The sequence below is a fragment of the Solanum lycopersicum genome, chromosome 2 (assembly GCF_036512215.1).
Source record: "Solanum lycopersicum chromosome 2, SLM_r2.1".
Lineage (NCBI taxonomy): Eukaryota > Viridiplantae > Streptophyta > Magnoliopsida > Solanales > Solanaceae > Solanum > Solanum lycopersicum.
The window spans coordinates 43799174-43871262 of NC_090801.1; the positions used below are offsets into that span (position 1 = coordinate 43799174).

Here is a 72089-nt window from a genome sequence, read left to right on the forward strand (position 1 = left end):
TCTTTTACTTCTGACACTAATGATGATTCAACCCATTCATCACCACTACTAATCCTTATGTAGAATCCATTAGGTGAACTCCCAGGTGTGCAATTCTATGCACATCCTTTGCTAGTTCTTTCTTATCTTACTCAAAATGGGAGGTACTACCCATCGACAACCTACTCAAGGCATTATCAACAACGTTAGCCTTACATAGGTGGTAAAAAATACTCATTCCATAATCCTTGAGTAATCCCAACCATTAACTTGTCTAAGATTAAGCTCTTTTTGAGTAAACACATGCTAAAGACCCTTGTTATCGGTGAACACATATATATGAAAGCCATAAATGTAATGGTGCTATATTCTCAAAGAAAAAACTACGACAGTCAACTTTAGATCATGGGTTGGGTAGTTTCTCTCATGAACCTTCAACTGTCTGGAGGCATAAGCTATAACTTTTCCATTTTGCATTAACACACAACCCAAACCAACACTAGACATATCACAATAAACAACAAAGTATACCTTCTAGTAAGTTCAATACTGGTGCAATAGTTGACCTCTTTTTCAATTCCTGAAAACTTTTCTTATAAGTTTCATACCATTAAAACTTAACTGTTGTTTGAGTCAACTTAATCAAAAGGGATGAAATAGACAAGAACCCCTCTAATAACCTTCTATAATAGACACTCAAACCCAAGAAGCTCCTGATATCAATTGGAGATGTCGGTCAAGACCAATTTTGCATTGCCTCTTTTTTCTGAGTATCAACTTTAATTCCCTCTCCAAACACAATGTGGCCTAACAGACTCAAGCCAGACCTCACATTTAGAGAACTTAGCATACAACTCTCTATCTTTTAAAGTCTAGAGAACTATTTAAGATGACTAGCATGATTTTCTTCATTCCTCAAATAGATTAGTATGTCATCAATGAATACGATAACAAACATATCTAAATAAGGCTTGAATACTCTATTCATAAGGTCCGTGAATGTTGCACGCACATTGGTCAAACAAATGGCATAACTAAGAATTCATAATGACCATAACAGGTTCTCAATGTTGTGTTTGGAATATCACATTCCCTTACTCTTAATTAATGGTAGCCAGATCTAAGGTAGATAAATAGGTGGCCCCTGAAGTTGGTCGAAAACATCATCAATCCTTGGGAGAGAATATTTTTTTCTTGATGGTAACCTTATTCAACTGATGGTAATCTATACACATCCTAAGATAATCATCCTTCTTTCTCACAAATAAAACCAAAATGCCCTAGGTGAGACACCTGGTTAAATAAAGCCCTTATCCATGAGATCTTTCAATTGTTCTTTTAGCTTTTTAACTCTGTTGGTGTCGTTCAATATGGAAGAGCAGACATATGGTGAGTATGTGAAAGAATATTTGTATTGAAGTATACTCTCTCTTAATAAGCACTCTGATAAGATCATCTAGAAAGACTTCTGGAAACTCTTTTACTACTGAAACTGACTGAATAAGAGGTATCTCAATACTAGAGTCATTAGCTGGAACTAAGTGATAGAAACACTCCTTGGAAACTAATGTTCTTGCCTTTAAGGTACAAAATAAAATGATCCTTAGGCGCGAAATACTTTTCCACTCCAAGACTGGATCATCATAAACTCAAACTTTACAACTCGAGTTCTATAATCAAGTGACAGGCATGAAGCTAGTCCATACCAAGAATGACATTAAAATCTACCATGTCTAATCTGATTAAATTAGCCATGGTGTCCTTGTGATTGATGGAAATGACACAATCTCTATATACTTGTTTAGCTGGAGTAGACTCCCTAACAGGTGTAGAAACACAAAAGGGTTCAGAAAGTTTCTCGGGAAGAACATCAAAATTATTTGCAATATAAGGAGCCACAAAAGATAAACTTTCTCTTCGGTCTAGAAAAGCATACACATCAAGATTAAAGACTTTGATCAGAACAGTGAAAACATATGGATGATTCTCTTGCTCTTGACAACTAGTGATCGCATAAAGACGGTTTTCTCTTCCTCCAGTATCGGAAGTAGCTCCTCTAAGTTCAACCCTGTCTGGTGGATAAATTGATTAAAATTGGGCTTTATTGCCATGATGCCCATTACCTTGTCAGTTATTAGGCCACTCTTTCATGAAGTGATCCTCTTCTCCACACTTGAAACAACCTGTGGATCCATCTAGATATTTACCTAGGTGGATCCTACCACACTTAGCAAATGAAGGAGACTAGTTAATTTTTTATGCCACACTACCCTGAGACTCTATATGTCTTACTTTGAATTGTTGTGAATTCTAATTATTATACTGACCTTTGTTTCTAGGTGCAGGTGAACAAGAAGATAATGGATCAGGTCCCTTTTTCTTTTGTTGGAAAGAGGATTGGTTCACGTTATTTCTTTGTTGCCCGGACTCACTCCCTGTCTTCGCTTTCTTTCTTCTGAACTCCTCTAGATCACTGACCTTCTCTTCCTCAACCTACTGCACATAGACCATCAACCTTGATTTAGCCATTTCACTTATTACTTACCTTCCTTACTCGACAAACGATACAGCCCAGTAACAAACAAACTCATTCTACTCCTTCTATCCATAACCACTCTGGAGCCTAAAGTGATTGTTGGGTGAGCTTCAATCCATACTCATGAACACTTAGTGAATCTTGCTTAAGAGTAAGAAACCCTCGTACCTTGGCCTCTTTCAGTTCTCGAGGAAAGAAAAGCCCCAAGAAGGCCTCCTCAAAACAAGCCTAACTCACATGTGATTCTCTCTCAGGTCTACCCTCCTTCCATTGTCAAACCAAGTTCTAGCAACATTCTTAAGTTGATATGCAACTAGTTCTACTCGCTCAGCATTGGCAACGTGCATAACCTCAAATACCTTCTGTAGTGCCTCAACAAAACCCTCCAATTTCTCAATAGTGCTTGAGCTAGTGAAACTTGGAGGATTCATCCTCAAGAACTCTAACATCCTTAAAGTATTAGTCACTTCTTTTCTAGATCCTCAGTGTTTCCCAGGTTAGTTAGTCACATCTTGGCTTAACATTTGAATCACTTCCCTAGGTGCACCAATCGTGAATTCTCCTTGGGGTTGCATTTAAGGTGCATTAGGTACCCCTTGCTCCTTAACGTTCCTCCTAGGAGGACCTCGAATAGCTCTTCGCGGAGGCATGATTAACTGAAAGATATAGAAAAGAATGAACTAGAAGAAACTTTTTATAGATCAAACTCTAATGCACAAAATGAGTTTTAAAGAATTGAGATAATTTAGTAAGTGTTACAACCTCCTAATTAGAGATATGGAACGCTTCACACTGATAGGTAGGAATCGACAGACACGACTTCATACACTCCCAAGCTTGTCACTCCCTAAGCCTATACCCTAGGCGAAATTGACACTCGAGAACCGTTGATGTGCCCCAAGAGAATCCTTAGACTAGTTTACTTACTCGGTGGAAGTCTCTAAGCATTATTGCAATGATCAAATGCATTTCTACTCAACTGTTTAGTAAAATTACTCAGAACGTTCAAGTTCAACTATTCAACTTGGCCAAAATAGAAAGTCAAGTCTTAATATATGAAACAAAAATGTAAAGATACCCCAATTACTAACAGACTATGAAGACTCTAAAACAAGGAGGGATGTCATGACAAGACCCCCGATCATCCTAATAACTAAAGTACTAAAGCAAATGATAAAAGTAGCCCTCCGAAAAGCAAGAAGGCTCACCAATTGACTCTGTTGTGCTCAACTGGATCAATCAGGCGCTGGATACTGATCTTGGTTACCTGTGTCTACATCATGAAACGATGTAGGCAAAATGACATCAATACATTGAATATACGGTTATGCAAGGGGAATAATCAAACATAATGTAATCTTTAAAATAATATAAAAGGAACACTTACCTTGGCTTTATTCAACTCATGAATAACTTATCTCTATATAAAGAAACAATACACATGCAATATATGGAAAGCTTTTAAAACAGTTGAAACAACTAAGTTCATAAAAAATGTAATAGCAACTCAACTTACTCATTTAATAAAGTAATATAACTTATGTGGGAGTTTCTCTAACAGACAATCACCACTATAAACCTAAGTTAGTGATACAACGTCTTGCCCGTGAAGCAAAAATTATCCTATACTTTTTCTTTATATAGAATGCCTTAACTAAGTGGGTCCACTAGTCTACACTTAAAAGCACTAAGGAATCATCTAAAAAGTATGCCCATTATAGATACATGGTTTATGGAGACTTGAGTTATTATGAATTCACGTCCCCATATCGATGCTCAATACTACTCCAAAAATTTACTTCGTTCAAAAGTTTTAAAAACAAAACTCTTTCTTTGGTTTGAGAAAATTATTCAAAAAGTAGCTTAAAGCTCTCTTGGAAATAGGTGTTTCCGTTTCTTGTTCAAATGTGAAAATAGTTTAAACTCTTGGGACTACTTAGTTCCCGCAATATCTTTGAATAAATGAACATTTACTCTTATCCTTAGAAAAATCAAGGCTTAAGTCTAAATACAAAGTTAAAATGTTTGTAAAAGACTTTTGAAAAACTTTATGAACTTCTATTGACTTGATTCTTAACTTCTTAACTTGATTGTTAACTTTCCTTGAATTGAATTATGGGTTCAAGGTTCATGATCTCATGTTTATGGATGACTTCATAATGTTTAGAAGCAGTGTTGCAATAAACTAAAAAAATATAGGTATGTTGCTAAGGAACTAGTACAAAAAGATAGGGGAAGAATGGGAAGAACTGGCGGCCTTGACGCTATTAGAGGTGCGGTGCACCAGAGGGTAAAATTTAGAGACTGGCTTGGGTCTCTCTGGATGGCCCGGCGCCCTAGAGGTCAAAATTTAGAGTCCATATTAGGGGCTCTATCTAGGGCGGCTCCCCAGCCCCTACCCTGGTGAGTTTCGACTTTTCTAGCAAATTTTTCATCTCCAAACCACCTATTTCAACTTGGTTCTTTCTGTAATCACTTAGAATCAAATATAACATAAAATACATCAGAATCTACTCGAAATCACACCTAAAATCATTAATCAAACTCAAGAAACTTCAACAACAAGAACCCACGAGACTTCAATCGAACTAACATCAAGAACATATATGATTTACTATCAAAACTATGTAACTTCACTGAATTGGATCATGATTGCACGTGGATGAACTAACCCAACACTATGTTATCTCTCATACCTCATAGGTATCACCCCTTGACAAAATACACTCGCAAACCTCCAAGAATCGACGAATCTTGAACTTTCTTTTGTTTTCTCTTCTTTTCTATTTCTCCAAGACCTAGCGTAAATTTCCAATTTTATAAATTGATATAATTCTAACTAAAACCTGAATAAACTCCTAAAATGAATTAAAATAATTGGGTTAGAAAATACTAAAATACCCTACAAAAATCAGATTTAGACTTCCTTATTGAAAAACCCAACTTCAAATGGGCATATCTCACTCATACAAACTCGAAGTTGCGCAAACCCGATAGTGTTTGAAATATATTTCCAAGATCATTCCTACCGTATCTGTAAGCACAGCTAACTCATCCTAATCTAGTATTTATGGTCGTTTCAAGATGACCAAAACCCCAACATAACATAACTTAACAAATTTCCAGATTTTCCCTTCTTTCCTAAAATGACTATTTCCAATTCTAACCCTATGACTATTTCCAATTCTAACACTTTATAGTTCTTTCAATTAGATAGATTATAGAATTGGTATCAAGGATATTTTATCCAATGAGGAGATTCTTATTCATATTCTAGATCGCAAATGTTCACAAATTGAAAACCAAAGAGGTAGCATTAGTCAAGGTTCTGTGGAGGAATCAGTTTGTTGAGGAACCTACTTGGAAAGTTGAGGAGGATATGCATAAGAGATAGCCACATCTCTTTGAGTTTGGAGAAATTCCAACTTAAGCTACTAATCCTTTTCTTGGCATTTATTTAAGTTGAAATGTTGTGTTACTTTGCATATTGAGTGTTTGAGTTGGGTGTTAGAATTTACCATCCTTAATCTATTTAGACTAATCTAATTCGAGGACGAATTTTCTCAAGGGGGAATATTTTGAAACCTCGGGTTTTCTTAAAGAACTAGAATTATAAAGAAACTAAATTGGGAACAACAAAATCTGAAATTTTGCAAAGTTATATTAAGCATGAGTTTTGAGTCAACTTCAAACTATCATAACTTACAGTACAAGATATGTTAGGTGGCTCATAAGATACCAAATATCTTGGCATCCTTTTTCTAATGACACCAAGTTTGGTAATTTTTGAACGCGTACAAGGAAGATATACCATTTTAAAGTCGGGTTCTTTAGTTAAGGAAAGTTACTCGGATTTAAGAGGGGTATTGGTCTTTTTCTTATGAAATTAGATTAAAATAAAATTTGGTAATAGATGGGTCTAAATTGATTTGGTTCAGTTTTATAAATCCTAATTTACGCTAGGGTTTTGAGAGAAATTCAAGAAGAGGAAAAAAGGAAAAAGCTAAGCGTTTCTCAAGTTCTTGAGGATTTTGTTGCGGATTTTACCAAGTGTTTGATCCCTAAGGGGTATTAGAGTTTACATAGTGTTGGGTTCCCTCACCCATGAACCAATCATGATTAATTCAGCATAATTTTGTTTTTGCAAGCAAAGGATTTGAGTTCTTGATGAATTTTATTGAAGTTTCTTTCATAATCTTGAATATTGAGGCTTTGATGAATTCTTTAGATAATCGTATGAGTTTTAAGGTTGTTTTTTTAGTATATTCTTGTATAATAATGTTGAAAATTTGAATCTAAGTGATTGGAGAAGAAATCATCTGATTCTAGGTGAATTAGGTTTAGAAAACAGTAAAAAAATTCTCTGAATGATTTGGGAAGGAGCTGGCGCGCCAGAAGTTAGGTCCTGTAGTTTTGGCTCTGGGTATCCGCTTTTCTTAGTGTTCCCTAACTTCCCTTTTGTAGTTCAGGGTCTAGCGCCCTGCGCCACTCAATGTGCCAGGGTCGCCAGGTCCTCTACCCTTTCTCACTTCTTTCAGTTTTAGTTCCCTTGAATCGTACCTATGTTTTCTTTATTTATGCACTCTTAGCTATGTCTAAACATTGAGATATCATCCATAACATGAAATCATAACCCTTGAATCCATAATTGAATTCAAGGTAGAAATAAGAGTCAAGTTTTAGAGAGTTCTTGGAGTCTTTTCAAATAGTCTTTTACAATTGTTTTAAACTTGTTTTAAGACTTATGCATTGAGTTTGAGGAAAATTACAGTCGTGTTCATATTCTTTGAAATATTATATGGTAACTAAGTATTTGTAGGAGTAAATATTTTCACATTTAAGGTGAGAGGAAACTCCGATTTTCAAAAGAGTTTTCATGAATAGTTTTAGTATGATCTCTTGTAAGAGAGAGATTCTTTGAGTAATAATATCAAATTATACGTTTTTACACAAATGAGATAGTTGTATTTTTGGAGTAGTACTGAGCATTGATATGGGGCCGATTTCAGATTACTCAGTCTCCATAAACCATGTAGACAATGTGGGTAGACAGGGTCATATTTTTTAGATAATTCCTTAATGTTAACTTATTTTGTATCATTATGCATAAAAGCAGAGTTCATGTTGTATTTTATTATACATTGAGTTGTTATTTACTTAGGGATGACAATGGAGCGGGGTGGGGTGGAGGTGGGGCAGATTTTAGCCTATGTGGTGCGGGGCGGATGACCTTCCATACGAGGCGGGGCAGGTGAAGGGCGAGTTCTAACAAATATTTTAAAATTTAAGCGGGGAGGGAGGCGGTGTTGTTTATTTATTTTGAACCAATTTATATTTTGTTTAACCAACATTCAACCATATTTATTAAAGTTTGAAATGACCACTATAAAGATTCATATGTTTTTGATTTAGTATTCTTCATAACATTTATAACAGTTAAATTTGTAAACCCATTACTCAAAATTAAAGTATAAAAGTAATATCACGTGAAAATAACAATGTAAAAAAAGCAAATACTTATTGGGGACGGGTTTATGTAGGCTTATGGGGGGTGGAGCACGCGGAGGCAAAATAAAAAAAATGTCATCCTGGAAGGAGCAAGGCGGGTTAATTTTTCTGTGGGTTGATTAAAAAACCCACCCCGCCCCCGCCCCGCCCCCTTACCGCTCCATTGTCATCCCTATATTTATTGTTTAAAACTTTTCTTTATAAAGCATTCCTATGTAGTGCTTTATAGTTTGTATTGAAATGAGTTAAGTAGAGTTGAGACAAGTTAAAGTGTTTCGCTCAATTCAAACTCATGCTTATTATGTCTTGTTTTAGATTTTCTCTCACATGCTCATATATTCAATGTACTAACGCCATTTGACCTGAATCTTTTACGATGCAGATACAGGTTACCAGGATCAACACTCAGCGCTTCGTTGATCCAGTTTAGCTTCAGAGTTTTTGATTAGGGATCAAACCCTTGGCGAAATCCGCACCAAAATCCTTAAGAACTTGGAAAACGCTTGATTTTTCTTCTTTTCTCCTCTTCTTGAACTTCTCTCAAAATACTAGAATTAATTGGGATTTGTCAAATTGAACCAAATGAGTTTAGACCGCTAAAGATATCAAAAAAAATTAATTGACTGGGTAAGGAAAAAACCAAAATACCCCTCTTAAATTTGGGTAACTTTCCTTAATAAGATAACCCGACTTCGAACAGGCATCTCTCTTTCATACGATCTCAAAAATTAGCAAACTAAGTGTCTTTGGTAAAAGAATTTCAAGATCTTTCATTTGATATCTTATGGGCCACCTTACTCATCTTATACTGAAATTTATGGTCGTTTGAAGTTGAACCTAAACTCATACTCAACATAACTTTGCGAATTTTCAGATTTTTTAATTTCCAATTTAATTTCTTTCTAATTCTAGTTCTTTTTTAAAAAAAAAAAAGAAAAAAGAAAAAAAAAGAGGTGTTACAACTAATCCCCACATTCAAGTCTTCGAACATTTTTTCCACCCAAGGGCGAGCCCCAAGATGAGTCTTAACACAGTCTTTTAAAACATGTTTGTCATTTTGGCGTAATTTTTTCGCCTTTTTTCTATTATAATCACTCACTCGGTCTCATCTTTGATAGACATCATATTAAAAATAGTTGTCTCATATTAATTTGTTACTTACTAAATTGAGATAAAATCAATTAAAAAAATTTCATTTTATCCCTGCAATTAAGATGACATTTAAAAATCTGAACAATTACCAATATGATAGTTACTCCTGTTCTTTATGTTATTTTTTCTAACTTACTTTTATGTACATTGATATGAAAAAAGAGTAAATAGTAAAGTTAAATTATCAATTAATGATTTCATAATCACCGTATAAAATAGAAAGTGATCATATAATATGGACAAATAGGAGTAGTAAATAAGATAACGTGTTGGATTTTAAAATTATTTGGCAGAAACATATAAAAGTAAATAATTAGTCTAATCATAATTATGTTTTATTTTATTTTAATTAATTAAATCTTAGACACTAAATTAAACCTATGCCAAGTGTCAAACAACCCTTCCTTTCCGTTTTCTAGCTTGTTTTTCTTAGACTGATTCATCTTGCGCTTAATTTTGGTTAGTCTTCATATGTCTATCAAGTGATGCAATTTAGCTCTATATACTTACATAAAATATCTAATTTCACATAAATATCACATTCATCAAATCTATATAATAATATAAAATTGAATCATAGGGTTAGTTGATGTGGCATGCTTCTAAAGCTAGAATTCAATTTTTTTTTACATTTCTTTTGAATTTTCTTCTTTTATTTTTTCATTAATTATTTGTTTAATAATTTTAAAATCTATCTTATTTATTATATTCAATTATAATTCATACTTTACAAAAAATATTTTTTTTTTTTGCATTCTCCACTTAAATAACAAGTCTTCTCAATTTCCTTTTATTTAATTCTCAGGACTCAAACAATCTATAAATAACAATCATATATGGGGTTGTTTCATATTCATTTTCATGTTTTCCTTCTTCTTTTTGTATTAATATATTTTTTTTTCATTTGTTTGTTTTTTCTTCATTTTCTTAATCGATCATGTATTTATTAACTAAAAGAGAATATAGAAAAAGTGATGCGGAAATATGCATGATCACCATGTTCGTGAAGATCATAGATATGTTTTACATCATTTCTTTTGTGTATAATAGTCAAACACGAGGACATGGGAAAGATATTTTTTTATGACAGTGTCAAATTAGTTTTGTACAAATTTGACAAAATGAAAAAGAAATTTAGTGGTGGTCAAAGTTTTATCAAGAGAGATGATCTGATTAATTTGATAGAATTGAAGTTTGAATGATTTAGAATATATAGAGAAACGGAAATTTTTAGTATGTATGAGGCACGCCATGTCATACTTGTATGAGGCATTGTTTCATTGACAAATGGACATAGATGGGACACATTGCTAATAAAGGAACATTTTTAAGTCTTTATTTTATTTTATTTTTGTTTTAGGTCCCTTGCTCAATATATTTGTGTTTTAATTTATTTTTTTATGTTTTTCTTTTTTAAGATTATTTTAATCATATCTTTTAAGAATTTATTTGTTGATCTAATTAGTTTATGCTTTCCTTTTATTTGAATTTTACGATCATTATATTAGTTTTTAGTTTATTATTTTATTATTATTATTTTCTTTTATGCTATTTATTTTATTAAAATAAATATTTGATTGAAATTTAGTTTTTAGTTTATAAAATCAAGAAATAATATATTTTCTAATCCTAAAAAATATCTTCAAAAACTTATAAATAAATTTTATAAAATTGTGAAAATTCTTTTAAGGAATAAATTATTTAAATTATTATTTATATTTATAATTTCTTAAGAAATGTATAAGAAAGTTAATTAAAAAAACATTAATTAAATTACACCTACCTTGAATTTTAAAAATAAAAATATTGTATAAATTGACGGAAACAATCTGTATTTATGTTGGTGTTTATAGATGTATTTCGTTTTTGAATTTCATGACAATAGTATCAAAACTTATGTAATTGTTTGTCAAGATCATTAATGTTCTTTCCGTTATATTTACTTTTTAAGAGTATTTTGTGGATTAAATTGCTTTTTGATTATGAAATTGTTGAGAGAAAAATAAAAGAACGTATTAAATTTCTACCTTCTTTGTTTTCATATTAATAATCTATTTTTTCTTTTACAAATTTCTTAAGAAATCATAAATAGAATAATAGTTTTACTAATTTACACCTTAATTTTTTGGGGTAACTTTATAAATTTTACTTTTAAAAATAATTAATTGTTATAATAAAATAGAAAATTGAAATTAATTAAATCTTTGAATATTAACAAATAATTTTATGTACCTATTTTCAATTATATAAATAATTAATATCAACATGAAAAAATATTATCAAAAATTTAAAAGTAAAATGAGTCGAGTAAGATTTTTTGAATTCCATATTTTTCATGAATAAAGTTATTTAAGTATCAAATTTGGAACAATTGTTACAAAAGAAAGGGAAAAAAGTAAAAAAGTTTTTTTTTAAAAAAAGTACGAAAGAGACGGAAAACGTTAAAAGAAAGGAAAAAAATTATAATGAATGAGGCACAAGTATGATGTGCAAGACAAAAGTTATGTGAGGATTTATATTTTGCCAAGTGTATCTATTTTATAAAATTGACTAAAATCTTTTTTCTCTCTCTTCCTTTGACGTTTTCCTTCTCTTTCTTACTTTTTTTTTTTTGAAAAAAAAAAACCTTTTTTACTTTTTTCCCTTTCTTTTGTAATAATTGTTCCAAATTTCATACTTAAATAACTTTATTCATAAAAAATATGGAATTCAAAAAATCTTATTCGACTGATTTTATTTTTTAATTTTTGATGATATTTTTTCATGTCGATATTAATTATTTATATAATTGAAAATAGTTATATAAAATTATTTGTTAATTTTCAAAGATTTAATTAATTACAATTTTCTATTTTATTATAACAACTAATTATTTTTAAAAGTAAAATTTATAAAGCTACCCAAGAAAATTAAGGTGTAAATTAGTAAAACTATTATTCTAGTTATGATTTCTTAAGAAATTTGTAGAAGAAAAAATAGATTATTAATATGAAAACAAAGAAGGTAGAAATTTAATATGTTCTTCTATTTTTCTCTCAACAATTTCATAGTCAAAAAGCAATTTAATCCACAAAATTGTAACAACCTATTTAGTCGTTTTGAGCAGTAGAGTTTATTTCTGGTAATAGCTGTCTGGGTCGACGGATCCAATGACGGACCATCATGGGCACGACGGACCGTCGAGGGGGTCTCGTTCCAAAACACTTAGACTCTGGAAATTTGGGTACTGAGATCGACTCTCTGAACTTCACGACGGAATGGCAGGACGGACCGTCATTTGCACGACGGACCGTCACAAATTTTTTCACAAAATTAACTCTCTGAACTTTGTGACGGACCTGCAGTACGGACCGTCACAGTCATGACGGACCGTCACAGGCTGTGTAACCCTTACTGGGTCGGATTTCTGTTAAAAGTTTTTAAGGGGTGTTTTGGACTATTCCTACTTATGATTATAAAGTTAGTGGTTTAATGTTAATAATTCAATTACTTGGGGGTTAAAGGAGATAACCTTGAAATAAATAGTGGGTTACTTTTACCATCTTTTATACTTAATTAGGTGATAATTAGGGTAAAAGAAAAGAGTTTGAATAAGGAAAAATAGAAAGAACAGAGAGAAGAGGGGAGAGCGAACGAGAGGGGGAGAAACGAAGAGGAAAGCAAAGCATTGGAGAAGTAGATTGCTTGATCACGATTCTTCGGTGGAGGTAGGTTATGGTTTATGTTATTCCGTAGTAAACTCTAAATAGCGATTGATATGTATTGGGTAATTTTGTAAAATCTTCTATATGCTTAATTGTGTGCTTGAATGATGTGATTATGTAATTTTTATAAATTAGCATGATGAGGCCGTTGAATCTTAAACCTTAAAACCTCTTTGTTAATGATGATGCCTTGGTATAAAAAAAGGCTTGATAAACTAAAAGAATGAGATTAGAGGATCGGGTGCCACGAACCGACACGTAGAATTAGGGGATCGGAGTGTCACGTTCCGACACCAGGATAGTAGAGGATCGGGTGTCACGAACCGACACGTAGTAGAGGATCGGAGTGTCACGTTTCGACACCAGGATAGTAAGATGAATGAATGTTGAGGGGATCGGAGTGTCACGTTCCGACACCAGGATAGTAAAGAGAGTGAATCTTGAATTATGTTAATATACTCAATGTAAAGAACCTATTTCCCAAATGAGTATGGTGTGAAGGCTTGATTCCTCATAGACGTGCTTGGGTTGTGGCCAATGGTTATGGTACTTCTTGTTGTCACCTGTTAAGTATTTGGTTGGTTTTATGTTATTATTCGATATATATTGCTTTCTATTTTGAGTTGGCCGATGATACCTACTCAGTACTTGTGCCTTGTACTGACCCCTACTTGTATGTTTCTCTTTGTTATTTGTGGAGTGCAGCAAACGTACCATCGACTTCGACTCGTCCTCAACTCTAGCCAGTCTTCATCACGTCAGATTTCAGGTTGAGCTATTGTTCCTAGCTCGGACTGGATTCTCTCTCATTCATGTCTTGATGTCCTTAAAGTTCGGACATGGACCATTTGTTTACTTATTTTAGCTTCCTAGATACTCTTAGACTTAGAAATTTGAGGATAGATGTTCTTGTGGTGATGACTGCCAGATTTTGGGAATAATAATTATTAAATTTTAGAAGTTATTTATTGGTTATATTAATGAGTTTTAAGTCTTCCGCATTATTTTCTGTTTATTATGGTTGAAATGTTGGGGTTTAGATTAGTTGGTTCACTCACATAGTTGGGTAAGTGTGGGTGCCACTCGTGGCTCGTTTTGGGTCGTGAGAAACTTGGTATCAGAGCATTAGGTTCGTTGGTCTCATCACACAAGAATGAGTCTAGTAGAGTCTTAAGGAATGGTAGGGGGACACCTTTACTTTTCTTTGAGAGGCTATAAGACTGTAGGAAAATCCCATTATTTCTTTCTTTCGTGCTATTACTTGTATCCAATTGGTATCTAGGTGATACAAATTGGTATCTGACCATCATCCCTCTATTTCGCAGATGGTTAGAACTAAAGCAACAATTGCGCCAACACCAACACCAGTAAGACAAGATACGTCTGAACCAGCCAATGAGGTTGTAGCTCGAAGAGGAGCAGTGGCAAGACGCCGTGGTAGAGGTCGCGGGAGGACGTCCTCTAGAGGAAGAGGACAAGCACCTGGCCCAGCTAGTACTAGGGTGGTGACTCCTCCACCGACTGAGGAAGTATTAAGAGAGGGTGAGGAAGGGGAGGATGAACAAGTGCAGAATGAGGGATTACCACCCCAACCTACCCCAGAAATGATTAACCAGGTTCTTGCTTATCTTAGCGGGTTATCTGATCAAGGCCAGACACCTCCAGTGTTTTCTGTACCAGCACCTCAGGTTCCGGGAGTACAACATGCAGCTGCTGTGGCTCCCCGCATGGATGTCTCATTGGAAATAGGCACGTTTCCTCGGTTGACTACAGGGCCTATAATGACAAGCGATCAGCATGAACTTTTCACTAAGTTCTTGAAGTTGAAACCTCCAGTTTTCAAGGGTGCTGAATCTGAGGATGCCTATGATTTTCTAGTTGATTGTCATGAGCTGCTACATAAGATGGGCATAGTGGAACGATTCGGTGTTGAGTTTGTAACCCTATCAGTTTCAGGGAAATGCCAAAATGTGGTGGCGATCGTATGTTGAGTGTCAATCAGCACAGGCATCACCCATGACTTGGGCATCATTCTCTAGCTTGTATATGGAGAAGTATATACCCCGAACTTTGAGGGATAGGAAGAGAGATTTCCTGAGCCTAGAGCAAGGCAGGATGTCGGTTACTGCTTATGAGGCTAAGTTTCGTGCATTATCATGGTATGCCACCCAGCTTTGATTCATTCCACAAGAGCGGATTCGCCGTTTTGTGAAGGGATTGAGGTCAGACTTGCAGATTCCAGCCTTACAGGTAGCTACTGCAACAAAGTCCTTTCAGGAGGTGGTAGATTTAGTGATAGAAGTGGAGGGAGTGAAGCCAGACGACTTCACCATGGCGTCGACACCTAAGAAGTTTCGTAAGGGAGGTGAGTTTGGTGGGTCTTACTCCAGAGGACAGAGTTCAGGAGGTTACCCAGCCCGACCTATTCAATCTTCACTGCAGGCTGTAGCTGGGGGTCCACCGCAGACCGGACAACACTTCCCTGAGTTTGGGGGTTATCCTCAGACTCCGTCGTTCTCACAGAGACCTATGTTTGAACCCAGAGAGTGTTATGGATGTGGGGAGACTGGACATATTAGGAGGTATTGTCCAAAACAGAGTTACAGACCCCCAATAGTCAGAGGTAGAGGTGGTCATGGAAGAGGCCGCTATGCTGGAGGATGGGGTGGCCAAGGTAATGGAGGTCACCAAATCAACCGGGGTGGCGGGCAAACTGGAACTACTGCAGCGCAACATGGTAGGGGCAGACAGGGGATAGGACCCATTGTTATGCTTTCCCTGGGAGGTCTGAAGCGGAGACATCTGATGCTGTTATCACATGTAATCTTTTGGTTTGTGATTGCATGGATTCTGTATTATTTGATCCTGGATCCACATTTTCATATGTATCTTCCTCATTTGCTACTGTTTTTGATTTACATTGTGATTTGCTTGACATGCCTATACGTGTCTTTACTCCGGTGGGTGAGTCTGTGATAGTTGAAAAGGTGTATAGGTCTTGTCTTGTAACTTTTGTGGGGAGTAATACTCATGTAGACTTGGTTATCTTAGACATGGTTGATTTCGATGTAATTCTGGGTATGACTTGGCTTTCTCCAAATTTTGCAATCTTAGATTGTAATGCTAAAACTGTAACGTTGGCCAAGCCTGGGACAGATCCGTTAGTGTGGGAGGGTGACTATACTTCCACCCCAGTTCGCATTATCTCCTTTCTTCGTGCTAAGAGAATGGTTAGTAAGGGTTGTTTAGCTTTCTTGGCACATCTCGTGGATGAGACTTTCCAAGTACCTTCGATTGAGTCTGTCTCGATAGTCCGTGAGTTTCTGGATGTGTTTCCTGCAGACCTTCCTGGTATGCCACCGGATAGGGATATTGACTTTTGCATTGATCTGGAGCCGAGTACTCGCCCCATTTCCATACCCCCTTATAGAATGGCTCCCACTGAGTTAAGGGAGTTAAAGGCCCAACTTCAAGAGTTGTTAGGCAAAGGCTTCATTATACCAAGCGCTTCCCCTTGGGGTGCTCCTGTTTTGTTTGTGAGGAAGAAGGATGGAAGTTTTCGGATGTGTATAGACTACAGACAACTGAATAAGCTAACTATGAAGAACAAGTATCCTCTTCCTCGCATCGATGATTTGTTCGATCAGTTACAAGGTGCTTGTACCTTCTCAAAAATTGATTTGAGATCTAGTTATCATCAATTGAAAATACGGGCAACGGATGTGCCAAAGACTACTTTTCGGACCAGGTATGGACATAATGAGTTCTTAGTAATGTCTTTTGGGCTTACGAATTCCCCTGCTGCTTTCATGAGTTTGATGAACGGGACTTTTAAGCCATATCTGGATCTCTTTGTCATCGTACTCATTGATGATATACTGGTATACTCAAAGAGCAAGAAAGAACATGAGGAACACTTGAGAATTGTATTAGAAATGTTGAGGGAGAAAAAGCTTTATGCCAAATTCTCCAAGTGTGAGTTTTGGCTAGATTCAGTGTCCTTCTTGGGGCATGTGGTTTCTAAAGATAGAGTTATGGTGGATCCTTCTAAGATTGAAGCAGTGAAGAGTTGGGTAAGACCTACTAATGTTACAGAGGTAAGGAGCTTCGTTGGTTTAGCTAGCTACTACCGTCGATTTGTCAAGGGATTTTCTTCTTTTGCATCCCAATTGACAAATTTGACTAAGCAGAGTGTTCCATTTGTATGGTCGGACGAGTGTGAAGAAAGCTTTCAGAAACTCAAGACCTTGTTGACTACTGCACCAATTCTTACCCTGCCAGTGGAAGGTAAGAATTTCATTGTTTATTGTGATGCATCCTATTCCGGTTTGGGTGCAGTGCTATTGCAAGAGAAGAATGTAATTGCTTATGCCTCGAGGTAATTAAAGGTGCATGAACGTAATTATCCGACCCATGATTTTGAGTTGGCTGCAGTAGTGTTTGCATTAAAGCAATGGAGACATTATCTATATGGGGTTAAGTGTGAAGTCTCTACGGATCATCGTAGTTTATAGTATGTCTTTACTCAGAAAGATTTGGATTTAAGACAGAGGAGGTGGATGGAACTACTGAAGGACTATGATATCACTATCTTGTATCATCCGGGAAAAGTTAATGTTGTGGCAGATGCTTTAAGTAGAAAGGCAGGGAGCATGGGAAGTCTAGCTCACTTGCAGGTTTCTAGACGCCCATTGGCTAGAGAGGTACAGACTCTGGCTAATGACTTTATGAGGCTGGAAGTACTAGAGAAGGGAGGATTTTTGGCCTGTGTGGAGGCAAGATCTTCCTTTCTTGACAAGATTAAGGGAAAGTAGCTTACTGATAAGAAACTGATCCGAATTCGAGATAAGGTATTGCGAGGAGAGGCTAAAGAAGCAAAAATCGATGAGGAAAGTGTTTTGAGAATTAAGGGAAGGGTATGTGTACCCTGCGTCGATGATTTGATTCACACTATTCTTACAGAGGCTCATAGTTCAAGGTACTCTATACATCCTGGTGCAACCAAGATGTATCGTGACCTAAAGCAACATTTTTGGTGGAGTAGGATGAAGCGTGACATTGTTGATTTTGTTGCTCAATGCCCGATTGTCAGCAGGTAAAGTATGAACACCAGAGGCCTGGAGGGACACTTCAGAGAATGCCCATTCCTGAATGGAAGTAGGAGAGAATTGCAATGGACTTCGTGGTTAGTCTTCCAAAGACAATGGGTAAGTATGACTACATTTGGGTAATTGTTGATAGGTTAACTAAGTCTGCTCACTTCATTCCGGTTAAGGTGACTTACAATGCAGAGAAGTTAGCCAAGCTCTATATCTCAGAAGTCGTTCGGTTGCATGGAGTTCCACTTTCCATCATATCAGATAGAGGTACACAATTTACTTCTAAGTTTTGGAGAATATTGCATGCCGAGTTAGGTACTAGGTTGGATCTTAGTACTGCATTTCACCCTCAGACCGATGGTCAGTCTGAGCGAACGATTCAGGTTTCGGAGGATATGCTTCGTGCATGTGTGATAGAGTTTGGTGGTCATTGGGATAACTTTTTACCCTTAGCAGAGTTCTCATACAACAATAGCTATCACTCAAGTATTGATATGACCCCATTTGAGGCACTGTATAGGAGAAGATGTAGGTCTCCCATTGGATGGTTTGATGCATTTGAGGTTAGACCTTGGGGTACTGACCTTCTGAGGGAATCGTTAGATAAAGTGAAATGCATTCAAGAAAAACTTTTAGCGGCTCAAAGTAGACAGAAGGAATATGCAGATCGAAAGGTTAGAGACTTGGATTTCATGGAGGGTGAACAAGTCTTGCTGAAGGTTTCACCTATGAAAGGGGTGATGTGGTTCGGTAAGCGAGGTAAGCTTAGTCCGATGTACATTGGTCCATTTGAAGTTCTGAAGCGCGTGGGGGAGGTAGCTTATGAATTAGCCTTGCCCCCAGGGCTGTCAGGAGTGCACCCGGTATTTCATGTGTCTATGTTGAAAAGATACCATGGGGATGGAAACTACATCATTCATTGGGATTCAGTTCTTCTTGATGAAAATTTGTCTTATGAGGAGGAGCCTGTTACTATTTTAGATAGAGAAGTCCGCAAGTTGAGGTCAAGAGAGATTGCATCCATCAAGGTTCAATGGGAGAATCGGTCAGTTTAAGAGTCCACCTAGGAGAAGGAGGCTGATATGCAAGAAAAATATACACATCTCTTTACAGACTCAGGTACTCTTTCTCGCCCTTGTTTTTCTTCCTGTGATCGTTCGAGGACGAACGATGGGTAAATTGGTATCTATTGTAACGACCTGTTTAGTCGTTTTGAGCAGTAGAGTTTATTTCTGGTAATAGTTGTCTGGGTCGACGGATCCCACGACGGACCATCATGGGCACGACGGACCGTCGAGGGGGTCTCGTTCCAAAACACTTAGACTCTGGAAATTTGGGTACTGAGATCGACTCTCTGAACTTCACGACGGAATGGCAGGACGGACCGTTGTTTGCACGACGAACCGTCACAAATCTTTCCATATAATTAACTCTCTGAACTTTGTGACGAACCGGCAGTACGGACCTTCACAGTCATGACGGACCGTCACAGGCTGCGTAACCCTTACTGGGTTGGATTTCTGTTAAAAGTTTTTAAGGGGTGTTTTGGACTATTCCTACTTATGATTATAAAGTTAGTGGTTTAATGTTAATAATTCAATTACTTGGGGGTTAAAGGAGATAACCTTGAAATAAATAGTGGGTTACTTTTACCATCTTTTATACTTAATTAGGTGATAATTAGGGTAAAAGAAAAGAGTTTGAATAAGGAAAAATAGAAAGAACAGAGAGAAGAGGGGAGAGCGAACGAGAGGGGGAGAAACGAAGAGGAAAGCAAAGCATTGGAGAAGTAGATTGCTTGATCACGATTCTTCGGTGGAGGTAGGTTATGATTTATGTTATTCCGTAGTAAACTCTAAATAGTGATTGATATGTATTGGGTAATTTTGTAAAATCTTCTATATGTTTAATTGTGTGCTTGCATGATGTGATTATGTAATTGTGAATGATGAGGCCGTTGAATCTTAAACCTTAAAACCTCTTTGTTAATGATGATGCCTTGGTATAAAAAAAGGCTTGATAAACTAAAAGAATGAGATTAGAGGATCGGGTGCCACGAACCGACACGTAGAATTAGGGGATCGGAGTGTCACGTTCCGACACCAGGATAGTAGAGGATCGGGTGTCACGAACCGACACGTAGTAGAGGATCGGAGTGTCACGTTTCGACACCAGGATAGTAAGATGAATGAATGTTGAGGGGATCGGAGTGTCACGTTCCGACACCAGGATAGTAAAGAGAGTGAATCTTGAATTATGTTAATATACTCAATGTAAAGAACCTATTTCCCAAATGAGTATGGTGTGGAGGCTTGAGTCCTCATAGACGTGCTTGGGTTGTGGCCAATGGTTATGGTACTTCTTGTTGTCACCTGTTAAGTATTTGGTTGGTTTTATGTTATTATTCGATATATATTGCTTTCTATTTTGAGTTGGCCGATGATACCTACTCAGTACTTGTGCCTTGTACTGACCCCTACTTGTATGTTTCTCTTTGTTATTTGTGGAGTGCAGCAAACGTATCATCGACTTCGACTCGTCCTCAACTCTAGCCAGTCTTCATCACGTCAGATTTCAGGTTGAGCTATTGTTCCTAGCTCGGACTGGATTCTCTCTCATTCATGTCTTGATGTCCTTAAAGTTCGGACATGGACCATTTGTTTACTTATTTTAGCTTCCTAGATACTCTTAGACTTAGAAATTTGAGGATAGATGTTCTTGTGGTCATGACTTCCAGATTTTGGGAATAATAAGTATTAAATTTTAGAAGTTACTTATTGGTTATATTAATAAGTTTTAAGTCTTTCGCATTATTTTCTGTTTATTATGGTTGAAATGTTGGGGTTTAGATTGGTTGGTTCGCTCACATAGGAGGGTAAGTGTGGGTGCCACTCGCGGCTCGTTTTGGGTCATGACAAAAATACTCTTCAAAAGTAAATATAACGGAAAGAACATTAATGATCTTGACAAACAATTACATAAGTTTAATACTATTGTCATGAAATTCAAAAACGAAATACATCCATAAACACCAACATAAATACATATTATTTTCGTCAATTTATACAATATTTTTATTTTTAAAATTCAAGGTAGGTGTAATTTAATTAATATTTTTTTTATTAACTTTCTTACACATTTCTTAAGAAATTATAAATATAAATAATAATTTAAATAATTTATTCCTTAAAAGACTATTCGCAATTTTATAAAAATTTATTTATAAGTTTTTAAGGATATTTTGTAGGATTAGAAAACCAATTATATCTTGATTTTATAAACTAAAAACTGAATTTCAAACAAATATTTATTATAATAGAATAAATAGCATAAAAGAAAAAAATAATATTAAAATAATAAACTGAAAACTTATATAACGATCGTAAAATTTAAATAAAAACTCAATACATAAAAAAAAGGAAATCATAAACTAATTAGATCAACAAATAAATTCTTAAAATATATGATCAAAATAATCTTAAAAAAGAAAAAAATATTTAAAAAAAATTAAAACACAATATATTGAGAAAGGGACATAAAACAAAAAAAAACGACAAAGACTTAAAAATGTTCCTTTATTAGCTTGACAAATGGGTCCATCTATGTCCATTTGTCAATCAAACAATGCCTCATACAAGTATAACATGACGTGCCTCATACATAATAAAATTTTGCAAAAGGAAGAGAGAGAGAAAAGATTTTGGTCAATTTTCTAAAATAGATACAATTACCAAGATATAAATGGGTCTCACACAAATTTTATCTGCCACATCATACTTGTGTCTCATTCATCATAAAACTTTTCATAGAGATACACTTATTGCTGCTTATTTTTAACAATTTGAATTAGTTATTTTTCAAATATAAGGTATGTATCCTCCAAGAACAATATTGTTTAATAAAGTTTGGAGTGTTACATATATAATTCTTTTTTACAGCGGATAAATGTTAACTTCTTCTTCAAAATGATGTGTTGATTTTTCTGGGGAAAAAATTGGTGATATTTAAAAGTATATCTATCTATCTATACAACAATTGTTGGACTGGACTAGTGTGTATTTTCTCTCTTTAGTTTGGTGATTTTTTTTCTTTTGGCATAATACATAAATATAACCCTTAACTTGACGTCAACTAATAACTATGACCCTTAACTTTGGGTATGCTCAATTAGACACTTAAACTTGTATAAAATTGAACAAATAGACACAGTCGTCCTACATGACACCCTACATAACAATTTTGTGTCCTACGTGGCGTCCTACATATATTATGTCATGTAAGATACGTGTGTATACTTATTGAATTTTACAAGTTTAAGTGCCTACTTGTGCACACTCAAAGTTGGAGGACATAGTTATCCGATGAAGTCAAGTTAAGAGTCATATTTATATATTATGTCTTTTCTTTTTCTTCCTACTTATTAATGAACTTATTATAAAATTAAATATCTTAATAACTTAATTTCCAATTGTCTTATTATTTTCTATGATTAATATTCATTATTTTGTGTCAAAATATTAAAGTCTCATTCTTAATCCTCTTAATTACAATGACTCTTCATTCTTAGGTATTTATATATTGAATGTAATATTTATTTGAAATATGAAAAATATTCTTTAATATTTTGTATATTGGCTAAACAAAACTAGAAGAATTATGAATTTGTTTATGTCATTTTTTTCTGCATAACTAATTCTTTTTTTTTCTCTATTTTTGTGTATTTTTAAAAGTATTTTCTTCTAACCTTATTTTGTTTTTTAATTTTAGTTAATTATTTTTAGTAATTTTGATATGATAATACTTTAGGTTGGTGAATAGATGAATACTCGAAAGTAAGTAGTGATAAAGTTTAAACAAAGAGGAGGATGAAGTCCGAATTAAAAAATATTGATGTAAAAATTAAAAAATTCAATTAAAGAATATGTACCTTATAGATGACTTGCAATAACAATTGTTACAAAATATAGATATATTTAATTAATTTTTCATAGCTTATATTTTATGATTTATTATAAAAGTTTATTTTAATTTTTTTGTAACCGCGCAAATAGCGGCTGTTAGTGTAGGGGGGCATTTAATTATTAAAAGAAATATGCATATTTACATTGTCATATTGACCGTTTCTTTGTTTCATTTATACATACGTTTGTGGATATGCGTTGGCATAACGTGGGAATAACTACATTAATCTATTGGAGTTAGTGCCATATGCATTAGTACATTTCTCATTGACATGCATTTCTCAATATCATTTGTGTTGCAGTTATGCAAAATGCCTTTGATGGCATTAGCCGTTGATGACATTTGTGCTAACTTTATTGTCATTCTTAATTCCTTCGTGTAACTTCTAAGATCATTATATACACTATTTACTATACCATAATTTTCCTATTCATTGCTAGGATGACATTCCCAACTATAAATAGTGGTGATTTTCATTTGGTTTGACACACACAAAACACAAGATAAAACAAAGAGTGAAAGAGTTAGTCTAAAAGAGAGTTCTTATTAGTTGAAGGGAGGTGTTCTTTTTTGTGGAGTTTTGGACTCAACTCTTGTCCAGAGTTGTTGAATTATACTTTGTGAAGGTTGTTGTATCCTGGAGGGGACAAGTCAAAGAGAACTACTGCTGGACCGGTGAAAATATTTGTTGTAGTGGGCTTGAATTTCCTTAAAGAGAGCGAGATATCCGCGCCTCAGCCTGAAGAGATTAATTTCTTCATTTTATTTTCAATTGTAATCTTGCAATTTTATTATCTTGTAACTTTTTTCATTAACAATTTTAAGGATATTCAAAGATGACTACATTTGAAAAACCGCGGATGTCAAGATGGGATATCTTAACAAGTCATTTCGGTTCAATGGTAACCATTTCAAGAGATGGAAGGGTAAAGTACTTTTCTACTTAAGTCTTCTCAATGTTTCTTATGTATTAACCGAGAAGAATCCAAATAAAGAAGACATCACCACTATGAATGGTGATGAAACTATTTTTCATCTAGAGAAAGCGAAAAAGTACGATGGTGATTCTTATAAGTATCGGCATTATCTTCTTAATTGTCTATCTGATAATTTTATGATTATTATGATAGAACTTACTCTAGTGCAAAGAAAATTTGGAAGGCATTGCAGAGTAAGTATGATACCGAAGAGGCTGGAGCAAAAAAATATGCAGCTAGTGGATTTTTTCATTTCTAAATGGTGGACAACAAATCAGTGGTAGATCAAGCTCAAAACTTGATCATGATTTTTGGAAAGCATAGGTCCGAAGAGGTTAAAATTGGAGATAACCTTATTGTTTTTGGCATAGTGGATAAACTTTCACCTTTTTGGAAGGAATTTCAAAAAACTATGCGTCACAAACAAAAGAAAATCTCTCTTGAAACCTTAATAATGAAAATCCGCATGGAAGAAGAAGCAAGGGGCCAAGATGCACTTTTACAAACAGAAGAGAACAACATCACAGCAAAGGTAAATTTAATTACTTCGAATAATGCTACTCTTGAAACTCATAAAAATACTTTTTTAAAGCCTAAGAAGAAAAAATTCAAGAAAAATAATGGTAGACCTCCCAAGAAAAATAATGGTGAAATCACAAAGCACAAAATCAACACGTTAAAGAAAAGGGACCATGTTTTGTTTGTGGCAAGAGCGGAAATATTGCTCGATTTTGCAGATTCCGAAAACGTGATCATAACCCTCAAGAAAATATTATCGAAGAACCTTTTGTAGAGGTAATTACAGACGTAAACATGGTTGAGAATGTTGATGGATGGTGGACTAATTCTTGTGAAAACCGTCATGTCTGTTATGACAAAGACTGGTTTAAAAAATATACTCATTTTGAGGAGCCCAAAACAATCATGATTGGTGATGATCACACTACTCAAGTGCTTGGAAAGGAAGATGTTGAATTGTGTTTTACTTCTGGAAGGATATCTACATTAAAAGATGTACTTTATACTCCTTCTATGAGAAAAAAATTTGATGTCTAGTTTTCTTCTTAATAAAGCAGGCTTTACACAAATTATTGAATCTGATCAATATGTAATAGTGAAGAATTTTTTGTGGGAAAGGGATATGCATGTGATGGGATGTTTAAGTTGAATGTTGAAATGAATAAAACTTCTACTTCTGTTTATATGCTTTCTTCTACTAATTTTTGGCATGCTCGTATTGTCATATTAATGATTGTTATGTTGAAATCATGAGTAGTTTAGGATTAATACCAATGGTTAAAAAGAATTTTGAAAAATGTGAGGCTTGTAGTAAAGTCAATATCACTAAAAGGACTCATTTTCAAGTTGAAAGAAAAACTGATTTGTTAGAATTAGTTCATACTGATATTTGTAAACTTGGTGAAATTCTAACTCGTGGAGGTAATAGATATTTTATCACTTTCATTGATGATTTTTCTAAGTTTACATATGTTTACTTGATGAAAAATAAAAGTGTTGCTTTTAAAAATTTCAAAATTTATCTCAATGAGGTTGAAAATCGGTTTGGAAGAAAAAATAAGAAGAATTAGAAGTGATAGAGGCCGTGAATATGAATCAAATGAGTTTAATTCTTTTGTTAGATCATTGAGAATAGTTCATGAAACTACTCCTCCTTACTCTCCTTCGTTTAATGGAGTAGCAGAAAGAAAAAATAGAACTTTGGTTGAATTGACTAATGTCATGCTTATTGAGTCACATGCACCTTTAAATTTTTGGGGTGAAGCTATCTTAATTTCTTGTTATGTGTTGAATCGTGTGCCTCATAAAAAGTCTAAATTGACACCTTTTGAATTGTGGAAAGGTTACAAGCCAAGTTTGGGATATCTAAGAGTTTGGGGTTGTCTAGCCTTTGAGAGGCTAATGGATCTCAAGATTACAAAGTTGGGTAAGAAAGTTACTAATTGTGCTTTTTTTGGTTATGTTTCAAATAGTACAACCTATAGATTTTTTAATCTTGAAGATAATATTGTAATAGAATCTGGTGATGCTATTTTTCATGAAAATAAATTTCCTTTTTGATACTAAAAATAGTGGGGGTCAAAGAATTGAACAAAATATTTTGTCACTACCTAGTTCTTCTACTTCTACTTTAAAAAATAAAGAAGTTAATGATTTTGAGTTAAGAAGAAGTAAAAGAGCTAGAGTAGAAAAAGATTTTGGTCCAGATTTTTATGTGTTTAATGTTGAAGATGACCCTCTAACTTTGAAAGAAGCATTATCTTCACATAATTCTATTTTTTGGAAAGAGGTTGTAAATGATGAAATGAAATCTCTAATTTCTAATAAAACTTAAAAGTTAGTTGATTTACCACCAGGTTATAAAATAATTGGTTGTAAATTGGTCTTAAGGAAAAAGTTGAAACCGGATGAATCTATTGATAAATATAAAGCTAGGCTAGTTGCAAAAGGTTTTAAACAACTAGAAGGCCTAGAATTTTTTGATACTTTTTCTCTGGTAACAAGAATTACATCCATTTGACTTTTAGTTGTTATGGCTGAAATTTTTGATTTGTAAATTCATCAAATGGAAGTAAAAACTGTTTTTCTAAATGGAGACCTAAATGAAGAAATTTATATGGACCAACCCGAGTGTTTTGTTGAAGCAGGTCAAGAAAGCAAAGTATGTAAATTTACTAAATCCCTATATGGCTTGAAACAAGCACCAAAGCAATGGCATGAAAAGTTTGATTCCTGCATGATTGAAAATGGTTTTAAAACAAATGAGTGTGATAAGGTCATATAACATAAGTCTTGGAATAATTCTTATGTGATCATTTGCCTATATGTTGATGATTTATTGATATTTGGCTCTAACATGCGTTATTGATGAAGCTTAAAGTGTTCTTAGAAGCCATTTTGATATGAAAGATCTTGGTGAGGCAAATTTTATTCTTGGAATAGAAATAACAAGAACATGTGAGGGGATTTTCCTTGACCAGTCATATTATGTTGAGAAAATTTTTAAAAAAATATAACTTTCATGATTGCATGCATGTTGTTACTCCTTTTGATTCAAGTGTTCACTTATTTCCTATTGAAAGTGAAAATGATGTAATAAATCAAAAGGAATATGCTAGTATAATCGAAAGTTTGAGATATGTAACTGATTGCACTAGGCCTGATATTGCATATGCAGTAAAAGTACTTGGAAGGTTTACAAGCAAGCCAGGTAATGAACAGACATGCTTTAACAAGAGTTATGAGATATTTGATTGGAACAAAAAATTGTGATTTGTTCTTTGAAAAATCTCCTGTTGTACTTGAAGGCTTTCGTGATGCAGATTGGAACACTTTGTCAGGTGATTCCTGTTCTACCACTGGTTATGTCTTTACTTTAGATGGTGGTGTTGTTTGTTGGAGATCAAAAAAGCAAACTATAATTGCTAACTCTACAATGGAGGCCGAACTAATTGTTTTAGCTTTAGCTAGTGAGGAAACGAATTGGTTAAGAGATTTGTTGTTTCAAATTCCTTATTTTGAAAAATCAATTCCTCCTATTTTAATTCATTGTGATAGCACCGTTGCAATTGGTAGAGTTCAAAATCGTTATTACAACGGTAAATCCAGACTTATAAGGAGGGAACACAGTAATGTAAGATCATATTCGATAAATGGTACCATTAATGTTGATTATGTCAAATTCTGTGATAATCTTGCAGATCCTCTTACGAAGGCCTTAACAAGAGAAATGATCTGGAGCACATCAAGGGGGATGGGTTTGAAGCCTACATATCCTTGAGTCATATATGAGGAAACCTAACCTGGGACTAGAGATCCTATAACCAGGTTTAAAGGAAAAAACTAATCATATGATGACTTGTTGTGAAAATGCACAATCTTTTTATTCTCTCTCTGTGATGTAGGTGCATTATTTCCTGTAGTTTGTGAAGGTTGAGTTGATAAAACTCTTAATGAATATCTGTAGCCCGTATGGGTGGAGTGTTAAACTTACAGGAGCACTCTCGACAGATTTCACCTATGTGATGTGTGGAAGTAGGTCGCTTCCTATGAGAATGTGGCTTATTCTCAAATGCACTCATGAAACCAGGATAGCACATGGCCATAACGTGCTGGCTGTTAAAGCTCATGTCAACACCTTGATTATTATGTGTGAGCAGTGCTATTTTATTTCTATTAACCAGTCATAGTTCAAGTCTGTGACCACTACGACTCTGGAGTAAAAGTTACTATTTCACTAAGTAGAGGTTCAATGCAGAGCACACCTTCATTATGCATAGTAATCTTCCTTCAACTGATATATTCTCTTATCTAAATATTAAAATGAGCGAGGGATTGTTAGTGTAGGGGGCATTTTATTATTAAAAGAAATGTGCATATTTACATTGTCATATTGACCGTTTCTTTGTTTCATTTATACATACGCTTGTGGATATTCATTAGCATAATGTGAGAGTAACTACATTAATCTATTGGAGTTAGTGCCATATGCATTAGTACATTTCTCATTGTCATATGCATTTCAGTTATGCATTTCTCAATGTCATTTGTATTGCAGTTATGCAAAATGCCTTTGATGGCATTAGCCGTTGATGGCAATTGTGCTCACTTCATTGTCACTTTTAATTCCTCCATTATCCTTGTAATTTATGTAATTCCTAAGATTATCGTATACACTATTTATTACACCATAATCTTTCTATTCATTGCTAGAAAGACATCCCCAATTATAAATAATGGTGGTCTTCATTTGGTTTGAGACACACAAAACACAAGAGAAAACAAAGAGTGAAAGAGTTAGTCTAAAAGAAAATTCTTATTGGTTGAAGGGAGGTGTTCTTTTTTGTGGAGCTTTGGACTCAACTCTTGTTTAAAGTTGTTGATTTATACTTTGTGAAGGTTGTTGTATCCTGGAGGGGACAAGTCAAAAAGAACTATTGTTGAACCGGTGAAAATATTTGTTGCAGTGGGCTTGAATCTCCTTAAAGAGAGCGAGATATCCTTGCCTCAGCCTGAAGAGATTAATTTCTTCATTTTATTTTCAATTGTAATCTTGCAATTTTATTATCTTATAAGTTTTTTCACTAACAACGGCCAAGTACACTAGTAAGATCATAAAACTCAAGTCTATCTGACTACCCGTAAATCACAATAGAAGTTATTGTTACAAAGACAAATTTAGACGAAGGTATCTGAAATTATCATTATTCTTTTTATCAAATAAGTCATCCATTGTTTTTTTTCTCTTTTTTTTTCCCTATGTTCATTAAAATATCTGTAAGAATCTCTATGTGGTGGACATGTAACAAGAGACTTACCTTGTAATTAACTAGCGAATAATAAAGTTTGATTGTTCTTTTGGCTGATAGAGACAATTCTAAGGTGTTTATTCATCTCTTTTTTTTTTTCTTCCATTCTTTTTGGGGAATCTATATATTACGTAAAATTTGAGAAGTTTGAATTATGATATATATCCTGCAGCAAATGGAATAATGGTATCAAATATATTTTTCTAAAAACGGATGGACTCAATAGGTAAGTATTAAAACTAAATGAAAAATAATGTTCACAAAATAAAGATCTCATTCGTTTTCTTTAAATAATTTAGGTATAATAGATAAATGTGTCATTTAACTTGACTTTACCTTGCATTCATGTCCTTTAACTTTGGGGAATATATAAGTAGACATTTAAATTTGTATTAAGATGAACAAATAGACATATGTGCCCTATGTGACACCCTACTTGGCCGATGTGCATTCTATGTAGCGTCGTATGCGTATTATACGACGTAGGACGTGTGTATCCACTTATTTAATTTTATACAAATTTATATATTTACTTATGCATATAAAAAATTAAGTCGTATAAATACTGGGCGAGTAATCAAATTAGTTATGGCATCGACAATCAAGGTATCTAATCTTGTTCTCTTCTAAAATCTAAAAATTGTTGGTCTTACGTATAAATAAAAGCACAAATCTCTTAGTCATTCACTCAAGTTGACACTTTATGTGGTCCATGTCAAAATGATATATTCGAAAAGTTTCATCTAGGGTCCTTAATACAGTTATAGTTATAGATGGAATGGAGAACCTAGAGATGATGATCAATTTGTCTTTAAAGATTCTTCTACTATAAAAATTTATATTAATGTGCATCTCACCATTTATTCCTTCCAATAATTTCATTCTTCAATTGACCTCTGGCCTTTTTCATTATTTTGAAGAAAACAAAATATGATTGTTTTATTCACTACTTAATAATATTGAAGAAATATTGACCATCGAAACAAGAATTAGGTTATTGTTGAATTAGCAGAAATAAAAACGTAAAAATTGAAATAGAAATTTATCGTGAAAAACATCCTTGCTCAAGGGAAGAAAATCACGACTACAGTCTACAACTCATTTCACCAAACTTCACTAACCTCAAATAGCAACTTTAGATTACAACTCGACAGTAAAAAGGACTAACTCTAATATCTCACCTTTACTCAAATGAATTGTTCAACGATTAACTGCGATCGAATACTCTTCTCTCCAAGAAGCCAAATTCATTTTTTTTTGTTTACAAAGCCTCACAAACTCAATATCACACTTAAAACAATGATCACTAAACAAAGACTCAAATTAATATTATTTTTTTCCTTTTGACTATTTATAATTTAGTAATTTTTTATGATGAAACAGTGTCACAGCTAGAAACACCTTATATTAATAGGGATGGGCATTTAATATTCTGTCTGAGATTTTCAAATTTTGAATTCAAAAATTAGATTAGTAGTTAAAAATAGATATTTTATATACGTCTCTACTTGTGTAGTATTGAAAGAAGAATATGTATCCTACGCCAAACAAGAAAAATATGTATGATGAGACATTTTATCTCTTTGATTATGCAAAGATTGCTCTAAAAGTGAGAGAATAAGGACAATTTGTATAGTCCTTCAATTCCAGTCAAATTAAGAACTTTGTTTGAGCATTCTCATCCTTCCTTTTATTGGAAAAGCATATGAATTATAATTAAACAATTACTATGTCAAATCTGTCCTTAATTTAAACAAGAATTACACTTTTTAACTTTTAAGTCAACTTTTGCATATGCCTCTTTAAAATAATGAAATCATTATTTTAAGATTTTAACATGGTATTTGAGTTGGAAAACAGTAAATTTATTTAATATTCGACTTTAAGTAACCCCAAATGGACAATAATATATTATATAATACTAAAGAATAGCATTTTGTAATTAAAGAACAACTTTTATTGAATTCTTTTTGTCCCATAAGAGTTATAGTGCCGCTCTGCTGAGTGAGGCAACGCACCCATAAAGTAAACCAACTTTCTAGGGCCAAGAAAAAGAGAGAAAAAGAAATATAAGAGAGAAGAATTTTTTTTTAGAGGTAAAATTCTGATTTTATTTTTTTTTGTGTGTGTGTGTGTTTGGGATCAAATTAACAAGGCTTCTTTCATAAGCTAATAATGGTAAAATTTTGAAAACTAACAAATTAGACAACAAAGAAGTAGGCTAAAGATGCATGATATTTTGATACAATTTGATTCACTTAAAAATGTAGGTAATATGATTAAATCAACTAATCTAGGTATAAAAAAATTAACCTAAAAGAAATTTAAAAATTGATTAAGAAATAATTTCTTAATAAACAAGACTTTTTAATGCCTATATTATATATGCTAAAGTGTTATGGTATGAGAAAAAATATATGTATTTTATGATATTTCTTTTTGAAAAGACTAAATTAAAAGTAAATTGAGACAAAGTAATTGTTTTGTGTCATATGACATATTAGGGAGGTAAATAGTTTTAAAAAATTATGTTTGAGGGGTATTTAAGATTTCGCATAATTTATGGGTAAATCTTCCAAATAATATGTGTTGAGGTGGTAATTAAGTTTTCTCATGAGAGTATTTAGGTGATTTTTAACTATTTTACTTACTTATCAAATATTTTTTAATTTTACTTATCAATTTTTGACAAATTTCGGTTTATATCTTTCAATTATATTTTAAATTTATTAACATTGAGTTAATTAAATTTTTAAAAAATAGTAATATATAAATATGTTTAAGCTCTGTATATTAATTAAAAAGTATAAAATAGTAAATTCATTTATACCAATCAAAAAGAAAAATATAAAACTAAATAGTGAAATTCTATTTTAAAAATATAAATATATGACGTAGATGTTTACAAATTGGTTAGTCCGTAAATTGGATACAATACCAAGGAACTTTTATGGTGGTTTGACCCCACTCCTCATATTTTTTTTACTTATTTTCAACTCATTGTGTCGTCATTCTTCTTAATTAAATTACACTTGTCCCACTAACCTTCACTTTAACTTACACTTTATCCTCTGCATGCCCTTTAGATGTCGCCATATTATTTTCAGGCGGTTACTTCATTCATTTTTATCTATTCTATATATATATATAACACAAATCTTCAAACTATTTTCTGAAAAAGTCCCTCTTCTCTATCACCATGAATAAACTTGTAGTTTCTTCTCTTCTCTTTTTCTTCTTTCTTCTTCCCGCTTTAGTTTCTTCAGAATGTACTTGCGATGAAGATGCCGATGATCGGGATAAAATCGAAGCGTTGAAGTATAAATTGGTAGCCGTCGCTTCCATTTTAATTGCCGGTGCTATAGGCGTATCGATTCCCATTCTCGGTAAGGTAATTCCAGCTTTTCGCCCTGAAAATAATGTGTTTTTTCTAATTAAGGCTTTTGCCGCCGGAGTGATTTTGGGTACCGGATTTGTTCATATACTACCGGATGCATTCGAGAGTTTGTCTAGCCCTTGTCTTCCGGAAAAACCATGGGGAGATTTTCCATTTGCTGGATTTATAGCTATGATTTCCTCCATCGGAACGATGATGGTGGATTTATTAGCGACGAGTTTTTATAAGAATTCGAATCTTACGAAACAAAAGCCTGTGAATAGTGATGAAGAAAAAGAGGTACATGTGCATACCCATTCAACTCATGGACATGCTCATGGCTCTGTTATGTTGACGTCATCGGAGGGTAACGATGAATTGGATTTATCTCGTCGGAGAGTTATCTCACAGGTATGAATAATTCACATTAATTTCAATAACTTGAAATGGAAAAATATCATTTACTGTTTTCTGGACTACTTCATTTACTTGTTGGGCATACCCTTCTTTTCAGTTTTTTGTTTTTTTGTGACTCATCAGTTATTGTGAAGAGTCAATTTCAATTTTGTTTAAATTAAAACTAAATGTAGATAAAAGTTTTGCCAATGAAGTGAAGTATTATTTTTGTTTAATTTTGAGATACAAAACAATGTTTGATCCAAAATGATTTAAGGCAGTTTGGGATATGTGAATCTACTTTTTGGACTTCTAAAATTATTGTTGGAACTGTATGCTCCAAAATAGTTAAAATACTAATATTAGAATTTATCCATATTTAAGGGACTAAAACTGCAAATTTCCCCAAGTGTTATTGAAAGTGGAGATAGAATTTACAAGTTATCTCAAAGGAATATGTAATTCAAGTTGCAAAAGGTGGATTCTCATCATTAATAATCATAAAATTACTTAATTTTTGCATTTGAAACTGAAATTTAGTTGTTTATTGATGTGACAGGTATTGGAATTGGGAATTTTGGTGCATTCAGTAATAATTGGTGTATCTTTGGGTGCCTCAGAATCTCCCAAAACAATTAAGCCTCTTGTAGCTGCATTAACTTTTCATCAGCTCTTTGAAGGCATGGGTTTAGGTGGCTGCATTGCTGAGGTATATAATCTGTAAATAATAATAATAGTCTGTTTGGTTAAATTTTTGAAAAAGTTAAAAAAACTTTTATCAAAAAAATATTATTTCCCTAACTTTTATTATTGTATAAACAGGCGAAATTTAAGATTAAAAAAGCAGCATTGATGGCAATTTTCTTCTCCCTAACAACACCAATTGGAATTGCAATTGGTTTTGGAATATCAACAGTGTATAGTGAAACGAGTCCAACTGCACTCATGGTAGAAGGAATTTTCAACTCTGCTGCTGCTGGGATTTTGATTTACATGGCTTTAGTGGATTTACTTGCAGCAGATTTTATGAGCAGTAGAATGCAAGATAGTCCTAAACTTTTAATGGGAGCTAATATATTTCTTCTTTTTGGGGCGGGTTGTATGTCACTTTTAGCTAAATGGGCTTAGAATAAGTATAGTAAGCAATAATTTCGATCATTTTTGTAATCTTGATTGATTAATTAATACCCATAACTAAATATGGGACAAAATTAATCTAAATCTTAGAAGGTTCTTTATTTTTAGCTTTTGCTTTAAAGAAAAAAGAATGTTGGAATTAGATGAAATTTAGCAAGATGTGCATATGTCTCATTTGTGACACTTTTCATTTTTCGACAGTCAAATAATTCAATTTTGATCGAATATTTGCGTAAGAAATTTTTAAATTTTTTGAAATGAAATATATATATTTGTAAATTACGTAAAAAATATTATTTATCACAATAATTGATAATTTAAAATGTTAAAAGCAATTTATGAAAAACTTACGATTAAAGATAAACTTGTTTGAATCTCGAAATGTGGAAAGTATCACTTAAAATGGAACGGAACGAAGGGAGGGGTAATTTTTTGTAACTGCTCTGAGGGTGGATTTGCAAATGTAGAAGACATATACATACCGGGACAACTCTCCGACGAGATAAACTGAATTCCTCATAATTCTCCTCCTGTCGACGACAACAGCGTGAAACATGGCCGTCCTATTTTTTCTTCATCACTATATATAAGTTTTTTCCGGAAGCAAGATCTCAAATGCATCGGCAGTATGTGAACATATCTCATAGCCAAAACTAGCCCAGCTGCAAAAGCCTTAATTAGAAAATCACATTATATTCAGCTGTAATTATATTATTGAGAATTGGAATCGATATGCCCATAGTGCTGTTCACAACAAATTTTCTTAAGCATCGAAAATCAACAACAAGTAAAATAAATAAAACAAAAATGTGATTTTATTAATGAAATGATGTGAGTATAATTTCATTGTTCTCTTGATTCGTGATTTAAGGGCCTTCAGTAGCGCGCTTCTCGAATTATTGGATGATGTAGAGCTCCTTAAGATGTTATCGATCTCCAGGACGTCAAAAAACAATTTGTCGTTTCAAGTCGATCTCCAAAAAAAACTCTGTTGATCACTCCTTCAAAGAGTTATGTAGTTGATGGCGTGGCGTAGCTTTCTCGAATTGCAGAATGCTTGTTGAAGAATTTTTCTTGATGCCCCTTAGAATGTCATGTATATCCCCTATTTATAGTTGTAGGGGGTGATGCTTGTGATTGGCCAAAGATGTCATTTTGACACTTTGCATATTGTGATTGATTCTTGCATTTGACTAGGACTACCACCTCATTTGGACACGTGACATCACCTTATTGGTCTTGGATGTATAGTTACCGTGACACGTGGCATGGGTTTGGGCTTCAAGGCAAAATGGACTTTGATTTGAATTTAATAAGATAGAATTTGTAAAGCCCAAATTAATCATCCAGCCCAAATGAATAGGGATTTAATTCAAATTTTGTATGAAGTTGATCCCATACAATTTATGTGTCTACAAATGCCCCTTATTTCGAGACTTGCCGACGTGTAGGCTTGCTGAAGTGTGGCGACAATACTTGAAGTACTAATGAATGCGTTTTTATTTTTTGAGACATGTCAACATGTAGGCTTGTCGAATTTGACGACGAGAGTTGAAGTCTTCAAAAATGTGATTTTCCCCCTTTTTTGAGACTTGTCAATGTGTAGGCTTCTCGAATTTGACGACTAGAGTTGAAATCTTCGTGAATGCATTATTGAGACTTCAAGAGTATTTGTTTTTTATCGTCGTATTCTAACTAGGCCACTATAAATGATTTGTTTGTAGTGATTCAATTTTTTTTTAACGTTCTTGCTCGACCACCATGTGGATCCTCTATATTAATGTAACGACCCGCTAGGTCATTTTGAGAACTAGGACTAGTTCGATTCCTTTTGAAAATTCAAGAGGTATTTTAAACTATTTGATAACTAGGAGTACTTAGTTGATACATATATCTATATTATAAATTAGTATACTTGAATAGTACTAATGCATATTTTATTAAATTCAAAGTGACATAGGTTGATTGGGATAATGATGACCAATGATTACTTAATCATTGGAACATTGAATTTCTCATGCATTTATATGCATAATTCTTAAAAATAAAATGAAATAGGATACTTGGCAGTATCCATTTGAAGAAAAGGAAAAAAAAACGTGTTCTTGGCATTACTGTGTTTCTTGATTTTCTTAATTAATTCTTAATTTTATTTATTTTATTAAATTATGATACTAGTTTTTGATATATTGAGATAGATAATTAATTATTAGGTATATATTATATGATTTAACATTAAATGTTAGGATATTTGGAGAGGCTAAAGATAAGTTCTTGGCTTGAAATTTAGCAAGTACGATAATTTTGGCATACAAATTATATCAAGATTTGATGCTTGATTAGAAGTATGAGTGAAAATTTTTGGGTCTATGATAGGCACATAATAATATGAATGTCTACAAACTCGCTTATTTATGAATATTGCATCATTGGTAGATCGTGAACATTACGAAACTTTGCAAAAAGGGAAGGAACTATCTTGAAGATTCGTGACACGAATTCGGCACTTGAGGTATGTTGAGACATTTAGACTTGTTGAAGGACGTTTTCCTAATTAAAGATTAAAAATGAAAATAGACAATGGAGTAAGGGGGAAAAAATGGTGGTCTCGTATCAATGGTGTGACGGGCATTGGTACGAGTACCGGTGTTATACAAAAGAAAATTTCTATATAGAATGTGGATTGAAATTTGAGAATGCTAAAGCATATGAGCATTAGCTGATATATTATTGACTAGAATTCCTCGTGTGATTGTGTTTTATTTATTTCACCCGTATAGTTGTGATAATTAAGGTGGTTATGTATTATGTTCATATTGATTGATTGAGATGCATCATCATCCCCTCTATTGAAATAATATTGTGCACATGCATAGACATGAGACTGAGTATAAGTTGGGCACGTGGAGATCGTCCGTGCTGGGGATGGTGAGATGTTAAGATTGTAATTTGGGCACGTGGAGACCGTCCGTGCGAAAATTGTTGATATTATGATAGTGCGTTGAGATCGTCCGCACAGACACGTGGAGATCGTCCGTGTCGGTATATGGACCTCGCGAGTCCCCCATGGATCATGAACTCTCGATATATTTCCGAGGAGTATCATGTATATACGGTTGAGTGTGTACTGGGTATTCTGAGAGAATTCATTACATGGTGTTATATTGCATTGCATTTCATCGCATCATTTATTTTGATGATTATGTGTTTTGTTTGGCGTTTGGAAAATACTTGGTGTTGATTACCTTTATTGATGAAACCTAAATAGTGAGTGTAATATATATATATATATATATATATATATATATATATATATATATATATATATATATATATATATATATATATATATATACACTTATATAATGTATGATTTTTTTTTATAAACTCCCCTCACTACTTCTTCGTTGTCGGTCAATGAGACATACTGGATACAAGTGGTTTCGTACTCATACTACGCTTGTTGCACTCTTTGTGGTGCAGATTCAATTCCGAGTAGGAGCACATCTCGTGGAGCAAATTGAGTCCGTCTTGAAGTTCTTGGAGTTGTGGTGAGCTGCTTGGCTGTTCCGTGGCCCACACCTCCCTCTATCTTTACGTATTCTGTTATTCAATATTCAGACAGGATATCCCTTAAGTTATATTTGTCATTTTAGTTTCAGACTTGCATCGTATTCTAGAAGCTCTTGTACTTGAGACACTAATTCTTGGGGTGATATATTTTAGCTTCCGTATTTCGTACTTATAAGGAACTCAATGTTGGAGATTCTTGCTAAGTGTTAGTCTTTTTTTTACTCATTTGTTGGTTTAGTTGGGTTAATATGTTGGGTTGGCTTACCTATTGGTTGGGAACATAGGTGCCATCACGACTTGAAAATTTGGGTCGTGACAAATTTGGTATCAGAGCCCTAGATTCATCGGTCTCAAGAGTACAAGAGCAATGTCTAGTAGAGTCTTGCGGATCGGTATGAAGACGTCCATACCTATCTTCGAGAGGCTATAGGACATTTAGGAAATATTCTGTTCTTTTATTCATTATCGTGCACACTTGACCTTGTAGAAATTCTAATCTTGATATCTCATTCTCTCTCAGATGGCGAGGAATCGTACATCGGCAAGTGGTGGTCAGGATCCTATTCCTGCGCCTGCTTCTGGGAACACTGTCCGAGGTAGAGGTAGGAGACGAGCTCGAGGTCGGGGTAGGGGCCGTGTTGCAGCACCTGTGGATGTTCAAGTACCAGTAGCTACCCAGGGTCATGATAGGACCGTACCACCTGATGCAGAGGTTATTCATGGGGATGTGCAAGATCGTGTCGAGGGGGATGGGCCAGCTCAGGCTCCAACCAGTATTATTGTCCCCCAGTGCTTCAAGATACCCTGGCTCGTATGTTAGGAATCCTAGAGGGGATGACCCAGGCAGGAGCTTTGCCTGTCACTTCTGATGGCTCACAGATCCGTGTTGGAGGTCAAACTCCAGATTCGATAGTTGCACCAGATTCTCAGACTCCCAGGACTCAGCCAGCTGCCGCTATAGCTCCTCGTTTGGATAGTATGGAGTTTCCAGATATGACATCACATTTGGTGAACAAGCCTTCTATGACTATTGATGAGCAAAAGATGTTTGGGAGGTTCAGACTAATGAATCCTCCTACTTATACTGGTGACTTAGGTGAGGATGCATATGAGTTTATAGTTAGTTGTCATGAGAGGTTGCATAATCTTGGATTAGTGGAGTCTCATGGAGTTGACTACACAGCGTTTCAGATGACTGGCTCTGCTAAGCAGTGGTGGAGAGATTATATTAGTAGTAGGCCAGCTGGATCTCATCCACTATCCTGGACTGAGTTTACTCAGGTATTTCTATCAAAATTTGTTCCACGCAGTGAGAGGGAGTGCAAGAGGGCCGAGTTTGAGGGTTTGCAGCAAAATGGTATGTCAGTTGCAGAGTATGAGGGTAAATTTCATGTCTTGGCTAGGCATGCTTCGATGATACTTCCCACAGAGGCTGAGAGAGTGAGGAGGTTTGTTAAGGGGCTGATTATTCCAATTCGTCTAGGAGTTTCTCAGGTTGCTGCTTCTGGTGTTCCATTCCAGAAAGTGGTAGATGCTGCTAAGGAGTTGGAGATGATTCGACGTGAGGGATTTGAGCAGCGAGAGGGAAAGAGAACTCATTATTCAGGTGATTATGGTGGTGCTCCTCTTAGGAGTCGGGGTTACTTGGGCAGAGGTTATCACCCTCAGTCCAGCAGACCCACTCATGCTACTATACCAGTGTCTGAGGCTAGTTACGCTGGGCATAACTCGTCGAGCTCGGTACGTACTTCGCAGGGTTCATCTTCTAGACCTGTAGTTTGTGGAGGGCATTCTGGTCATTCAGGTTCCTCTCATCAGCCTGCGTCTCGTAGGGGTTGCTTTGAGTGTGGTGATATAGGACTCTTTGTGAGAGACTGCCCTAGGACCAGACGTGGTGGCTTACATCAGGGTTCTCAGGCTTCGACTTCCAGGGCTGCACAACCTCCAGCTAGGGGTGGTGCACCGAATGGTAGAGGTGGTTCTCATTTAGGTAGAGGTGACTCTCCTTCTGGTCGAGGTGGTGGTCGTGGAGGTTCACAATCTGATGGAGGTCGTTCTCACTGCTATGCTTTTCCAGGTAGGCCAGAGGCTGAGGCTTCTGATGCTGTTATCACAGGTATTATTCCGGTTTGTCATCGATCAGGTACTGTATTATTCGATCCAGGCTCTACTTATTCTTATGTGTCCACATATTTTTCTCCTAGTCTAGATATATTATGTGAGTCTCTTGATTTGCCGATACGTGTCTCTACTCCTGTCGGGGATTTTGTGGTTGTAGATCGGGTGTATCGATTTTGTACCATTACCTTGATGGGGTATGACACTCATGCAGATTTAAAGGTCTTAGATATGATAGATTTTGATGTGATTCTTGGTATGGATTGGTTATCTTCTTACCACGCAATTTTAAATTGTCATGCCAAGACCATCACTTTAGCTATGCCTGGAATTCCTATAGAAGAATGGAGAGGTACTCTTAGTCATCCTTCTAAGGGTGTGATATCATTCCTTAAGGCTCGTCAGTTGGTACAGAGAGGATGTTTGGCGTACTTGGCCCACATTCGAGATACTAGTATTGAGACTCCAATGCTTGAGTCTATTCCAGTAGTGAGTGAATTTTCAGAAGTATTTCCGACCGATTTGCCAGGTCTTCCACCAGATCGTGATATTGATTTTTGTATTGATGTGGAGCCAGGCACTCGGCATATTTCCATTCCTCCTTATCGTATGGCACCGGCTGAACTAAAGGAGTTGAAGGAGCAGTTGCAGGATTTGTTGAGCAAAGGTTTTATTAGACCAAGTGTATCTTCTTGGGGTGCTCCAGTGTTATTTGTGAAGAAGAAAGATGGATCTATGCATATGTGTATTGACTATCGGCAGTTGAACAAGGTAACCATCAGAAATAAGTATCCGATATCTCGTATTGATGATTTATTTGATCAGTTGCAGGGTGCTTCAGTTTTCTCTAAAATTGACTTGAGATCTGGCTATCATTAGCTGAAGGTTAGGGCGGAGGATATCCCTAAGACGGCTTTTCGAACACATTATGGTCATTACGAGTTTTTGGTGATGTCTTTCGAACTGACTAATGCCCCAGCATCTTTTATGGACTTGATGAATGGAGTGTTCAGACCGTATTTAGATTCCTTTGTTATTGTCTTCATAGATGATACATTGATATACTCACGCACTAAGGAGGAACATGAGCATCATTTGAGGATTGTTTTTGGAATTCTAAAGGAGAAGAAGCTTTATGCAAAGTTTTCAAAGTGTGAGTTTTGGCTTAGTTCGGTAGCATTCTTGGGACATGTAGTGTCCAAGGAAGGTATCATGGTGGATCCTAAGAAGATTGAGGCGGTTAGAGAATGGGTCAGACCTACTTCAGTTATTGAGATTCGGAGTTTCTTGGGCCTTGCAGGTTATTATCGACGGTTTGTTGAGGGTTGCTCATCTATTGCATCTCCATTAACTAGATTGACACAGAAGGAGGTGACTTTTTAGTGGTTGAAAAATGTGAGGTTAGTTTCCAAAAGCTCAAGACTTTATTGACTACTGCTCCGATTTTGACCCTACCCGTGGAGGGAGAGGGTTTTGTTGTATATTATGATGTTTCTCGGATTGGTCTTGGTTGTGTGTTGATGCAAAAGGGAAGGGTGATAGATTATGCTTCGAGGCAGTTAAAGGTTCATGAGAAGAACTACCCTATTCATGATTTAGAGTTGGCGGCTGTTGTGTTTGCATTAAAGATTTGGAGGCATTATCTTTATGGCGTGCATTGTGAGGTGTTCACGGATCATCGTAGCCTCCAATATATATTCAATCAGAGAGATCTGAATTTGAGGCAGCGGAGATGGTTGGAGTTGCTCAAGGACTATGACATGACTATTCTTTATCATCCAGGCAAGGCAAATATTGTAGCAGATGCCTTGAGTCGAAAGGCGGTAAGTATGGGTAGTCTAGCCATGTTACAGGTCGACAAGCGTCATTTAGCTAGGGATGTCCGATCCTTGGCCAATAGCTTTGTGAGACTTGATATTTCAAAATCTGGTAAGGTGTTGGCTTATATGGAGGCTAGGTCATCCTTGTTGGAGCAGATTCGGGCTCAACAGTTTGATGATGGTGATTTATGTAAGATTAGGGACAAGGTGTTAAAAGGAGAAGCCAAGGCTGCAATTATTGATAGTGAAGGAGTTTTGAGGATTAAAGGTCGTATCTGTGTTCCTCGTACAGGTGATTTGACTAGATTAATCATGGAGGAGGCCCATAGTTCAAGGTACTCTATTCATCCAGGGGCTACTAAGATGTATCGTGACTTGAAGCAACACTATTGGTGGTGTCGTATGAAGAGGGACATAGTAGATTTTGTATCTCGATGTTTGAATTGTCAGCAAGTGAAGTATGAACACTAAAAGCCTGGAGGTGTGACTCAGAGGATGCCCATACCTGAGTGGAAGTGGGAGCGCATTGCTATGGACTTTGTGGTAGGGTTGCCACGTACCTTGGGTAAGTTTGATGCTATATGGGTCATCGTGGATCGACTGACTAAGTCTGCACACTTTGTACCAGTTCAGACTACCTATAACTCAGAGAAGTTAGCCCAGATTTATATTCAAGAGATAGTTCATTTGCATGGGGTTCCTATATCTATTATTTCAGATCGTGGCACCCAATTTACATCTCATTTCTGGCGGTCTATGCAGAAAGAGTTGGGCACTCAGATGGATCTTAGTACAGCCTTTCACCCTCAGACTGATGGTCAGTCTGAGCGGACTATTCATGTTCTTGAGGACATGTTGCGGGCGTGTGTGATTGACTTTGGTGGTTAGTAGGATCAGTTCTTGCCTTTAGCGGAGTTTAATTACAATAATAGTTAGCATTCGAGCATTGAGATGGCACCATTTGAGGCTCTGTATGGTAGGAGATGTCGGTCTCCAATTGGCTGGTTTGATGCATTTGAGGTTAGACCATGGGGTACAGATTTGTTGAGGGAGTCCTTGGACAAGGTCAAGTTGATCCAAGATAGACTTCTCATAGCTCAGAGTAGGCAAAAGAGTTATGCAGATCGAAAGAGTCGTGATTTAGAGTTTATGGTTGGAGAGAGGGTTTTATTGAAGGTTTCACCCATGAAGGGTGTGATGAGGTTTGGAAAGAAGGGCAAGTTAAGCCCAAGGTATATTGGTCCTTTCGAGATTGTTGAGCGTATTGGTGAGGTCGCGTATCAGTTGGCTTTGCCACCTGGTTTGTCAAGTGTCCATCCTGTATTTCATATTTCAATGCTTAAGAAGTATCATCAGGGTGGTGATCATGTGATTCAATGGGATTCAGTGTTACTTGATCAGAATTTGACTTCTGAGGAAGAGCCGATCACCATTTTGCATAGGCAAATTCGGAAGCTAAGGTCCAAGGAGATTGCTTCAGTAAAGGTTCAGTGGAAGCATCGTCCAATGGAGGAGGCTACATGGGAGACAGAGTCAGACATGAGGAGTAAATATCCTCATCTTTTTTAGCGTTCAGGTTAGCTCTTTTCTTTTCCCGTTCGAGGACGAACATTTGTTTAAGTGGTAGGTGATGTAACGACCCGCTAGGTCGTTTTGAGAACTAGGACTAGTTCGACTCCTTTTGAAAATTCAAGAGGTATTTTAAACTATTTGATAACTAGGAGTACTTAGTTGATACATATATCTATATTATAATTAATATACTTGAATAGTAATTGGGTCAAATTCATATTTATTTTTTTACTAACCCTTACCATTTGACTATATAATTAAAACAGATTAGTTATGTTATTTTAGAAGAAAAAAATAATAATAAAAGTTGGAAATTTCCTGGAGGCGAGAGGCACCAAACGGCCGCGACGAACATTGAATTACTAGGTAAACTTATCTGAATTAATTAACGTTTATATATAATTGTATGGTGCAGATGATTTAATTGTAGGATAGTACTAATGCATATTTTATTAAATTAAAAGTGACATGGTTGATTGGGATAATGATGACCAATGATTACTTAATCATTGGAACATTGAATTTCTCATGCATTTATATGCATAATTCTTAAAAATAAAATGAAATAGGATACTTGGCAGTATCCATTTGAAGAAAAGGAAAAAAAAAACGTATTCTCGGCATTACTGTGTTTCTTGATTTTCTTAATTAATTCTTAATTTTATTTATTTTATTAAATTATGATACTAGTTTTTGATATATTGAGATAGATAATTAATTATTAGGTATATATCATATGATTTAACATTAAATTTTAGGATATTTGGAGAGGTTAAAGATAAGTTCTTGGCTTGAAATTTAGCAAGTACGATAATGTTGGCATACAAATTATATCAAGATTTGATGCTTGATTAGAAGTATGAGTGAAAATTTTTGGGTCTATGATAGGCACATAATAATATGAATGTCTACAAACTCGCTTATTTATGAATATTGCATCATTGGTAGATCGTAACCATTACGAAACTTTGCAAAAAGGGAAGGAACTATCTTGAAGATTCGTGACACGAATTCGGCACTTGAGGTATGTTAAGACTTTTAGACTTGTTGAAGGACGTTTTCCTAATTAAAGATTAAAAATGAAAACAGACAATGGAGTAAGGGGAAAAAATGGTGGTCTCGTATCAGTGGTGTGACGGGCATTGGTACGAGTACCGGTGTTATAAAAAGGAAAATTTCTATTATAGAATGTGGATTGAAATTTGAGAATTCCAAAGCATATGGGCATTAGCTGATATATTATTGACTTGAATTCCTTGTGTTATTGTGTTTTATTTATTTCACCCGTATAGTTGTGATAATTGAGGTGATTATGTATTATGTTCATATTGATTGATTGAGATGCATCATCATCCCCTCTATTGAAATAATATTGTGCACATGCATAGACATGAAACTGAGTATAAGTTGGGCACGTGGAGATCGTCCGCGCTGGGGATGGTGAGATGTTAAGATTGTAATTTGGGCACGTGGAGACCGTCCGTGCGAAAATTGTTGATATTATGATAGTGCGTTGAGATCGTCCACACAGACACGTGGAGATCGTCCGTGTCGGTATATGGACCTCCCGAGTCCCCCATGGGTCATGAACTCTCGATGTATTTCTGAGGAGTATCATGTATATACGGTTGAGTGTGTACTGGGTATTCTGAGACAATTCATTACATGGTTTTATATTGCATTGCATTTCATCACATCATTTATTTTGATGATTATGTGTTTTGTTTGGCGTTGGAAAATACTTGATGTTGATTACCTTTATTGATGAAACCTAAATAGTGAGTGTAATATATATATATATATATACTTAGATAATGTACGAATTTTTTTTTGTTTTTTTATAAACTCCCGTCACTACTTCTTCGTTGTCGGTCAATGAGACATACTGGGTACACGTGGTTTTGTACTCATACTACGCTTGTTGCACTCTTTGTGGTGCAGATTCAATTCCGAGTAGGAGCACATCTCGTGGAGCAAATTGAGTCCGATTGAAGTTCTTGGAGTTGTGGTGAGCTGCTTGGCTGTTCCGTGGCCCACACCTCCCTCTATCTTTACGTATTCTGTTATTCAGTATTCAGACATGATATCCCTTAAGTTAGATTTGTCATTTTAGTTTCAGACTTGCATCGTATTCTAGAAACTCTTGTACTTGAGACACCAATTCTTGGGGTGATATATTTTAGCTTCCGCATTTCGTACTTATAAGGAACTCAATGTTGGAGATTCTTGCTAAGTGTTAGTCTTTTTTTTACTCATTTGTTGGTTTAGTTGGGTTAATATGTTGGGTTGGCTTACCTATTGATTGGGAACATAGGTGCCATCACGATTTGAAAATTTGGGTCGTGACAATTAATTTCAAATAGATGGGTTTAGTGAATAGTAACGTTATTTTTTTGTCTGATCTTCCTTGCAAGGTGTGAGAAAAAAAAATTGATTGGATTTTGAATCAAACAAAAAGAATACCAACTTTTCTCTATTCAAGTCAATGAAGATATTCATCTTTCCTTAATTCTTTTGTTAATCCTTCCATATTGACATGACTTCAAAATAGACATGGAATATCACAACCCAAATCAGATTTTTATTTTCCAAATCCACCTTATTATGCCTTATAGAAGTATTAGAAATCTTTCACAAGAATTGCTATATAATCCTCTCCAATGCATAAAGAATTTCATGAGACAAAATTTTAGACGCTGCAAAAAACAAGTTATCCAATTGTATTTAACTGCTTAGTTTTGACGTCACTTGTTTTTTATCAATCAAGAGACATAGCCTCCATCATATCTCAAAAGAAACTTCAAGCAAAGTACTTTTGCTACTTTCTCAGGTAACTTAGACTCTTGTTTAGCATAAACAGTAACCCGTCTTGATAGTTCAGCTTTGCGTGTCTGCAGTTTAAAATTCATATCTAATTGTAGAAAAATCAAAATCATAAGTCGCTTGATTTTTTCGAAAAGAGAAACACAGGTCCATAACATAGCAAAAAAATTGCAGCCACACTTTTATCGAATTGCTACAGTTTTATCTTCAATGTTGAACCTGCTTCTAATAGACATATTAGTGCTCCCTAGTATTAATTCATTTTGAATTGTTGAAAAATCAAAATCGCAAGTCCTTTATTTTTTTCGGAACTAGAAACATGATACTACAACATATAAAATATTGACAGCCAAATTCTTTTTCAATTTCTACAGTTTTGATCTTCAAGTTTGAACCAATTTCTAATTGACAGATTTGCACCTCCGTAATGTGAAATTCATTTCTAATTGTAGAAAAATTGGAATGGCAAGCTGTTTGATTTTTCCAAAAATAGAAACATGGAACTATGCCATATTAAATATTTGTAATGATCAGATCTTTTTTATCTTTTGATTACTCCGATTGTATTTTCGCCATTGTTACCTCCCTTTTTTTCAGAGCCATGTTTTGCAATCTTTAGTTCCAAAAGCGAAATAGACTATAGTGACCGAGATGTTTCATACCCTTAACTTGAAATCGTGGAGAACAAGCAACATTCGCGCGCCAAAGTTCTCACCTTGAAAGTCTATCCTCCGATGATCGACACCTTTCCATTTCTTAGAAAGACACTGGACACAAATCATCTCTCGGAGTGGTCGTCAACAGAAAAGAAGGATGTTAATTTCTCCGGCAATATCACAATTGAAAAATTTCTCGTCTTGAAGTCTTCCACTCATCAAAATGTTGTTGTTGTCATCCCTCATCGTCTTGATGAACATCTTAGCAGTTGGCGTGATCCTTCTTCTAGGTTTGGTGTAATCGTTATACGCCTGGCTAGTGGGAGTGAAGAAAGGATGTGTTTGACCGCTGCAAGGAGACTTTGGATGACATCAAGAATTATGATGCTATATTTGCTTCAATGTTCACATACGACCACAATTAACATGTTCTCGAGGCCATCTGTGAGAATTGGTGTCCATCCACCAATACGGTCTCTACCTTCGTCGGAGAGTTATCTATTTCTTTATGGGATTTGAGAACCATTGGAGGTCTTCCTGTTCATGGTTACTTTTATGATGAAGTTATACTCTTGGCTAAGGAGTTGAGACATATAGACGATCAAGGGAAGTATTTTCTCCCAAGAAGTTTCTCCTTCTTATTTTTCGCGTTCTAACGACTTACTAAAGGTATCATCGACAAAGTCTGTTTTCAAGAATGGACAAAATTTTAGTTTAGGGGTTCGAGGAAATATATCGAGCCTTCGCCAAAGACGTCTAATAGTCGTACAAAACCTAGGATGAATCATGATCCTTCTGGAAATATTAACATGAGATTTTTGCCTCGAACCGAAGAAGAGAATACTCATTTTGTCAAGCTAGGCGTAGAAGATAATTCAGGGATTGTTGGCTTTGCAAATTTGTTCTTCCTAACAAGAAAGTAGATTATATTTGTGCTAGTATATTCAAAGTCGCAAACTTGATGACTCATGGAGAATATTTTATTTGGCGGTTCCTGTCCTAGCATGCATCTATCGTGGCCTCAGGGATATATCTGCTGCTTCAAACTTGGGTGCTTGAAATACATTACTTCCCTTCCATTATGTAAATGAATGTATAGGTGAGTATTTTGAGACCTACTTATGTGTTACCCGTCCTCGATGAGGTGTGCGAATGTGGCTAATTCTAGAGAAAAGATGGTGAAACATTTTGACTTCGTTGACGCTCGCAAGTTATTTCAACAAGTGAATGTGCATGACGTCCACAATATGGCCATGCTACAAGGAAAGAGGGTGTATATTGATGATAGTGGAAAATTATCCACTTCCTAAAGTGATTTCCTTATAGGCCTTCGTTCAAGTTTTGTCACTTTGAGGATGGACAATGAACTAATTGTGGATCATTATAGCCCTCACCAATATAGTCGACAATTTGGATATTATCAAGACGTTCCTGGTGCACTTATAGAGCAGCATTATGATGGTTCACTGCTAGCTTTGGTGCAACTATGGGTTTCATGTGTTTATCTTGGGAGGTCTTCAAAGATCATCATACCAATGCATTCATCAAATAAGGGGTCCTTAATGACTCGTAAGTATTCAGATTGATAGACATCCTATCGAGAGATTTTGCTGAGACGAAGTACCAACTAATTTTGAGAGGCCCCAAAAAAAGATGACGTTTCTTACCAATAAAGGAGAACAACTTCAAGGAAAGCTTCCTCGCTCTTCAAAGTCCAAGGTGACACCAAATATCCGTTTGCGATCTGTCAGAGTTGTTTTTAAGTCCAAAATTTTGAAGGGCAAGGCTACACATGTGGATAACAAGGTTAATGGTCCTTTACAGACTCCTAAGACTACCAACATCACTGATAAATAGGTGATCGACGTAACTCTCAAGAGGAAGAAACCTTCCATCTCATCAAACAAATGTGTTGTAAAGTCATTTTGCATTACACCATATTGTAGAAACATATCAAAAACGTCTAATTCATTCCATGAGATTGACTTTAGTGCTAGTGCAGACTCCAGCTCCAATGAGAGCAATGTTAGCCAAGAGCTAAATTGGAAGCATTTGAAGAAAAAGCCTAAGGACTTGAACACTCAACAATGTGAGTTCGCTGAATTAGATTCCATTAGTATTGATCCAGTGATCTTTGAAGATGGTACTGCTTGTTCTACAATGCCTTTGACAAAATTGGCACATCAGGTAAAATTCACCTCTTAAATATTTCTCTAAACTTGCCTCCCCCCTTTTTTTTAATCATCAGATATTAATTCTATTTTTTAATTATCCAGTTGGGTCTTAGGTACATCCCTAGCGATGTAGATGTATTTGAAGATTTTATCACAAGATTGAACTCCCTCGACGTAGCGAAGAGTTTTCATCTCTCTCTTGTTGAAGCTAAGAGTCAACACACAAATGAGATTCAACTAACAAAGCCGATGGTCTTCGGAAAAGGTTGAAACTACTCAAAATATCTCAACTACTAATGTGAAGGTTGTTGAAACTTCTCAAATTGGATGTTTAGATGTTTCCATGGATTTGATCCGCCTTGCTGAGAATTCCCTCTAATTTAGAACCACAAAAGACTATTTCCAGCTTCAAATTATCTTAAATTTTTGAAAAGTGGCGTACCTTATGTGAGTGTATACTCAATTCTCTATTGAATCTTTAGAGAACCTCAAAGAATTGGAGGCAGGTTCTGCCTTGATTCTTAAAGGGCTTCGAGAAATTAACATCAACAACCGTTTCTTCTTGTAGATTTTTTCAAGAAACATAGAGATTACGATGTTGCAAGGATGTCCACTTCTCAAAAGATAACAAGGGATCCTCATCAAAATTTGCTTTCTATTGCACAATAATGTGTTGATACCGCAAGTGTAGAGAAAATCAATATGGACAAACAATTGGAAGAACTTCAAAAGGTCTTGACAAGAGCTGAAAAAGAGATAAAAATGTAGACTTCAAAGAAGAAGAACACCATCTCATTTATTTAAGATCATCAAAAGAGGTTGTCTAAAAGTCAAAAGACTATCAGTAACCGTGAAGTTGAAATTCTTGCCATTGAGAAAATCATTCCCTTGTTGGAAACAGAAATAAAAGAACTAGCTAAGCTAAAGGAGGAGCCTGAGACAAGTCGCCACCAAATTCTAAGTCATGAGATTTTTCCTTAGTCTTCTTCCTGCATACGGACATTCTCTTTCATTTTCTTGTTCTATTGTGTGTGTTTTTCTTGTTTGTTTTGTGGAGCATTGCTATAATGTAGCGACAATTATTCTTCAATGAATAAAAGTGTTGTCTTTTTTCTTCTCCAATTCCTTCTTTTATTTCTTTATTTCAAATATTGTCATGTGATTTGTAACTTGCTCTACATGCCAGACAACTTTCCCCAAGATTTTAGCTTTGAGCTTTTATGATTGAAATTTGGTAGTAGTAACATTTAAATTGTGAGTGTGTCATTTCATTAGAAAGATAACCCACGCCTATAAAATATATGTGAAACTCATAACCGAAAGATTTCCTGATTAGTATGGCTATTATTCCATAGTTAGCTCGAATGTTGCCTTGACAGACTTTTCAGCTTTGAGCATCTGCAGTAGGAAACAAATAACTCGATGTGGGAGCAACAAAATTACACGATTCTTCTTTCTTTGGAAGCATAACTCATAGAAATTCAACATATGTAAAAATAATTCCTAAAAGATCTAGAGATAAGTTCAAATGTATTTTTAAAGTCAACTTAAGTTCTGCCTCGCTCAACTCTTCAGCTTTGAGCGACTTTGGGAGAAAATTCAAAGCTATAGGAGCCTCAAAATTATGTGATTCTTGTTCCCTTGGAATCATAACTCATAGATGTACAACATATATAAAAAAATCACAGCCTAAATCTTTCTAGATTACTGCAGATATATTTTTAAAGTTAGCTCGAATTCTATCTCCTCGAACTCTTCAGCTTTGAGAAATTTCGAGAGAAAATCAATAACAAATCGTAGGAGCCTTAAAATGATGTGATTCTTATTCCGTTGGAAGATCAATCATAGACATACTCAAATTCTGCCTCGCTAAACTCTTCAGCTTTGAACAACTCTGGGAGAATGTCAAAACCTCGGCGTAGGAGCCTCAGAATGATGTGATCCTTATTCCGTGGGAAGCATAGCTTATAGAAATAAAAAAATTTTAGGGCATCACTTTGTAAGAATAAATTCCTTTTGGAGTTTGGAAGGTAGTGTATTCTTCATTTTTTTGAGACATTCTGATTTGATTATATCCAGAAGATCCATCCATAAATGACATTGCTTCATGCCAGTTGTAGCATCAACCATGAGCTCAATGATTGTCAGAGATAAGTCATCTTTTGAACATGCCTTGCTCAAATCTTGAAAAATCAACGCAAACACGTATTTGACCATTCTTCTTCCTAACAGGTATGATAGAGATCCACAATGGGTACTTCAGTTCTCGAATAAATCCATCTTTGATGAGCTTGTTAACCTCCACTTCAATTTGTGTTACCAACCTAGGACGGAACACTCAATATGTTTGCTTAATAGGACATATTCCTTTTTCTATTCCCAAATGATGAATATCTATTTTGGGACTAAGGCCTAACATTTCTCTATATGACCAAGCAAGAAAATCTTTAAACACAGCCAATAACTTGAAGTATATCCTCACTTTTTCTAGTGTAAGAATTGCACTAGTTAAGATTGGACGTGGATTGTATTCCTTCCTCCAGTTGAGGGGGAGCCTCTTGGTTATCATCATTTGTATCATCAATGTCTGAACCTTCTTCCACTATTATGTGATAGGATGGTTGTGTCAAGTTTGAATCCTCCATATGACTTCACACGAAGACTGTGATGGCTTTATCATTCTCTTTCTTGGTTTGAAACTGTCGGTGACGACAATTGTGCTTCTTTTCACCTTCAAAGAACTATTGGCAGTGATAGATAATTCAACCTTTCTTTTCATACGTGATGGGAAAACACTATGAATCTCTTTTTCATTAGTTCCATCACAAGAATCTTGATTTTCATGCTCCAACATCCTCCTTTCAGATAATAACTTTCCTTTGGTTCCCAAGCGATGAAATACAGAAGTCTTTGAGGTAATGACATATTCTTCCACTTATTTAGAGGATCCTATTTCATCCATGTGGCCCAATATTTTGAATGAAGAGACACGGGGTGTCAATCTTCCAATGTGTTAAAATATTGAAGTCCATAGTTGTGTTTTACCTTCCTTAGATTCCCTTATTTTTGCTATAGAGGTCTGGTGGAATGACACTAAATCCTAACCCAAACTAGGAGTGGCGACATAATATCCTTGCTTTTTCAACAACATTTGAGATTTTTCACCAGTGACTTCATCCCTGAGTTCTCCTAACTTTACTGGATTTGAGAAGTCGTAACCTGATTTTTCAAACAATGTGAATACCTTTTGATCAAAGTTCCTTCTTATCTTATCAACTTAGGTATTACCTTTGGAAGGATCCAAAGCGGTTAAGGGGACTTGTGCAACTGAGACAATCATTTTCTCCTTCAAATATTGGAATGTTGTGCGACTCAATTCTTTCATCGGTGGGTGAACTTGTTGAGTACATTCCTCTAGTAGTGATTGTCCCTTTTTCAAAGCCCACGTGGAATGTAGCAAAAAAATTATTGATCATTATCAATATTGGTCTGCACGTCTCCTTTAGACGGTGAGAGCTTAATAGAAACCTCTTTTGCACTCTTCTTAGATATCTTGATAGCAACCAATTAAAATTTACTATCTTCAAGGTCAATTGAGCCGGCTTCTACATATTACTCCCTATTTTCTCTTCCAGAATCTAGATAGAATTTTGCATTTGCAAAATATGTCTTAATGTCTGCATCTATTTTGACTACCTTGCAATCTTTCAGATACTTCATGCGTTGATTCAAAGTAGATGGTACCACTCCATTTTCATGAACCTAAGGACGCCCGAGCAACAAGTTTTATGATGTTTTGGCAAAATTTTTGATTTCACGTTGCCAATGGACGATCCTACACGAATCTTTCCTATGGATCGTTGTCCTCCTTGATTGAACCTTGGATCGACAGTTTTCTTTTGGACAGTTCATTAACGGAGATCCAAATTTTTTCAAGAAAACTTTTGGCATAATATTCACTACTGAACCACCATCAATTAGAATGTGATTGAGATGTTGTTATTAAATAGATCCTACAACAAACAAGGGCTTTATTATGTAGCTTAGACCCTAATAGCATGTTCTCCTCTATGAAGGCAATTGTAGCACAACATGGGGCAACCTTTTCATTAGCTTGATGTTTTTGTGTTACTGTTGCAGTATACTTATCTTTGCTTTCCTTTGTTTTGTATGTGTTGGAAACAACATGTGTTGCCCCTATTTGACTACCACAAATAACTTTTGAGAAAAGATTTCATCTAACGTAATGGGCCTTCGAACCTTCTACGACAAAGAACCATTATATTGGCTAGTATAAGGCTTGATGTTTTTTTATAGCACTAGTTGATTCACTTCACTTCTTATTGCTCTTGTCTTAAGAAGTCATATCCTAAGAACTGCTTGATGTCTACGCTTCTTATGAGTAACCAAAGTCCAATCATCAATTTCGTTTTCTTTGTGGTTGTCTATCTCTAGTGAACCCTCAAGAGTTTTCCTTAGAACATCAACTTCAATAAGCGCTAAACTTCCTAATCGCAAGACGGTGGTATTTCAAATAAATGGCAACCTTGATCACTTCTTTTGATTTGGTGCTACAGGAGCATGATTTACCCCCACCGTTTAATCTTGGCCAATGATGATTTTTCCATCACTTACTAACATCATGATTTTCTTCTTCAAGATAAAACATTTACTTGTCGGGTGGCCAAGGACGCGATGGAACTTACATTATCTAGGATCACCAACCTTATTGATTTATTTGGGCCTCTTTGATTCAGAAAGATCAATAACTTTCTTAGCTAGAAATTCATCAAAAATCATAGGTAAATCTGAATCTGGAAATGGGTAGAAATTTTTGTCTAACTTCCTCAGGGTTAGACGTCGCATCTCCACCATTGGATCTTGAGTTGGGGCTTCCTCCTCTTTTAATTTAGTCTTGGTAGTGACCTTTACTGAAGTTTCTGTCACCGCCATAGATTTCTTAGTTTGGGTCTTTAAGGTTAACCTTTTCTGAACTCCTTCTTTTCTTTTGTCACATCAGCAAAAGGAAATGCCTTCCCATGACTCGTGATGCTCAACTCCATGTCATGTGCTCGTGTAGCAAGTTCTTCAAAAGTTCACAGTTTGATTCATTGTAGTATGTATAGAAGTCCCCAATGCATACCTTGAATGCACATTTCCACAACAGATATTTCAGAAAGAGATCTTTGCAGTCTAGACTCAACGATCTCCAATGATTGATGTAATCCACCACAGGCTCATCCTTTCTTTTCTTAGTGCTGGTTAACTCTACCATGCTTACGGTTTGGCGAGTATTGTAGAAATGATTAAGGAATTATTTCTCGAGTTTCTCCCAACTATCAATTGACTTGTGTTCCAAGTTGATATACTAGTAGAAGGCATTCCCTTTTAGCGAACGAACAAACATTTTTACCAAAAGGACACTATGTGTTCCAGTATTGCTACAAGTTTTAACAAAGTGGGCGAGATACTGCCTTCGGTTTCCCTTGCCATCAAATTGTTGTAGCTTTGGTGGTTAATAGTTTGTTGTCATTGATAGACAATCGATTCTTCTAGTATATGGCTTGGATTAATATAAGGAGCTTTGTGGTGTTCCGCCATATTGAGCCTAGATAGTAATCGTTATCATGTCTTGAAACTATTGGACAGATAGTTCAGCAACTGAAAAAGATTGTTTCTCCTTTTGAAATTTTGACTTTGCTAGAGATTCCTCAACGTCCTTGTTTCGTTGATCAAAATCAGATGGACAAGTGAGGATATGACTTGACTCTCCAGGTGTGAAGGCCTCCAACTATTCATAAGTAGAATAGTATGAAGATTTTTGTCATCAACGGATTTCTTCAAGGCCTCAATGGTTTGCTCCATCATCGCAAACGTTTGTCCATGTCAATTGAGTCATCCATAAAGGCATTGATATTCATTGAAGTTGGAGAATCTATTGAATCTTCAGATTCACCAAAGTTGGAGCCAATTTGAGAAAATTCTCCAAATAACACATACGCAAGATTGTCCCTAGGTGTTGCACTGACGAACATCGTATGAGAGTGGTTGTTTTTCATCACCTCTAACAAAGTGAAGTATTCATATCCATCTAGACCACTGTTCTTCAACTTCGTCGAGTAATCAGGCCTACATGACTAAGATCATCATATACGACATCAGTAGAGTCCTTGTATGAAAAATCACTACTCCTTCTAAAGGTCATTGCAGTAGTTGTTTTTTGTAGTTTCTTATTTGCAACAGAAAGAGATAAAGAGTACAATTGGTCCCACTGGATGTGCTAAATTTGTTCGCAACAAATTTTTTTAAACGCTGAAAATCGACTGCAAGCAAAATAAATAAAAGAAAAATATAATTTTATTAATGAAGTGGCTATAATTTCGTTGTTCTCTTGATTCTCTTTCCTAAGTTTCTCTGTGATTTGAGTGCCTTCAGTAACGTACCTCTTGATTTGTTGGATGATGTAGACCTCCTTGAGATGTTGTCGATCTCCGGAATGTCGTGAAGTGCTTTGTTGTTTCAAGTCGATCTCCGTGAAGAACTCCATTGATCACTCCTTTGAAGAGCTATGTAGTTGATGGCGTAACTTTCTCCAATTGTAGAATGCTTGTTGAAGAATTTTCTTGATGGCCTTTAGAATTTCATGTCCATCCCTTGTTTATAGTTGTGGGGGGGGGGGGGGGGGGGGAATAATGTTGCTTGTGATTGATCAAAGGATGTCATTTTGACACTTGGCGGATCGTGATTAGTTCTTGCATTTGACTGGGACTACCACCTCATTTGGACACGTGACTTCACCTTATTGGTCTTGGATGCCTAGTCACTATGACACGTGGCATGAGTTTGGACTTTAAGTGAAATGGACCTTGGATTTGAATTTAATAAGATGGACTTATTTATTTGTGAAGTCCAAATGAACATGGTTTTAGTTCAAATTTTGTATGAATTTGATCCAATATAACTTATGTGTCTACATTATGTCCTTTATGATAAGAGTTCTAGCATGACAGTCGCAACTCAGTATGCATTTCTAAAGGCTTACGATTCTTAGTAACCAAAAAAAAAATTGTAAACACTTTGGAGAGGTATGTAAATAACTTGTGATGATACCATAGCTTCAGAAGTATAATTGAAAAAGTCAGAGTTAGTGTTTTGTTTTAGATTTATCCATATGACAAATAGTGTATTATTTAGTTATTTACTTATTTGAAAATTCAAAATATGGTCAAAGTCTTGATTACTTACTGGTAAAGAAGCTTTCTCGAAAGAACTTAATCTTACTTCCATATAAAATGCCTTGAGTTTTGTTTACGAAAGAATTTTGTATTCTAGCTGAATCTTCCTTGAGTTTATAAAAGTGACTACTATAGTCCTTAAACCTAGGTCTATCCTAAGAAATAATTAGAAGGGGCATTCCTTTTCCTCTCCTCATCTATTAAACTGGCAGACAAGGTGATGATGATAATGATAACGAGTACAACAACAACAAAGGACAGGTAACAGTAGTACTGCAAATTTCTCTTACTTTCCAATGGAAAACACTCATTTCGTGTACCATCTTTGATACATTAAAAGAAATATCAATGAATAAATAAATGTGTTTGATACATTAAAAGAAATATCAATGAATAAATAAATGTGTGTAAAATAAACATGGTAACTTAATAATTTTTCAACATTTTGAGTAAGACAGTAAATACGAAATGAAGCAGCAGTTAGCACGATAAGTTAAGATCACATGGGCCATTTTTTTAGAGTAAAATTTGAAGGCCACAAGTGTTGTTGGATCTTACTACCGATATTTTTTCCAAATCCAATCAATTTTTTGTCATTGAATTCTTGAATATCAGGTGATCGAGCCTGAAAATTAGCGATTGCATGTAATACTACCATTATTTAGATTGGAATTAAAGAAACACGATGTCTAAAAGCTGAAGAAAATTCAGTACAAAAACGTCATTGACACAAATATTTGTGAAAGCTGAAGAAAGTGTTGATGTTAGTATTCATGTTTTGTGTTGCAGTTGCTCCCTCGACGTGTCTTATAAGTTGTTTATAATTACTAAAACATGGTGTTAAACCATCAAAAGAAAATTCTTTAGAATAAATAAAAAATCAAGCCTTCAATCAAAGTTGCCACTATTAATTGTGTATATAATTCAAAACTAATGAAACATGATTAGAGTGTCTATTTACCGTATTGAGATGTAAATTCGTTTGTTATAAGATACATCCGTCTATACTTCAAGTTCAAACCTATTGTACAAAGCTTTTGAATTTAATGCTTCTTATATTGATCTTGAATTAAGAGGATTGTGTCTCATTGGCACAAAAAAAATATGAAGTATATATAATTTATTCCGGTCATTGGTATACACCTCAAAAATGATTGTAGTGAAAACGATGTCTCACAATTCAAACATGTTGAGCCCCTGCTAAGTACGGGCATCACTATCATTTTGTTAGGGCCCATAAGGATATTATTATAATTTGCTTAAATGAAGAGTTTCGATTGCTTAACTTCTTAGGAACAATAATAAATGCTAAGCTTGTTTTGACATATTTTAGAAAGAAAATTTTGAACTAATTAAAATAAAATGTGTTTGAATAGTTACTAATTTGTTCCTACAAATACTTTCAAGGAATATCGTGTAAACATATTTTTAATATTATGTTATATAATATGACTTCTAAATTCGTATTTTGATTATTAAAATAGTCTTCAAAATGACATATTAGTAGCTTTTAATTGATTTGAAGAAAATATCAAATTTCGTAACTAATAGAATGAACAATGTTTGACTATCAAGAAATCAATAATTTGATAATGTATTCATGGAAAGATTAAAAAACTTTAAAATTTTCATTTTTAAATACTTTCTTAATATCAAAATATGATAAACTATTTAACAGAGAAAATTTGACAAGGTGAACGTTTAATATTCAAATCCTAATGAATATTAAAATTCAAACTAAAGAAAATGAGTACCTAAAAAATAAAGAAGAACAACAAAAGAAAATGTCAGTAGGAAAAGACTTTGTTTAGATATATAGAGGAAGAAAAAAACTAAAAAAATATATAAATTAGAAAAAAACCCTTGAAAAAATGTATATTAGTTATTTTGTGGGATTAAGCTTTAGAGATTTCTTTACGGCATGATATTAAGTGTACTATCAAAAAAAATTCATTAATGTAATTTGTAATATAGCATTACAATAATTGTTATTGTATATAGAAATAAAGTTTCTTTCATGATTGTTTTTATTGTTGTGGAGGCAAAAATTATTTTCTTAATAAATACTTTCAATATTTAGAATATAACATTACGATAATTGTTATTGAATATAGAAATAAAGTTGTTTTCTTGATTGTTAAAATAGTTGTGAAGTTAGAAATCAATTTTTTAAGTATTTCTATTTATCAAAGACAATAATAAAATGTATCACAAAATCATCGACAAATTCAAATAGAAGCATATTATACTTAAGTTGAAGCAATAGAAATTTGAAAGACTATTGTAACGACCTGTTTAGTCGTTTTGAGCAGCAGACTTTGATTCTGAAAAAACTGGCAGAGACAACGCGCCCCACGACGGACCGTCGTAGGCACGACGGACCGTCGAGGGTATCTCGTTCCAAAATACTTAGAATTCTGAAAATTGGGTACTGAAATCGACTCTCTGAACTTCGTAACGGAATAGCAGGACGGACCGTCACAGGTGTGACGGACCGTCACAAACCCTTTAATGGAATTGAGTCTCTGAACTCTGTGACGGAGCAGCAGGACGGACCGTAGCAGGCACGACGGGCCGTCACAGGCTGCGTAATTCCAGGCTGAGTCGGATTTCTTTAATTGTTTTAAGGGACGTTTTTGACTATTCCTGCTTTAATTATAAAGTTAGTGGGTTAATGATAATAAGTCTAATTACTTGGGGGCTAAAAGAGGTAACCTTAAGTTAATTAGTGGGTTATTATTGCCATCTTTTATTCTTAATTATATGCTAATTAGGGTAAAGAAAGAGGGTTTGAATAAAGAAAAATAGAAAGAACAAGAAGAGAGAGAGAGAGGATCGATCGAGAAGGGGAAAACACAAAGCTTTGGGAAATTTGCTTGCTTGATCACTCATCTTCGGTGGAGGTAGGTTATGATTTTTATGCTATTTCGTAGTAAACTCTTAATAGCGAATGATATGTGTTGGGTTGTATTGTAAGCCTTCTATATGCTTAATTGTGTGCTTGTGTGACGTGTTTATATAATTGTGATAAAATAAGCATGATGAAGCTATTGAATCCCAAATCTTGAAAATCTCTTGTTAATGATGATGCCTTGGTATAAAAGAAGGCTTGATGAACTAAAGTAATGAGATTGATGATGCCTTGGTATAAAAGAAGGTTTGATGAACTAAAGTAATGAGATGATGATGCCTTGGTAAAAGAGAAGGCTTGATGAATTAATAGAATGAGATTAGGGGATCGGGTGTCACGAACCGACACGTAGAATAGGGGATCGGGTGTCACGAACCGACATGTAGAATTAGGGGATCGGGTGTCACGAACCGACACGTAGAATTAGGGGATCGGGTGTCACGAACCGATACGTAGATTTAGGGGATCGGAGTGTCACGTTCCGACACATAGTAGTAGGGGATCGGAGTGTCACGTACCGACACAAGAGGAATAAAGATAATGAATCTTGAAAAATGTTAATATACTCAATCTAATGAACCTAATTCCCAAATGAGTATGGTACTGAGGCTTGAGTCCTCATGTGTGAACTTGGCGGTACTGGGTAATGATTATAGTACTTGTTGTTGCTACATGTTGAGTATTGTAGTTGAGTTATGATATTACTTGATATATATTGTTTTCTATTTCGAGTTGGCCGATGATACCTACTCAGTTCTTGTGTTTGTACTGACCCCCTACTTTTATGTTTTCTTCTTTGTTATTTGTGGAGTGCAGAAAACGTGCCGTCGTCTACAACTCAACCGCAACTCTAGCCAATCTTCATTACTCCGGATATCAGGGTGAGCTAACGCTTCTAGCTTGGACTGGATCTTCTTCTTCATGTCTTGATGCCTTGAAGTTCCGGCATGGACTAGCTTTTACTTGTTTTAGCTTCTTAGAATACTCTTAGTTTAGTAATTTGATCATAGATGTTCTTGTGATGATGACTTCCAGATTTTGGGGATAATGATAAGTTTTGAGTTATAGAAGTTGATTATTGATTTTGTTAATGAGTTTTAAGTCTTCCGCATTGTTTTCTATTTATTATGTTCGAAATGTTAAGGTTTAGATTGGTTGGTTCGCTCACATAGGAGGGTAAGTGTGGGTGCCAGACGCGGCCCGATTTGGGTCGTCACAACTATAAATCGATCTTTACAAATTGACTGATCAATGATTAGTATTTTATCAGATGCAAAGCTTATGGTGTAAATATCACAAAACGAAGATAATAACATTGTGAAAAATGGATTCACTTGCGAATATATATGAAGACCGATGAACTTTTTCAAAGGTATCAACATTTTATATATTCCTTGAACACAAAATGTTTTTATTCTTAATCTAACGCAATTCTCTATTTCTTTGCTGGAAAGAATATTTTAAAATTAAACTTTCTCAATTTAGGTTGTAATCGTATAACCATTTGAAATAGGTTAATAAAGTAATTTATTGAAGTTGTTTACTAAAAAAAATAGTATAAAGTACAAAAATTTCATATCTTTGGAGACTAATTACATCATATCTGAGAAGTTTTCTAATTAAAAAAATCTCGAATTTTTCATTCCTCTAGAAAACATTTCTTGGTTGTCCAATACATTGCAAATGACATATTACTTCAGGGAAGAAATGTATTTGAGAGGGGATAGATATGTATCCGAGAGAGGATTATAATATATTAAGTTGTGAATTTATGTAATTTTTTCAACAAAATATGTGAAATTATAGTACGGGCCTTAAAATATCTATTATTATTCAGAAGAGAAGATATAGAAGAGTCAAGTTAAGGACGACCAAGGACAAATTTGTCAATTCGTAAACTCTAGAATGTTTCTTTCTATGTTATGATATCAAGAAAGTCGTAACAAATTTGTAACGACAAACAACTCAATATATTTTCCTAAATGTCATGTGTATCCTAATGATTTGTATTTAATATGAACCCACATTCTCAATCATACTTTTTTCTTAATATAGACTAATTTTGATTTGTCTATTTTAATGAGATATTACTCTTCACATATATTTATTTTTTATACAGTCTAAAATTTTCATCAAACCAAAAATATCTATAAAATAAATGTAGGATAAATTTTTATTTTTACAGCATACTAATGATTTTTATAGGTCTAAAGGTAAGTCTAAATTAATGATTTGTTAAGACCTAGAAAATTGATTTACGTGATGTTTGTTTTAAAAAATCATATTAATATATGACAACTAAAATGATTAATTGACGTGATAACATATTATAAGTAATATTCCTCTATATATAAAGTAAAGAACTTCTAAACATGAGGACATATAAAAATATTCATACCAATTTTTCATAAAACATCAAATTTGTAATTTTTCATGTTAAAATTAATTACATATTAATATAAGTAAATACATTTATAGTATAAATTTTTTTACAGTAATATGTATAAGACATAAACATATTAAAATCTATAATTTGTACTCCATTTTTCATAAATAATTTTGAACTATATATAAATTATCTCTTATAATTTTCATATTGTTTCATTATGACAATTAACATATGACATACAATCTTGAATTACAATAAAATTAGTGTCATTCGTCTAGAGTAAGGAGCATATTAAATATTAGATTATTAATGTTTTATAACTCAAAAATAAATGTTTCCACAATTGATATCAATACTTGAATTTTAATAAAATTAAGTTACTTTATTACAGTTTGAGCTATTATTGACATAATATTGATAAAAATATACTATTAAAAATAATAGTGAAAAAGCTTTAGTACTTTCATTTTTAATTTTTATTAAAAGGCAAAATAGTTATAAAAACTTAAATTTCATAAATATAAAATGGATCTAAAGTTTATACTCACTCCATTTCGATTTATGTAATGTTTATTTGACTTAACATGAATTTTTTTTTTTAAAAAAAACTTTTAAAACTTGTAGTTTAAAACAAACCATAGATGTTCATATGATTATAAATCATCTTAATAAGAATAAAACGAATATTTTGAAGTTAAAATGTTATAAAACATATTAACATATCATTCTTTTGACATTGACTACAGAGAAAAATATGTCACATAAATTAAATAAAATTACATAAATTTTCATAGTGTTAAGAGCTAATTACATTATATCCATACTCTTTTTCAAATTACAAAATTTATTAGAATTAAATTTTTTGGATACATCGGTCGTGACACTATTCAAAAAAATGTGCAAACACATATCTCACGGATGAATTCAAGAGGGAATATGAGTGTATCCGAGAGGAGAGATGTATTCAAGAGTGGATAAAGATGTATTCGAGATAGATAGATGTACCCAAGAGAAGATAGTGATGTATGTGACTGAGGATAGGGATGTATCTGAGGGGATTTTGTAATTTTTTTAAATGCTAGAAAATTTTAGAAACTATAATAAAATAAAATGAGAATTTAGGGTAAAAAAATATTAAATTAAAATTAAAAATATAATTAATTGTATTGGACCCATGAACGGGCCTTCAGTTATGTAGTATTTTTATATTATATAGAAGAGTCATGAAAGAGACGATCAATGACATTTTAGTAATTTTAACATCATTGAAGGGCAAAATAATAATTGTGTAATTAATGGTCAAAATGACAATCTAGAAGAATCCATACATGCTTAATTTTTGTTATGGGACCATAAGGATATTATTGTAATTTTGTTAATATGAAGAGTTTCTATTAATTAATTTCTTACATACAATAATACATGTTAAGCTTGTTTTGACATAGTTTTGAAAGAAAATTTCGAACTACTTAAATAAAATGTGTTTGAATAGTTACTATTTTGTTCCTAATATTTTAAAGGATTATTACGTAAACATATTTTTAATATTATATTACATAATATGACCACTAAATTCGTATCTTGAATATTAAAATAGGCTTTTAAATGACGTATCAGTATTTTTTTAATTAATTTGAAGAAAAATATCAAATTTCGTGAATAAAAGAATGAACAATGTTTGACTATCAAAAAATCAATAATTTGATAATGCATTCATCGAAAGATTAAAAAATATAAAATTTTCATTTCTATATTTTCTTAGTATCATATATGATAAACTATTTAACAGAGAAAATTTGACAAGGAAAACGTTAACATTCATATTCGAATTAATATTAAAATTCAAACTAAAGAAAAATGAGCAGTTAAAAAATAAAGAAAAGCAACAAAAGAAAATGTCAATAGAAAAAGACTTTGTGGAGAAATATAGAGGAAGAAAAAAACTAATAAATAAATAAATTAGGAAAAAACAACCTGAAAAAAAGTATATTGGTTATTTTGTTGGGGTGAGATTTAGAGTTTTCTTAACGGTATGATATTAAGAGTGTAGTATTAAAAAAATTAATTAATGTAATATAAAATATAATATTATGGTAATTATTATTGTTTATAGAAATAAAGTTTCTTTCATGATTTTTTTTAATTGTTGTGGAGTTAAAAATTAATTTTTTAGTAAATACTTTCAATATTTAGAATATAACATTACAATAGTTGTTATTGTATTTAGAAAAAAAGTTACTTTCTTGATTGTTTTTATTGTTGTGAAGTTAGGAATCATTTTTCTAAGTATTTCTATTTATCAAAGACAATAATAAATATATCACAAAATTCATCGACAAAGCCAATTACAAAAACAATATACTTAAGTTGAAGCAATATAGATTTGAAAGACTTTAAATCGATCTTTACGAATTTATTGACCAATGATTAGTATTCATCATATGCAAAGCTTATGGTGCAAATATTACAAAACAAAGATAATAACATTGTGGAAAATAAATACCATTTGTGAATATATATGAAGATCGATGAACTTTTTCAAACATATCAACACTCAAAATGTTTTAACTCATACTTTAACGCAATTCTCTATTTCCTTGCTGCATAGAACTTTTTAGAATTCAACTTTTTCAATTTATGTTGTAAACGACACATTTATGTTGTATGATCATTTTAAATAGATTTTAAATTAATATATTGAAGTAGTTTACTAAAGAAAAAATAGTATAAATAAAGTACAAAAATATCATGTCTTTGGAGGCTAATTACATCAAATCTGAAAAGTTTCTTCAATTACAAAAATTTCAAATTTTTCATTACTCTCGAACACGTTCCTTGATTGTCCAGTACATTGCAAATGACATATTACTTTGGGGGAGGGATATATTTGAGAGGGGCTTTGTATGTATCCGAGAAGAAATAGATGTATTCAAGAGGAAATAGGTATGTATTCGAGAGAGAATTATTATATCTTAAGTTGTGAATTTATGTAATTTTTTCAACAAAATATGTGAAATTATATTGAATCCGTATCACGGGCCATAAATTATCTAGTGATTTTATAATTTTATTGTTATATTATATAAAAGACCCATGATAAAGATGACCAATAATGTTTAGTAATTCTAACATCATTTAAGGGCAAAAATAATAATTACATAATTAATTATCAAAATGGATATCTAGAAGAATTTATAAATGTCTTTATTTTTGTTATGAGCCCATAAGGATATTTTTGTAATTGCATTAAAATGGAGAGACTAATTAACTTCTTACAAACAATAATAAATGTTAAGCTCGTTTTGACATATTTTAGAAAGAAATGAGCTAATTTAAAATATAGTTAATATATCCTAAAAATACTTTTAAAGATTATTACTTAGACATATTTTTAATATTATGGTACATAATATGAATACTACCAGAATTTGTATCTTGACTAATAAAATAGTCTTTCAAATAATGTATTAATATTTTTTTTAAAAAAGCATCAAATATCGTGCCTAAAAGAATGAACAATGTTTGACTATAAAAAATGAATAATTTGATAATGTATTCCTCAACTGATTAAAAACTATTAAATTTTTCATTTCTATACAAGGATATTTACTTAATATCAAATAATATAAACTATTTAAAAGAGAAAACTGAAAAACAATAGCTTGAGATTCAAATTCTAAGGAATATTAAAATAAAAGCTATAGAAAAATAAGGACTTACAAAATAAAGAAAAGCAATAAAAGAAATGTCAATAGAAAAGGAGTTTGTAGATATAGAGGAAGGAAAAAACTAAAAAATAAATAAATTAGGGCAGAACAACCAGAAAAGGGAAAAAAATATATTGGTTTTTTGATGGGGGTAAGATTGAGATTTTGTTTTATGGCATGATATTTAGAGTGTAGTATCAAAATATTTTATTAATGTATTCAGAATTTAACATTAAGATAACTTTTATTATATATCGAAATAAAGTTATTTTCATAATTATTTTTATTGTTGTGGATTTAAAAATCAATTTTTTTGATAAATACTTTCAATATAAAAATAAAAATAAATAGAAGTATTTCTATTTATTGAAGACAATAATAAAATGTATTACAAAATTCATCGACAAAGAAAACTGCAAGTAAATTATATTTAAGTTGAAGCAATAGAGACTTGAAAGGCTTTGAATCAATCTTTATGGACTGGTTGATCAACGATTAGTATTCTATCATATGCAAGACTTATGTTGCAAATATTACAAAAAGAAGATAACAATATTGTAGAAAATAGATACAACTTGCAAAAATATATGAAGATCGATGAACTCTTTCAAAGATATCTCCATTTTATATATTCTTCGAACACAGAAAGTTTTAACGCATAATCTAACACAATTCTCTATTTTCTTGCTCCATAGAATTTCTTGGAATTCAACTTTCTCAATTTGGATTGTAAAAGACGCGTTTATGTCGTATGAACATTTGAAATAAATTATTAAGTGATGTACTACCAAAAAAGTATAAGTACAGAAATTTCATACATTTGGGGGCTAATTGTATCATATTTCGAAAGTTTCTTCAATAACAAAAATCTCAAATTTTCATTGGGTTTTAATACATTCCATGGTTGTCTGATAGATTGCAAGAGACACATTACTTTATGCGGAAATGAGGGGATGGTGTAGAAATATGGATGTATCTGAGAGGAGATTTTTTGTAATTTCAAAATGATAGAAATCTCTAACAATTATGATATATTAAGTTATGAATATATATAATATTTCCAAAAAAAAAATGTATGTGACATTATATTGGAGCCCTTATCACGAGACTTAAATTATCTAATATATATGTATATATAAGGGATAATGCACAAGTACCCCCTCAACCTATGCCCGAAATCCCAGAGACACACTTATACAATATTAAGGTCCTATTACCCCCCTGAACTTATTTTATAAGTAATTTTCTACCCCTTTTTAGCCTACGTGGCACTAGTTTGAAAAAAAAGTCAACCATCGTTGGGCCCACAAGATAGTGCCACGTAGGTCGAAAAGGGGTAAAAAATTATTAATAAAATAAGTTCAGGGGGGTAATAGGACCTTAGTATAATATAAGTGTGTCTCTGAGATTTCGGGCATAGGCTGAGGGGATACTTGGATATTGTCCCTATATATAATGAATAAAGTAGGAACCTGAAAACCGCCTCATAGGAGAAAGGGTAACAGAACTATTAAAATATGGTCATAAGTCATATCTAAAGAAGGGGCAATCAACGCAATCGAAGATCTAAAGTGAAATTTTGAATAGAAGCCTACAATTAAAATAAACTTCATATGCATTACTTTTTTTATTAAAAAAAAATTCTTATGTTTTCAAATGCAAGTATTAATTAATATTTTTTTAATAAATGATTAATTTTATTTCTTTTGCAATTATTAGCTTTAGATAATATTTTATCAATTTAACGTTGAATTTTTTTTTTACTCGGACAGTTATTATATGAATTGCTAAAATATATTTCTATAAGTAATAAGTTAATAAATTTCAAATAACAAAAGATAAGAGTTAGAACCATAGAATTTGATTCAAGAAACTGATAATTTTATATGCCCCACATTTTACTATGCTTGTTGTAATACTTGAAAATTTAAGAAGAAATACAAAAAGAATTTACAACACTTTGTTTAACACTTTTCAACTATTGATTCATAGTTTTGACATAGTATTAATCTGACTTATCAGAAAATAAAAGAAGAGAGTTTAAAAGGAATTAAAAATAAATAAATAATGTGAGTATTAGCGTAGAGAGCGTAAGAAAATGAAGCATTTTTTGGGATTAAAGAAAACGAAATAATATATATATATATATATATATATATGTCACGACCCAAATCGGGCCGCGACTGGCACCCACACTTACCCTCCTATGTGAGCGAACCAACCAATCTAAACCTTAACATTTCAATATAATATCAACAGAAAGTAATGCGGAAGACTTAAACTCATTAATAAAAACCAATTCAATAACTTCTAAAAACTCAACAACTATTATTATCCCCAAAATCTGGAAGTCATCATCACAGGAACATCTACTTCAAATTACTAAATCTAAGAGTATCTAAGAAGCTAAAACAAGTAAAAGCTAGTCCATGCCGGAACGTCAAGGCATCAAGACATGAAGAGGAAGATCCAGTCCAAGCTAGAAGCATTAGCTCACCCTGATATCCGGAGTAATGAAGACTGGCTAGAGTTGCGGTTGAGTTGAAGACGACGGTACGTTTGCTGCACTCCACAATTAACAAAGAAAACAAATACAAGCAGGGGTCAGTACAAACACAAGTACTAAGTAGGTATCATCGGCCAACTCAAAATAGAAAACAGTATATATCAGGTAACATCATAAAATCAACTAATATCCTTAGCATGCAGCATTTACAATTACCATAACCCTTGGTCACAAACCAAGCACATCAATGAGGACTCACACCTCCTCATCATACTCATTTGGGAATTAGGTTCATTAGATTAAGTATATTAACATCTTTCAAGATTCATTATCTTTATTCCTCTCGTGTCGGTACGTGACACTCCGCTCCTCATATACTATCCTGGTGTCGGAACGTGACACTCCGATCCTCATTCTATCCTGGTGTCGGAACGTGACACCCGATCCATATTCTATCCTGGTACCGGAACGTGGCACCCGATCCATATACTATCCTGGTGTCGGAACGTGACACTCCGATCCTCATATACTATCCAGGTACCGGAACGTGGCACCCGATCCATATACTATCCTGGTGTCGGAACGTGACACTCCGATCCTCATATACTATCCTGGTACCGGAAAGTGGCACCCGATCCCCTAATCTCACTACTTTCGTTCATCAAGCCTTCTTTTATACCAAGGCATCATCATTAACAAAGTAGATTAGGGTTTCTCAAGATTTAGGATTCAATAGCTTCATCATGCTTATTTTATCACAATTACATAATCACATTCATGCAAGCATACAATTAAGCATATAGAAGGGTTTACAATACTACCAATACATATCATTCGCTGTTACGAGTTTACTACGAATAGTATAAAAACCATAACCTACCTCCACCGAAGACTAGTGATCAAGCAAGCAAATTCCCAAAGCTTTGTTCTTCTTCTCTCCCTGTTCGTTCGTTTTCTCCCTCTCTTGTCCTTTCAAATTTTCTTATTCAAACCCTCTTTCTTTTACCCTAATTAGCATATAATTAAGAATAAAAGGTGGCAATAATAACCCACTAATTAACTTAAGGTTACCTCTTTTAACCCCCAAGTAATTAGACTTATTAACATTAACCCACTAACTTTATAATTAAAGCAGGAATAGTCAAAAACGTCCCTTAAAACATTTAAAGAATCCGACCCTGCCTGGGATTATGCAGCTTGTGACGGCCCGTCGCGCCTGCGACGGTCCGTCCTGCTGCTCCGTCACAGAGTTCAGAGACTCAATTTCTCTGAAGAGTCTGTGACGGTCCGTCACACCTGTGACGGTCCGTCCTGCCATTCCGTTACGAAGTTCAGAGAGTCGATTTCAGTGCCCATTTTTTAGAATTCTAAGTATTTTGGAACGAGACCCCCTCGACGGTCCGTCTTGCCCATGACGGTCCGTCGTGGGGTCCGTCGTTTCTGTCAGTTTTTCCAGAATCAAAGTCTGCTGCTCAAAACGACTAAACAGATCGTTACAATATATATATATATATATATATATATATATATATATATATAAATATATATATATATATATATACTTTTTATTATAAATAATTAATTTTTCTATTAAAAAATAAACACATAATTTATTGGGGGTAAAATCTTGAGCCCCCTACCTCCTAAATTAAGGGTAGAGTTGGCGCTGATCTAAGATCATGCAAAGAACAAAGTGTAACAAACCTGTTAAATCAAGCACTAGAACTATTTTTTAAAATGAAAAATCTATCCATAAATTTGAAATGAAAATTTTGAATTATTCCTTTTACTACGCTTATTTTACTAATAGGTATTTCTTTAAATAATTAATTTAACTGATTATAATGAGTCAAATCTGAAATTTATTTTATACACTATGTCATTTGGTACATTTTTTTCCTTAATTTTTAATTATACATTTAAATATCCTTTAACCCTATCATATTTAATATTCAATAATATATATATATATATATATATATATATATATATATATATATATATATATATATATATATATATATATATATATATATATAAAAGTCTACTTATTTTCCTAAGGTATGGTAAGATCTAATAATTCATTCATCAACTCACTCAAATACTTTATATTTGTAATAGAGACAATCTAAGGCTTGTAGCTCGCTTGTATCCTTACTCCTTAGTCACTTTTGACTTGAAGCTACTCTAACTATCGCATTTTTTAATCAAATATTTTTCTATGTAATTTTTGGTCTCTCTTTGTTGAACAAAGTCGCGTGCTTACATAAAGAAAACTAGTGTTCTCTTCTTCTATTCATTGTACTATATGTGTATTTATATACATAAAGAGAAAACCTAGAATTCTATTTTAGGTAGAATTCTATTTTAAGAAATGTACATATAAGAGGCAATAAATAAATATAGATGTAAAAAATCTTTCTAGAACTACGATCTCCTATAATCATGAGATCTGAATCAGATATCTTATCGTCAATAGTCCACCATAAGTAAGTGCATAGATATCTATCATGTACAGCCCTTTCAATCGCTTCATGAAATATTTTTCTACTACTGCCTTTGTGAGGACATCCACGAGTTGATTTATAGACTTTACATATGAATACTAGATGATCTTCTAATCAAGTTTTTCTCTAATGAAATGATGATCTACTTTAACATGTTCAGTGCGATCGTGTTGCACTGAATTTTATGCTATTTCAATTGCAGACTTTCAATTTAAAGATCACGCAGAACTCTTTGGATCCATAGTAGCCCATGTGTCATACCTTGAAATTCCGCTTTTGCACTTGATTGAAAAAAATTATATGTTTCTTACTTCTCCAGGTAACAACATTACCTTCAACAAATGTAATCTCCTGAATGAGCATTCTCCATCCCAGTCAATATCGGTGTAGCCTTCAAAAGTTGGTGCTTCATTATTTGAATACATCAACCCTTTCTTAGGAGCATTTTTCAAATACCTTAGGATCCTATGTAGTGTATTCATGCGTTCTTTAATTAGATTTTGCATAAACTGACTTACTCCACTTACCGAATATGCAATATAAGATTGTATGTGTTATATAGATCAACTTCCTAACTAGTCGTTGATAACAAACTTTGTCTACTAATTGTTGCATAGAGGAAATTCCAAGTTGCAGGTTCATCTCCATCGGTATTCCATCTAGTTTGCAATCAATCGTTCTAAATTCTCTTAATAAATCCAATACATTCTTCTACAAGAAAAGAGAGATTCCTTGTCTTGGCCTTGACACTTCAATACCTAGAAAATATCGCAATTGTCTAAAGTCTTTCATTTCAAATTTGGTGGCTAAGTATTGTTGTAGTTTCTTCATTTCTTCGGGTTCATCATCATTTAATACAATATCATCAACATATACAATCAATGTTGTTACCTCCCTCCGCTTCCCATTTTGTTTAATAAACAAAGTATTGTCGGAGTTACTTTGCAAGTTACCAACAGACTTCATCTCTGATGCAAACCTCCCAAACCAACCCATAGGTTACTGTTTTAGCTAATAATTTATTCAATTTGCATATTTTTTTCTTTATGCATTGTCCTTTGTTTAATTTCTAGTGGAAATTTCATGTATACTTCTCTTCCAAGTTACTATTTAGAAAGGATTTTTTTTTTTACAAATTGTGATAAAAGGCAATCTCTATTTACTGCAATAGATATAAGAATATATATAGTATTGAGATTGGCTACTAGTGCAGAAGTTTCTTAATAATCGACTCCTTGCTTCTGAGCATAACCCTTCGCGACTAGTCTCACCAAGTATTTATCAATGCTTCTATATTCTTTTAAGATTCACAATATATACCCATTTACAATCAATTTTTTTCTCTTAGGAGCCGAACTAACTCGCAAATTGAATTTCTTTACAAGGCTTCCATCTCTTCAATCATTCCCTTTGTCCATTTTGGATTTGTTAATGTCTCGTGCTCTTGCCTTGTATCAATTAATGCTTCTATATGCTTTTAATTTTTACAGTATATACCCATTTACAACCAATTGTCTTTTTTTTCTCTTGGCAGTGGAACCAACTCCCAAGTTGAGTTTCTTTACCAGGCTTCCATCCCTCCATTCATTCCCTTTGTCCATTTTGGATTTGTTAATTCTTTGTGCACACTACTAGAATAAATACTTTAAATAATTGATTAACAATTACAGCATATGATCCAATAATCTATGAGTTGATATATAGTTATTAATTGGATAATTGGCCTTGGTTCTAAGATTAAGTTCATATTGTTTTCATACTTTGGATAATTGATTAACAATTAAAACATCTGAATCAAATAATATATGACTTGAGATATAGTTATTAATTGGATATTTGGCCTTGGTTCTAAGATCGGGTTCATATTGTTTTGTAGGGACACCTATTTAATCTTTGTGGTAGTTGAGAAGGAGGGGTATTGAGAATTACTTGAGGTGCAATGTCT

General features: G+C 33.9%; 3 protein-coding genes and 1 long non-coding RNA gene across 7 annotated transcripts; 2 read left to right on the top strand and 2 right to left on the bottom strand.

The window, feature by feature from the left end:
- Positions 1 to 1674: 1674 nt before the first annotated feature.
- Positions 1675 to 2964, bottom strand: LOC101262761 (uncharacterized). Its single transcript, XM_004231628.1, has 3 exons — positions 2776 to 2964; positions 2307 to 2472; positions 1675 to 2051 (listed from the first exon to the last, which is right to left on the bottom strand). Exons 1-3 carry the CDS (start codon positions 2962 to 2964, stop codon positions 1675 to 1677), a joined length of 732 nt encoding a protein of 243 aa, XP_004231676.1.
- A 28394-nt stretch (positions 2965 to 31358) lies between these two features.
- LOC101252338 (zinc transporter 8-like) lies at positions 31359 to 34237 on the top strand. Its single transcript, XM_004231552.5, has 3 exons — positions 31359 to 33031; positions 33576 to 33725; positions 33839 to 34237. The coding sequence occupies exons 1-3, from the start codon at positions 32444 to 32446 to the stop codon at positions 34142 to 34144; spliced, it is 1044 nt and encodes a 347-aa protein (XP_004231600.1). The 5' UTR covers positions 31359 to 32443; the 3' UTR covers positions 34145 to 34237.
- Positions 33395 to 35237, bottom strand: LOC112940906 (uncharacterized). Its single transcript, XR_003245185.2, has 2 exons — positions 34636 to 35237; positions 33395 to 33734 (listed from the first exon to the last, which is right to left on the bottom strand). It is a non-coding gene; the product is annotated as an uncharacterized lncRNA (long non-coding RNA).
- Positions 35238 to 36587: 1350 nt separating this feature from the next.
- On the top strand, positions 36588 to 45469 carry LOC138341705 (uncharacterized). Of its 4 annotated transcripts, none has more exons than XM_069293304.1 (5): positions 36588 to 36665; positions 37637 to 37704; positions 38247 to 43240; positions 44185 to 44260; positions 45178 to 45469. In XM_069293304.1, exon 3 carries the CDS (start codon positions 38540 to 38542, stop codon positions 40721 to 40723), a length of 2184 nt encoding a protein of 727 aa, XP_069149405.1. In that variant the 5' UTR covers positions 36588 to 36665; positions 37637 to 37704; positions 38247 to 38539; the 3' UTR covers positions 40724 to 43240; positions 44185 to 44260; positions 45178 to 45469. The 4 variants fall into 4 exon arrangements, 3 of the variants coding, with proteins under 3 accessions (XP_069149405.1, XP_069149406.1, XP_069149407.1); XM_069293305.1 differs by having other exon boundaries at positions 38247 to 39842; XM_069293306.1 differs by lacking the exon at positions 44185 to 44260 and having other exon boundaries at positions 38247 to 39842.
- Positions 45470 to 72089: the final 26620 nt, after the last annotated feature.

Coding starts and splice junctions, on each gene's coding strand:
- LOC101262761 (XM_004231628.1), bottom strand. CDS start 2,964: ATGTTAGAGTTCTTGAGGATGAATCCTCCAAGTTTCACTAGCTCAAGC. Junction 2,473..2,775: donor GGTTTGACAATGGAAGGAGG/GTAGACCTGAGA, acceptor TATGTGCAGTAG/GTTGAGGAAGAGAAGGTCAG. Junction 2,052..2,306: donor ACCTGCACCTAGAAACAAAG/GTCAGTATAATA, acceptor TTTATCCACCAG/ACAGGGTTGAACTTAGAGGA.
- LOC101252338 (XM_004231552.5), top strand. CDS start 32,444: ATGAATAAACTTGTAGTTTCTTCTCTTCTCTTTTTCTTCTTTCTTCTT. Junction 33,032..33,575: donor GTCGGAGAGTTATCTCACAG/GTATGAATAATT, acceptor TTGATGTGACAG/GTATTGGAATTGGGAATTTT. Junction 33,726..33,838: donor TAGGTGGCTGCATTGCTGAG/GTATATAATCTG, acceptor TTGTATAAACAG/GCGAAATTTAAGATTAAAAA.
- LOC138341705 (XM_069293304.1), top strand. CDS start 38,540: ATGTTAGGAATCCTAGAGGGGATGACCCAGGCAGGAGCTTTGCCTGTC.